General features: G+C 44.5%; 2 long non-coding RNA genes across 3 annotated transcripts; one reads left to right on the plus strand and one right to left on the minus strand.

Moving 5' to 3' along the window:
• Positions 1-5,507: 5,507 nt before the first annotated feature.
• On the minus strand, positions 5,508-11,151 carry LOC117707654 (uncharacterized). 2 transcript variants are annotated; one of them, XR_013109778.1, is made up of 2 exons: positions 11,010-11,151; positions 5,508-6,231 (listed from the first exon to the last, which is right to left on the minus strand). It is a non-coding gene; the product is annotated as an uncharacterized LOC117707654 (long non-coding RNA). The 2 variants fall into 2 exon arrangements; XR_013109779.1 differs by having other exon boundaries at positions 10,971-11,151.
• A 2-nt stretch (positions 11,152-11,153) lies between these two features.
• Positions 11,154-29,246, plus strand: LOC143441970 (uncharacterized). The gene is made up of 3 exons (XR_013109777.1): positions 11,154-11,291; positions 26,390-26,529; positions 28,452-29,246. It is a non-coding gene; the product is annotated as an uncharacterized LOC143441970 (long non-coding RNA).
• Positions 29,247-72,089: the final 42,843 nt, after the last annotated feature.

The raw sequence follows: 72,089 nt of genomic DNA on the forward strand, positions 1-72,089 counted from the left end.
CATGGACTTTAATAATTCAGTGCGTGGATTTCCCTCCAGAAAATTACATGGGATGCAAAATTAAGGTATTAAGGTATTAAGGTAATATTAAGGTATATTTTCCTTTGTTATCTTTATTTCTTTCCCGACCTTTAATAATAATAATAATAATAATAATAATAATATATATATATATATATATATATATATATATATATATTATTTAGCCTTAAAACTAATGCATAATCATGGTGGTGGTGGGGTAAGAGGACGAGAAATGTTCCAGAATGAAGAATTCACACATCAGCGACATCTTCTCATTGCTCCTCTTACTGACAACATGTAATATTTATATCTTTATTCTTACAGGAATGACAAGAAACTGAGCTTTCATTTAATTAAAAATTCCTAATAGCTGAGCTGGGTGTGTTGGCACAAACCTTTATTCTCAACACTCTGAGGCAGGTAGGCAGATGTCTGTGAGTTCAAGGTCAACCTGGTTCACACAGTAAGTTCCAGGTCAGCCAGACCCTATCTCAAACAAACAAATAAACAAACAAACTTGCAACAGTTGCAATGAAAGAATGACTTTTGTACTTAGCTGAACTGACGCATAATTAGGAAGATACTTCCTAAAGCAATTAGGAAGTTAATTAAATATAGGTAAAACAACATGGCACTTAGGGGTTTGTTTTAAATCCCTCAATGTTGAAGAGAGCGGAGAAAAAGGCCACAGGCAGACTGTTGTATTGTCTGTATTGTATACTGGCAGATGACTGCTGAGACTCCATATCAGACTTGGTGGAGTGGGATTGTGATGTGGTTATCTTTCTTGTGTGTGTGCACACACACGTGTGTGTGTGTGTGTGTGTGTGTGTGTGTGTGTGTAATGTTCATAATCAAAAGTAAAGAGGGCTGAGGCCGGGGCTCAGTTAGCGGATTGCTTGCCTAGCATGTGAGAAGCCCTGGGTTTGCCCCCTAAGGCAGGTAAGGCATCAGGCCCGTAGAAAGTAGCAGAGGACCAGAATTTCCAGGTCATCTTTGGCAACACCAGAGATGAGGCTAGCCTGAGCTACATGAGGGCTTGTTAAAAAAAGAAAGTGAGGAAAAAGAGGTAAGTAATAAAGGATGGCTTTAAAATGCTCACCCACCTGTAATACTAAACGGGCTCTGCGGCCTGCTGCACGGACGCCGTGCCTGCGAGGACAGACGCGGCGATGAGCTGTCTTGTGCTCTTGTGTGACTGTGGTAGGTGTGAGGAGGCATGAGTGGATGGTGTGAGGAGGCGTGAGTGGACAGGGGAGGGCCCTGTTCTGGAACATTCTATGTGGTGAGAAGGGTCAGCTGACTTGGGGAGCATGCAGGCTGAGGAGGAGGAACATGTTCTGGTCTCTAGGAAACAGGAGACTGGAGGAAGCCAATATTGCTGGCCAAGTAGACTTTGCCTAATGCTCAGGAAAAGGAGAGGGAAAAAAAAAAAGAATAACTTGATCTTTTAAATTTTGTTTTCTCTCGAGCCAGAGCCAGATTAGTACACACCTGTAATCCCAGCACTCCGGAGGCTGAGGGAGGAGGATCTCAAGGATTTAAGGAAGATCTGTGCTAAACACAGTGAGTTCTGTGCTAGCTTGGGATACATGGCTTGTGGTCTCACAGTAAGAGAAAAGAGTAACTGTGCATTTGTGAGTTGTTTGTTCACTTGCATGGCTAACCCTCAGGTTAAATACGATTGGGGGAACCAACCTCCAAATATGAGTGTTATTGGAGGATCGTTGATGAATGGATGATCTATGACAGCTGAAGTGCTGGCTCGCATGGTTGGATTAAGAAATGGAACAGGTTTTCAATCATTGTGTGTTATCCAGCTGTGTGCAGAGCACGAATGCGGATGTACCTACTAGGACTAAAGGAGCTACCATAGTGTGTGTGCATGTGTGTGTACGTGCAAGCGTGTGTGTGTGTGTGTGTGTGTGTGTGTGTGTGTGTGTGTAGCTTTATAAACCACCTCTCTAAAAGATGGAAATACAACAAAGGCCACTTTTCGTTTCCATTTCCAAGTGGTTTCTGGGTTTTTGATGAAAAATCTGCCACATAGGATCTGTGTCCCATAAATGAACAGTAAGACTGTCTTAGTTCAGAGGCAGTTCCTGCGGGCTTTACTCACTTCACCTTGTAAAGCTAGGATTGTGACATCTGTCTACAGGCACAATGTAGGCAGTAGCTTCAAGACAGTTGCCAGACTGTATGTAACTTTTGTAGGTCACTACTGGGAATTTAAATTGCTGTCTTCATTGTTGGTAACTACTATCCAGTAGCATGTGATGTAGCTACCAAGACCATGACACAATGTCTATAGCTGCTTTCTGCCTGGTCTGATCATGACTAGGGTGGGCTTGCCCCTGCCTGCAGGGTCTGCTCAGATTGATGTCAACAGCTCTGCTCTCATCCTGTTGTCCCCCTCCCCCCATTTCAACACTGCTGTAGGGGTTACTGTGGTCCAGCAAGTATACTGCACTGATGCCAGCCACTTGCTGTGGATGAACCCTGGTGTGGGGAGCATTTCCTCTGTGCGTGTTGCTACATGAACTTGGCCTTTGTTAACTACGTAGCCTGTCAGTCCAGATCAATGTGCTGACTCCAAGAAAGTTCAAGGACACCTGCAATGAGTTTCTGATGACACTCTAGAGCGGTAAGACAAAAGCTTGGCAGTACCCTTGAACCTCTCTTATTCAGTCTTAGGCTCCCAGGCAGCAACAAAGTTACTCTGACAAAGTGCAGTGAAAAATACTCTGAGTGGCCTAGCTAGTCTCGGTTACGTTGTCACACTCCTTGGCCTAACCAACCCTCTGAAAATATCAGAGACATACACTGTGGCTGAGGTGGAGACAGAGAGAGTGGAAGATAAGATTAGGTTGAGAACCAGGAGTTCTCATACACCTGTAAACCCAGCATTCAGACACTGATTCGAAATGGAGCATCCCAGGCCAGCCTGGGCTACATACAAAGACCCTGTCTCAAAACAAACAAACTAATGACCTTAAAAATAACATAAAACTAGATAGAGGCTGAGGCCCTTGGGCCATAATTTGCCTATCTGTTCAAGGCATCAAGCAAAACCAATAGAACTGCCCATCAAAATAAAAACCTGCTTCTGCTATGGGGGCTGCAGGGGGCTGCAGGGACAGCATGAGCCCACTGATTTCCCATTCCTGACTCTTTCTTAGAGTAGGCAGGCATAGGGTTGCTGTGCCCCACATCCTTCCTTTGTGGCCACATGGCAGTGGAGCAAACCTGAGATGACTCTAAGTCTCTCTTCTGGGCCCTGCAGTAGCACTTCATTAGTGAGTGTCCTGAGTTCTGTGGTAACAATGTGTAAAAGTCCTCTGAGGTGAAAGGCAAATCATAAATATTAATTATAGCCATTGTTCTGATGAAAGGAGGATTACTGGAGGCACAGGAACCTCTAAATCTACCTATTAAACTACGTTCCACCTCTCAAGTTCTTGAATGAGGGGGTTAAATTATATTAGAGAGAAGTCCCTGGGATTCCTCTGTAGTCGAAGTCTAATGAAAGGTCCACTTATCACAGGACCTGTGTAGAGACACCTCACAAAGCTTTCAGAGGCTTTCCTGAGAGAGAGAGAGAGAGAAAAAAAAAAGTTCAACAAAGGAACTCCAAGCTCCCAGTGTGTCTCATCAGGCCTGATGGGAGCCAGCGCACTGGCACAAAGCTCTAGCCTCTAGTGTTAAAACAAACCCCAGCTCCAGGTTGAAATTTTTAAGAAGTGTAAACCACACTTAACAGCTTTTGAAGTAGTTGTGAAATTGAGTAAAAGACTTGAATAAACATTTTTTCCCCATATTTTATACGTGTTGCTATGGAGAAAAATAATGAGAGAATTACCAGTGACTTCATCTGGATCAAAAATGCTTCTTTTAAGTTTGGCTTCTTTGGTCGTAACTAAGCTGGTAGAGGGTGATAGTTACTAACTGTCCCTATAAAATGCCTTCTGCTCAAGTCACAGGGCTGAGAAAGGAGGAGAAAGATGAGCTGCCATGTTAAAGGAAACTTATCCAGAAAGGTGAATGAGTAGGGGTCATATTTTAGTTGGAACACGAGCCTGTTTAAAACTACCAGATCAGTGGCTTGAGGTTTTGTTTTTTTTTTAATGTAAATTTTACATCAAAAAATAAGAAAATATAGGAATTTATTGTGTTGTTTAGAGACAGGGTTCAGGCTGGCCTTGAACTCCCTATGTAGCCCTGAATAGCCCTGAATTTGCACTCCTTCTGCTTTCTCCTTTTGAGTGCTAGGATTCAGGTATGCAACTGGACCCTGCCCACGGACAATGATTTCATATTTCTAACACCTAGAACAACAGTCATCATTAAAATTGTATTGTCTTCATTCATTTATTCATTCATTAATCCATCTATTCATATATATATGTATATGTGTATATATATATATATATATATATAATTTTATTTATTTTATGTGCGTATACTGTCGCTGTCTTCAGACACACCAGAAGAGGGCATCAGATCCCTTTATAGATGGTTGTGAGCCACCATAAGGTTGCTGGGAATTAAACTAAGAACCTCTGAAAGAGCAGTGGTGCTCTTTTTTTAAAATTTTTTTTAATTGGATATTTTATTTAAATTTCAGATGTTATCCCCTTACCCCATTTCTCCCCCTCCCCCACCCAGGAACCCCTTATCCTATCTCCCCTCTTTCTGCTTCTATGAGGATGTGCCCCCACCTACCCCCCCCACTCTCACCTCCCCACCCTGGAATTCCCCCACACTCAGTGTTCAGCCTTCATGGGACCAAGGATCTCCTCTCCCACCTATGCCCAACAAGGCCATCCTCCCCTACATATACAGCTGGAGCCATGGGTCCCTCCCTATATGCTCCCAGGCTGGTGGTTTAGACTCTGGGAGCTCTGGTTGGTTGGTATTGTTGCTCTCCTCATGGAGCAAATCCCTTCAGCTCCTTCAGTCTTCTCTCTAACTCCTCCGTAGTGCTCTTAACCACTGAGCCATCTCTCCAGCCCGCATCCATTCATATATTTTTAGCAAATTATTTAATACAATATCTACTGTTTTGTAACTGCATATTGTCACTTAATAAATGCATGGGTCATCTTTGTGTCTGATATCCATTCAGCTAACTTTCATGGAAAGCAGTTTCTTGGTAATATCATTTTAATGACCTGGATACTTTTTTGTTTATTTTACTTTTGAGACAAGGTCTCATCTAAGGCTAGCCTGGAACTTGCTATGTGGCTAATGATAGCCTAGACCTCTATGGCTGGGGACTCAGACCATGTATTTGTGCATGTTGGACAAGTGCTCTACCAACTGAGCTATTTCTCCAGCCCATGCACCTCTTTTAAAACACCTAAATACATTTCATTATCACTTTCCCACAACTTCTACTCCGCCTGGAAGCACACTCCCTGCATACCGTCTCCTTTTGGGGTTGTTAATTTCAGCTAATATTTTATCAGAACATCACAATCCAGTCCATTTGCAAGCTCTTTAATAATCTAATTTGAATTCACTTGCTAAAAGTGCTGGAGGATTTCTACTTCGAGTGGGTAGATGTGCCGAGTAGTAAGGTTTTCTACATGAAACCGGTTTATCTCTTACAGGTCATATCCATATGTGCTGTCGAAGCCCGCTATAAGCTATGTAGGTGCAGAAATAGAAAGATCTTCTGAGGTTCATGACTGGTGCCTGTGAATTAACTCACAAGAGGCAGATTAGTGGGGGAACAGTTGTATCCTGCATTCACAGGTAAGCTCCCAGTAAAGTGATCCCCTAAGCTCTGGGTCTGTCACAGTGGAGGTGTGGGCAGAACTCAGAAGGGTGCCAGGCAGGGGCACAGTTGCGAACAGAGTCAAGGGTAGACCTGTGTAATATTAAAGTACAGAGTCAAACCTGAGGGTCTGTGGGAAGCAGAGGTAAAGGTGCTTGTGAGAGGTGAGCTGGCAGGATGGCTAGCATCTGGATTTGCATCCATTCAGGTCAGGCTCAGTGTGCCACCAGGGTCGGTGAGCGTTAGCTGGACAGTCATGCAGAAGATCAAGGCTGCTACCTCACAGGTGATCCCAGGACTGTAAATACGTGGTCTCCACTACTGAGGTGAGCAGACCGGTCAGTTCTGAGGGAGAGAGCTGAGCCAGGAAGACTGGACACTGGCTTCTTGAGAACTCTTGCTCATAGCTGCTTCCGACCATGGAGGTTCTACCAAACAGAAACAGCACTTCATTATGTCCAAGAGAAGCCGAGGAAGTGTTCATGTCAAAGCTGAACTCTTTGCTGCTGCTTTTTTTGTTCCTGATGTATGTATGACGTATGTAGAATTTTAGTTCAATGTCCCTGAAGCTCATTAGCAGAAAGTCTAGAGGTTTGAACATATCCAGTCCATCAAACCAATGAATACTCTGACTTACATAATTTAACCATGTTGATTGATCATAACAGCTACAACATCCTTCACTGTCTCATCAAATACTATGAGACTTCAACCACTAGCTAATCCCGATGGTCTGGTGGGCATCAACAATGAAGAGCCTAAAGCCAGCTGGGTGTTTTGGAGTAAAGGTGTGTATGCTGTTAGAATATTCTATGAAGAATATGAGTCATGTTTTATTTGTTTTTTTTATGACTCAGGGTCTCACTATAAAGCTCACACTGGCCTTGAACTCATGATATCCTCCTTGAGCTTCCTGAGGGCTAGAATCATAGACCTGTGTTTCACCATATCTAGCTCACGAATGTGTCATTCTCACTGTAACATTTTCTTTTTTGTTTGTTTGTTTGTTTGTTTTTGTTTGTTTGTTTGTTTTTTGAGACAGGGTTTCTCTGTATAGCCCTGGCTGTCCTGGAACTCACTCTGTAGACCAGGCTGACCTCGAACTCAGAAAACTGCCTGCCTCTGCCTCCCAAGTGCTGGGATTAAAGGCTTGTGCCACCACTTCTGATTCTCAACCATACTACAAGAAGGTAGGGCTGTTCCTATTACTGTTTTACAAATGAGAAATCTGACTCTCAAGTTACTAGCTAGGCATTGTGGTAAGTCCAGCACTTGTGCCGGGTGGTGGTGGCGCACGCCTTTAATCCCAGCACTTGGGAGGCAGAGGCAGGAGCATTTCTGAGTTCGAGGCCAGCTTGGTCTACAGAGTGAGTTCCAGGACAGCCAGGGCTACACAGAGAAACCCTGTCTCGAAAAACCAAAAAAAAAAAAAAAAGTTCAGCACTTGAGAGACTAAGGCAGGAGGATAGTGAGTTGAGACCACCCTAAACTTAGGTAGTCAATTCCAGACCTTCCCAGGATACTTAGTGAAATACAGCCTAAAATTAAATACCACCCCAAACACACACACACACACACACACTCACACCCCTTACCAATCCAAGGTCACCAAAGTAGTAAACAACTCAACCAGACCTATATGAATTGTGTGTCTAAATCCACGGTCGCTGACTTGTCCTTTGTGTCTTATTCTCTTATGTAGTCGTGTATGGTATTCACACTGGAAAGTGAGTAAAACCCTCTTCCGGCCTTTAATGATTGTATATTCCAACGCAGGAGGCAGACAAGTCAATGCCACTACAATCAGTCAAGTAGAGGTCTCTGGAGTTCTTCACATGTCCCATGGGAGCACAAGGGTCACATCTGGTAAACTGAAATGTAAGTGTCAGACCTCTCATGGCTTCCAGCTAGGGAGAGCAATCTCAGCTCAAAGCAGCTTGGTGACCCAGGATTTCCAAGCCATCTTTATGGTATTCTGTCTTTGGAGGCAAGTTTGGAGTGAGGAGGGTTCTAAATGTTAAAAAAGAATGATCAGTACTACGAGAGGGTTCCAGAAGCTCCTCCTGGCTCAGGGCATGGGTGTGAAGTTAGACATTATTTTTGAAAGGCTGTGGTGAACATGCATCTGCCTTCCTAAGCAACCCACCAGTGGCCTGTGTGGGAGATGGGGATGTGGGAGTGGCTTTTGTCAAAACTGGTTCTAGTTTTTTTGGGAGGATGCTCATGTCCCCAGGAGACTACATTTTTATAGCACTGAATCATTTACATCGTGTTCAGGAGACTTTTATCATTTTTTAAAATTTTACTTTATGTGTATGGATGCTTTGCCTTCATGTATGTCCCTGTGCCATGTGTACACACCTGGTGGCCATGGAGGTCATAAGAGGGAGGCAGATTCCCTGAAGCTGGAGTTACAGTTTTCAGCTTCCAAGTGGGTGATGAGGATTGAACCTGGGTCCTCTGGAAGAGCAGCCAGTGCTCATAACTGCACATCATCTCTCTGGCCCCTAAAGAGCCTTTAAATTTCTTTGCCTTGGCTGTGGAGCCCTGCCAGTATGAGATCCTGTGCACGGTGACACTAAATTTGGAGAGTCTATGGGTTCTGATTCTTACTGGAAGGAATTGGCTTTTCCAGCCCCGGAAGCCTGGTCAACCTCAGACATCTTCCTGTTCAAAAGTCCCTTCGTTGAATTGGGGCTTCATCACCCCATCCTTCTCCAGGTTACCATGCTTAAAGATGAGATTGTGTTATTTGGCCATAATATTAGTCCATTAGTAGTCACAGCTAAATAAAAGGATCACTATTAAGTAGACCAGAGTTGAAGGGAAAGGAGCTCACGGTGAAGGGAAAAACCGGGCCAGAGAAGGCTTGAGTCTTGATGAGGAACCCCATGAAAATAGCCAAGAGTGAGGTTTTGGCTAAGGCTCTTCCAGCAAGTATTTTATATACTGTGTGCCAAAGAAGATGCTGATGTTATGGTAAATGACCAGCCAGCCACTCTGCCAGCTGTCTCCGCCACTGCTCTCCCCTTCAACGCCTATTTAATTATTTGGGCATTTAGAGTCTAGCTTTTAACATTTCTATTTATTATTAGTAGTACTGTGTGTGTGTGTGTAAGATGTGTGGACTTGAGTGTCCATGGGTTGAGGCCAGATGACAACTTTGCCAAGCTGTTCTGTCCTATACCTTTAAGCTGTGTTCCAGGGATTAACCTCAGGGCCTCGTACCGTGTGGCAAGTGCTCTTACAGGCTGAGCCATCTTGCTGGCCCTAGTTTTTCTTTAACACACACACACACACACACACACACACACACGTACACACACACAATCATGGTGATGCATACTTCTAATCCCAGTACCCAGGAAGTAGAGGCAGGCAGATCTCTGTGGGGTTGTGGACAGGGCAGCTGGGGCCACTTAGAGACCGGGTCAAGAAAAATACTGAAAAACAAATCCCCCAATTCTATTATATATATCCATAGCCGAGTGTGATGGAAAGTATGAAGTGTTGGTGCCTGGGTTCCTGCCCTGAATCTTCTGTATGAACAAAGACCCAGCAAATCTGCATTTGGAGATGGTGCTGAGGACTGAACGCAGAGTCTCAGGCGTGCCGGACACGAGCTGTACCATGCAGCTGTGCTCCTGCGCAGTTTCACAGAAGCTTCTAATACAGATACTGAGGCAGAACAGAGAACAGCAGCTGTAGAACACACAGGGTTTTAAACACCCACCTTCACCCAGCCTCTCACTACATAGCTCCCATGCTACTTTAAAGTAATAATGCCTTTGTTGTAGGCTATTTCTGGGTAATTCTCGATCAGCTTGAAGGAGTTGAGTCCAGGATCTCTCTCAGACACACAGTCAGAACCGGGGAGCTCCAATGTGTGCAAAACTTCTTCTGCAAGGAACACTGGTCTGTTGGGTTGTCTTAACTGCATTCTTTCCCTGACTGATTCTTGGTTGCACTGGTTCAAACTGTAAGTCTATGTTAGCATAGACAGAAGGTGAGAAGCTGGGGAGATTTTGCTGTGGTGGTTTGTCTGAAGGGTTCTGTTTGTGGAGTACTTAGTTAAACTTCCCCGGCCTCACTTCCAGATCTCCCCTGATTTCCTTTACTGCTTAGAAATTCTTCTGGAATTCGTCGTGGGCCAGCCACATCTGCTTCCCGTTTCAGGGCCGGTCAGCTGTGTCTGCACAAGGTTGCCTGCTTCTCAGACTGCAGGAGGGAACCAGCTCTTCCCTCCCACCGCTTTCGGGCAGGTAGAGAGAAAGCTCATAGCTCAGGTTTTGTTACCAAGCAACGGGGTTCCATTTGCCAATTGCCACCATTTCCTTCGCATAGTATTACAGGCCTTATTTTTAACATTTAGTTCAGAGAAATTGCCGTCATTATGTGCAGTAACTTCCTTTGGAGGTTACTCATTAACCTTAGGTATTTTACTGTGTAATTATAACTGCCAATGCCCCAGGCTTGGAAAACCTTTGAACTCCTTAAGGTATTAGGGGATGGCAGAAAGAATATTATCTGACTTTTCTTCCTTTTCCAGTTAGGTTAATTTCGGAGGTGCCTGTGTCGTCCCCCCCTTCTTCCCGCCCCCTAAGGGGAAGCCCTTCCAGCGTTTTCTTCCTTTCTGGTCTCAGAGACTCTGAACTAAACCTGTTAGCGTCCAATTTCTTTGATACTGGGCCACAGTAAAACTGTTTCCCCTTTGTTTTATAAGGTCCTCGGGGGAGGATGGGCGGGGGGGGGGTTGGTCCTGAGAAGTCCCAGTGGCTGGGAAGTGACTGGCAGGCACCCTTCGGCCTCCCGGGGCTCTGAGATGCCCCCACACAATGACTGGAATTAGATATCCCGTACAGCCTTCTTTTGACACAACGGAAGGCCTCCTCTCGGCTTTCTGCAAGCAGCTTTTCACTCCCAGGCTCCGCGGGAGCCAGGTGCATAGCTTCATAATGCGCCTATTATACAGGCAGGCTCAGTCGCCATGGCTCACACAATGACCCTTCTGATCTGGCCACAACAGCGGGGATGGGTGCCAAGGCTTCGGTCCCCACCCACAGCAGATTTAGGTATGCACTTCGGGTGTATTTGCAGCCCCACTTTACTCCCCACCAAAAGGAGGGTTGAATGCACCGCCCCCCCCCCCCCACACACACACACTCACTCTATTTCAAGACAAACAAGAGTAACTGGGGCACACCACCTGCGCGCGCAGCTCCAGGTCTTTCCGGCCTCCGCCCAGACATTCCAGGTAACTGGAGGAGGAGGAGGAGGAGGAGGAGGAGGAGGAGGACTGGGCGGCCACGTGACTGTGTTGGCGAGGGCGTACCCTGCTCCAGCAGGGACAGGTGAGCTCTGCACCCTGGTGGGAGCATACTTTTTGCAAACTCAGGTCTGCACCGCCCCACTGCTGCTTTGATCGGGACAAATGAAAGGCTGGACTGGCATTTCGGCTTCACGGAGCTGAACCGCAGGACCCCAGCAGGTACACAGTAACAGGGCACTGCAAGTCTCACGAAGGCCAGAGCGCCCCGCTGCCTGCCCCACAACTCGCATCCTTCATCTTCCGAATGGGGGGCCGCGAGGGACATTTTGGTTTGCTTTAAAAGGCTCGAGGACTTGCTTTTTCTTCCCCACATAAAGGGCTGGTGGAGGTTTCTCTGACGGTAGGAACATGTTGTCACACGTGACCTAACAGCTCAGCTGCTCCGGCGCCCATTAGTCAATCAGCCAAAGCACGTAAAGAACCCGGTGTTCACTCTGAGAGCTTGGGAGAAGGCTAGCAGGCTCTGCCTGCCCAGTGTTTATGGGTTAGCTAAGGGTTTGGAGGGACCTGTGAACTAGGGAAACTGATACCATCTGTGAGCGCTCCCCAGTGCCAGGACTGCGTGGTACCCTCTTTCATTCCTGCTGACACCTTGTCAAGTAGGTATTGGTTATCAACTCCACTCTACAGGCGTTTTAGAGAGGCCATTTGCTGAAGTTCTCAGTGTGGGCATCAGGTTGTGGAGGTCACAAGTGTTAGAGTCATTGGCCTGCTCCTATCCACACCAATTTGTCCTGGTTTTCTCTCTGGAAGATAGGGACCTTGTCTGGGGTCATGGTCCAGAACATTCTTTTCCCACTTCACTTCTGAGCTGGGATGGCAGAATATTCTTTAGTCACCGTGTCCCTAACCCTGCCCCTACTTCTGTTTCTTCTGCTTTGGCTGTGTTGAGGGGCCACATCCCAGTGAATTTCGTCTTAGGCAACAGGTGAGCTTGTCCTGCTCTCTCTGGTTTTATTTCAGAGGTGGAGAGTAAAGGTCCCACTCAAAATTGTGAAATCTACAAAGCCAGCCTTCACCAGATGATCTCCTAAATCCCTTCCTCTGACGTCAGTGACACCCCGTGTTGCCAATTTCCTGAAAGATAGTCATGTACAGAACTGTGTCCTAATGACACCCCAAGGCTGGTCCAGGCATCTTTAGCTCAACCTGCCACATCTGGTCATTCAACTCCTGCACCATACCTCAAGAGACGACAGGATGTGGTTTCTCAAGTAGGCCAACGTCTTGATGCTTTTTAATAGTGTGGAGCCCCAGCCAATAGGGTTTTATGAGTATCACAGGGAGACACATCCTTTGACCTAGCATATAAATTTCTCTGGATACTGGCCTAATTACAGCAGTTCCTTTGGGCATGGAAATGAATAAGAAACGTTCTGATGTTTAAAAACTAATCCCATCGTATTTGTTCTTTGTGTTGTGTCTTTAGTCAGCCTAGTTGGTGGGGACTGAGACCTCCTGGACACTGCAGCTTAGGCTCAGTCCCTCTTAATTGACAGTTCAGTACCTGGAGACTGGGGTTTTCATTCTTCGTTCACTGAGCACCTCTGATCACGTAGTAAATTGGAAAAAAAACCCAAAAAAACCAAAAAAACCAGGAGTCCTTGCTCACTAGCCTCATCCCAGTCACAGCCACAGTCACTGCCACAGCCACGGCCACAGCCACGGCCACCCCTGTGAGCCTCAGATACCTCATCTTGAAGGAAACAAACTAAAGCATGGCTTTACAAGCAGAGCAACTCTTGCAAGTTATTGAATAATTTTGTTTTGATTTGGGTGCTCGGTCTTGCTGGGACTTTCGTGCAAGATATTAGGTTGAAATCAAAAGGGGAGGCTGCATGGCAAACCCATTTCTGCAGAGAGAATGACTAGGCTGCAGATAGGCTTCTGAGACCCATTCTTGTTTAGCTCCAGGAACTGGCCAGTTGCTCTCAGTGAGGGCCCTGCTTCTAGGAAGTAGCCAGGAAGAGAAGAAAAAAACCTGGAAGTGATGTTTGCCTCCAGATACTGGGTTGCCATAGCTGTTGGATCAAAGAGATGTTGTTTCATTGGAATTTGAGAGCCATCATGGTTTTGGGGAGCAGATTCACTTGCAGCTCTGATTCTGCAGTTCTGACTCACTTGCAGTTATGAATAATAAAGACTGATGATACAGAAATTATCTCTTCACATAAGACTCTCGGGAAGGGCTACTCAGAGCAGGTGTTCGAGCTCCAAGCACGGTCAGGGACCCAGGCTGCTCCCAGACTTTGGCTTTTGTGTTCCAAAGCATCAAGTTCATTCTCATAGTTGCCTTGAAGTCCAAGGTGGCTGCCAGACTCCATCCATTGCACTTGCATTGCAGGCTCAGCAAAGAAGGAAGAGGGAACAGCAGGAGGGATGTGCAGCCCAGCTGGGCCAGTCTTCCCAGAAGTCCCTTGTGAGTTACGCCATTGGCCAGGACTCAGCATGATGCAGACTCTGTTCTGGGCAGTGCATCATGCATTTGGAAGAGTTCTCTTTAAAGAGAACATGGCTGGATAGTGAGAGGTAGTGAGGGTCTCTGTATTAGGGGTGGTTCTTAGAACTCTGGACCGGGTTCATTTATTTGGTGGCAATGAGTGAAGCACTGGGGGCTGGATGGAGGGAATGAAGACCTGGACTGCAGGGACCATGGACAGATGGGAGGAGTCTGACAAGGTTTTCTAGTTGAGCTGAGAAATCGGGAACAGTGCCAAAAGTAGACAGTGATGTCATCAGTTGCCATTGGGAAAGAAGACCCTGGATTAGGAGTCAGACTTGCTGACTGTGTCCAGTGGGCTGCCCTGCGGCTGGGGCTTAGAGCTGTTGGGGTGGACATTTCCAAAGAATACTAAACTCATCTATTTAAAAACATTCTAACGTTTGTAGGATGTCTTAACATGTCACGTGTATTTTGGGGTTTCATAAATTGCTACTTAGGGTTCTCTTAATTGTGTGAGAGGAAGGATATAGGACTGCCTCGTTTTCTTAAGGGTCCCGAGAGTCAGGGCAAAGTTATGTACTTGAAAATGTGCTTCCCCTTTGCCTTTCCCTCACCTTCAGTTCCTGCCTATGTGGTGGTAGGAAACATGACCTCAATGTCCCAGCTAATAAATCAGAATAACACAAATCTGAAGATGATTGCCTGCATATTGTATATTTTAATCAAGTTTGAGTATTTAGCGGTATAAACCAAAATAATCCTCCAGTACACCAGTGCTACACAGGCACTGGGTACTAAGCAATGTTTCTGGGGAGTCAGTGGGAATGGCCCCTAGGCAAGGATCCAGCCCCACCTAACCCTACACCCACAGCAGGTCCAGTGGTCTTCTGTTCCTGCCCCACCCCAGATCTTCTGGTGCTCGGTGCCTCTTGCTGCTTTCTGAGCTGTTGACCTTCACCCTTCTTACTCCTCTTTGTCCTCTTCCACACTCATCCCATGTTTTCCACCATGTCCTGTGGGTATCAGCATCAGGACCGCCCAGAGACTGGCCAGGCCTACAGACTCAGAACCTGTAGGGGATGGTGCAGGGATTCAGGGGTCTCTAGTTGTGTAAGCCCTCCTTAAGGATTCTCTAGCACTTAGTAGCCCTGCTCGGCTTCAGAAGGCCCCATGTAGATCTGCCCTGTCCTGGGCTGGGTCTTGAGATCAGGCTACCCAGAGACTTCTCAGCCTGGACCTCTTATCTGGCATTCTACCCAACCGTATCCCCGTAAGGCCCCACGTGCTTGGAAGGACCCCTCCCACTAGCTGTCAGTTGTAACACCCCAAACCCTGAGTTAAGTTTTTTTTTTTTTTTTACCCGAATATTTGATAAATGAGGACACAGCCTAAGAGCATCCAGGCACTGAGCTTCACTTCCTTGGAGGACATCGTGATACTCGTGTAGGGGACGTGTGGGCAAGAGAATGATTTGCCCATGCACAGGATTTCTGTAGATTTCGTGGGAAACCTGGACTTACTGTTTGTTTACATTACTAGGACCCCTGGGTGGGAAGAGGGAAGAGATAAAGGGTAGGGTCTGTGTTTGGCAATGAAAGCAGACAAGCTGTACTATGGGGACCTTTGGAGAGGACTATAGGGCCAGCCAGGGGTGCCCTAAAACGAGACAGATTACCAGTATTAAGAAAAACTCTGTGGGGCCATGGAGAAAGCTCAGTGAGCAGTGTGTTTGCTGTATGAACCCGAGGGCTTGAATTCGAGCCCCAGCACCTACAACCCATGTAAAGAAAGGCAGGTATGGCGGGGCACTTGTAGTCTCAGTGCTGAGGAGCGAGAGGCAGGGGGATCCACGTGCCTCACTGCCTGCCAGCTTTGCTGAATTGGTGACCCCAGCCCAATGAGAGACCATGTCTCAACAACAGGAGGGCTCCTGAGGAGTGACACTCAAGATTGACCCTCAGGCTTCACACTCGTGGACACACAGGCAAGGGCCTCTTCCACTGCGTTAACACAGACCCATACAAATTGTGTGCTGTTCATCGACTGTTAATTATTACAGAACTGGGTGAGTTGCGGGTCAGGGAGTGGGGAAAAGAGGAAGCTGCGGGCTGAGGGACAAAATGAGCAGTTCTAGGAAACATTGTGTCCCTAGAGGAAACGTGGAGCTTAAAAAGATACCCTCTGGATATTTTTCTTTATAGCATCATCAGAAGCAGTCATTCCTGTGTCCATACCTTGTGTATGAAGCAGTACAAACATAGGGTGGAATGACGAATGAGAGAAGGCTTAAGTGCTCGAGGTCTCACTGGGTTTCCAGTCAGTCTCGAAGGAATGCTTGGTCTGGCATTGAACTGTCTGCTTCCTCTCCCTTTCTCTCCTCCTAGTACAGGCTAATGACTTAGGATCACTGGGGAAGTTGCTTTGCAGCCCTGAAGCTGGAAAGGGCCCTGCTGTTCCAGCTGCCCAATCCTCAGTTTTATCTGTCTGGGTTTGGCCTATTTGGTTTGTAATGCCTTGGTTGATTTGTTTGTCCACATTGTATGCTCTTAGGGAGACACATAACAACAGAATCTGATTGCTGCTTCTTCTGAAGAAGCAGGAACAGGTTTGGGACCCGTGTTGCCGAGGCTGCCCGTTCTGGGCTGATCATTGCTGATTTATTTTAACAGCATGTGGGGAAGGTCTGGTGGGCAGAAAAAAACTCTGTATCCCTGTCAGTGGCAGAGTTCACAAGCTCGTCTTTGTGGTTCCTGGCAGTTTCTAAGAGTTTGCTTCACAACTGCCCTGGCACATTTCTGTCCTTGCTACTGGCGCACCAAACCCTGGACACTTACTGGTGTAGCTGATAGAGTTGTGTTCAGGACCAAACAAGAGTTTTCTGAAAATGGTGGCAGAATCCCTTGATGGGACCAGTGTCTGTCATCCAGTCCAACAAAATGAGGGAGAAGAAGCCAAACAACAAAACAAAACAAAACAAAACAAAACAAAACCAACAAAACAAAACAAAACCAAAAAACCCAACCCCTTTACAGAAATAGTAGAGGCAGTAGGAAATGATGCCGGTTCAGGCTTGTTTTCCTGGCTGGTGTGGCCTCATTCCAACCTGTTGCCATTGGCTCTGGCCTGTCTGTGGGACACCCTGGTGCAGGGGGCCTCAGAGGAAGGGAACTTCTACATTTCTGTTTGCCTGGGCTCCTTGCCAAAGCCTGAGTTCAAAGTGCAGTTTCCAGTAATTTGTGGGGACGTCTCTGTGGGTTCACCAGGCCAGGACAGAAGCCTGCAAGCCCAAGTAATATTTCCTAATTGCTGTCGTTCCTTGTGAAGGGAAGGAAGGTAGTTGAGGTGCTCGCTGGTGGCGAGGGTTGTTTCCTTGGCTCCTGCAGCTCACTGGCTTTCTCCATCTCAGGACATCCCAGCCCCTGCTCTTCCATCCTATCCAGCCATGGGAGCCTAGCCTAGGATGAAACTAGACTTAATTACTGCCTTACAGTTACCCCTTCTTAGAGCATTGAGGTCACCTCCTCTCCACCCTGAAGCTTCCCTGTGTCTCACGACATTAAACAAAGGGGTGGGTAATGGCAGGCCTTACCTCAGAGGAGTGCTTGGAGAACAGTGGCTTTTCTATCAGGCAGAGACACACAGGGACAATGTTTTAATGAATTGTGTTTTCTCTGGCTGTGGATGAGTCACTCTTGACATGGAGCAAGGACAGTCTTAGGCCACCGAACAACACAGGGAAGTGGCCTCTTTAAATCAGATACCCTACCTCAGGTATTTCAAGGCCACTGTGGGAGCACAGAAGAGAGTATGGAGGTAGCCCCACCCCAAACTGTGTTACCAGCCCTTTCTACAACACATTTTTTTCATTTGCAAATCTCATACTGTCTCTGTGTGGTCTTTCCTCCGACCTGGAAACCTAATTCCAGTGATTTTGCTTTGTAACAGTCTTCGGTAGCAGTTGGGGTTGCTGGTGGTGATTGAGGGGACCTCCTCCCATAGAGGAATTTCTATCAGTTTAAGAATCACAAAACCATATTGGTGTAAAAATATTACTTAAATATTTTTTATCAGAGGTCAGTACTTTCTGAAACTATCTAAATAATTAACTGTACAATGCCAAAATAGCCCATTAAAGCTTTAAAAAACAGTTCTTGGTTGTATGGCTTTTATTAAGCAATGGCTTATATAACTTTGTTCTTCTTTACTAAGTTGTTTTTTTTTTTTTTTTTAAACATTTTACATTAACCCTGGCAATCATGGCACACCTTTAATCCCAGCACTCAGGAGACCGAGGCAGGTGGGTTTGAGGCCAGCCTGGTCTATGAAATGAGTTCCAAGACAGCCAAGGTCTTTACATAGAGAAACCCTGTCTCCAACAACAACAACAAACCAACAACAAAACCAATAAAAATCAATTTATATAAGAGAGTTGGTTATTTGTTCTTAAACATGTCTTATGACCCTACTGTTTAAAATACCTCTCTAGCCTTTAGTTATAATTTAAAAAGAAACAAAACAGAACTTGTGACTAATTTTCTTAAAAAAAAAAAAAAAAAAAAAAATCCCGGGTGCCTGGCTAACTAAGTCTGTAGTTTTGGAACTTCTGTAGTGAGCCAGGTGGATGACTCAGTTGATAAAGTGCTTACCTCGTAAACATGGGGACCTGAGTTTGCATTCCCAGCACTCACAGAAAAAGGGGGTACAGTAGGCATCACACTTACATAATCCCAGCATTGAGTAGGTCGTGGGCAGGTAGATCTAGAATTTCCCAGCCAGGCAGCCTACCTGATCCAGGTTCCGTGAGTGACTCTGTCATGAAAAGGGACTGAGAAAAACATACAGTATTGACTTCTGGTCTCTATAGGTGCGCACACACACACACACACACACACACACACACACGCACATACACACACATGCATGCACACCTCTTTTGGTAAATGTCAGTACACATTATGATGAAATGAAACTAACCAATTTAGACTGGACAGAGATTGTCATCACAGGTCCGATCTCTTCAAGCATGGTTCCTCACACACAGCCAACTAGCTCTTACGCACACCATTGCAAGAGAACTCAGGCATCCCCCCAAAATTCGGGTGTCAAGATGGAGCAGTGTGCACATCACTTCTGTGGATTGTTGTTGGTGGCCACGGCTGGGGGTCTAACTTTGGTTAGATCTTTCTGCAAACAGCATTGACAGTTTCATCTGCTTCCGAGATCCTCAAAGAAGCCATGAGAGTCTTTAGTCTCCATGAGGTCAGAAGCTCTGAGGTTTCAGTGTTGAGAAAGTGCCTTATGTTGTGAGTTAGCGGCCCCTCCCCCACAACACCCCAGGAGTCTCAGTTATTCTTCACACATCTTGGTGCTGTAAAACTCCTGCCAAGAGAGCAACATTTGGCTATTTTGTGAGCCCCCAGCCCTCCCCAAAAGTTCCCCAAGAGGATGGTGAGAATGACACGTGAAAGTTCAGGTAAATCCAAGTTCTGAGGGAAAAGTATTTTTATATTTATACAATTTTCAATATTATATTTTAAATTTCACTGATGTATTAAAAGGACTGAGGACTCAGTTGGCTTTTAAAATAAAAATACTTCCAAACATTTCAGACACTGTGGAGGATGTTTCAGACTACACTGAGGTGGGAGAGTTTCGATGTCAGAGGAACTTCTGGGCTCATGTGTTCAGCTTTTATCGTTTTTTATGTTCGGGTATCATGGAAAATATTTTGAAGACAACCATACTGTAACAACTGACTCTTCCTCCCTGTTTCATATAAGGACCATGAGTCACAGGCTTTCAGGACTTATATGTACACCATTGAGAGTGACGTAAGCAATGTGTTTTCTGTCCTCTCCAAACTGCAGAAAGCAGCCATCTCAAGGATTGGATAAGCCTCGATTAGAACAACCCAGAGAGCGGAGGTGACGTCAGAAGTGTGTTCAGTGTGTTCGAGGCCCTGGCTTCCGTCTCCAGTGCATTTGTGTTCGTCTTTGCAACGCAGGCATTTGGAGATGATTATTCCCACTGTGGAAGCCTCCCTCCCTGCAGGGGCGACTATGGCACCCTGGTCAGGTCACACCTCCACTGTGGAGTGCGAATCAACTTTTGGATCTTCAACTGAGGTCATTGTGCAGAATCATTACTAAAGACTCTACTTTAATGGGAAAGAATGTTTTTCTTTTATGTGTACAGGTGTGTGCTTGTGTGGATGTATGTGCACCAAGTGCAGTGTTCTGGATGTCAGAAGAAGGTAACTGATCCCCTGGAACCACAGGTATAGATAGTTGTTAGCTGCGGTGTGGGGGCAGGAGATTAAACTCAGGTCCTCAGCAAGAGCAACACATGCGTTGAAGGGCCAAGGCATCTCTTCAGCCTCCCGATTCTACCTTTTATCTATCCCATCTCTTCCTTTCATTTTCTTTGTTTTTGTTTTTTATTTTTATTGGCTATTTTATTTACATTTCAGGTGTAATCCCCTTTCCCCATTTCCCCCCAACCCAGAAACCTTCTATCCCATCTCCCCCCCCTGCTTCTATGAGGATGTGTACCCACCCACCCACTCCCACCTCCCCACCCACAAATTCCCCCACACTGGGGCATCCAGCCTTCACAAGACCAATGACCTCCTCTCCCACCTTTGCCCGACAAGGCCATCCTCCCCTACCTACACAGCTGGAGCCATGGGTCCCCCCCCCCCTCCAGCATGTGCTCCCAGGTTGGTGGTTTAGACCCTGGGAGCTCTGGTTATTTGGTATTGTTGCTCTTCCCATGGGGCCACAAACCCTTTCAGCTCCTTCAGTCTTCTCTCTGCCTTCTCCATTGGGAACCCCATGATCAGTTTAATAGTTGGCTGTGAGCATTTGCCTCTGTATATGTATATGGCAGAGCCTCTCAGGAGACAGGTATATCAGGCTCCTATCAGCATGCACTTCCTGGTGTCCACATCAGTGTCTGTCTTTGGTGAGGGCACAAGGGATGAATACCCAGGTGGAGCAGTCTCTGGACAGCCCCTCGTTCCATTTCTGTCCCACACTTTGTCTCCATATTTGCTCCCATGAGTATTTTGTTACTCCTTCTAAGAAGAAACAAAGGGCCCACACTTTGGTCTTCCTTCTCCATGAGCTTCTATAAGACTCTCTCGAGCAGAGCTTTAGTCTCTTTGGAAGACTTCTCAGCAGAGTCTCCCTGAGTGAACCATGTGGAGACAAGATATCGCTGCAAAAAAGCAAGAGGAATTTTAATGTTCCAGCATGCTGGGGCCATCCTGCATCCCAAAAGGAGAGTCTACCCAGCACAGCTTGTTCAGAGGACATTTATACAGTCTCTAGGGGTAGCAGCCATTAGGCACAATGTGATTGACAGCACAGTGACTTTCTAAGCTGATTGGTGTTTAGGGAATGAGGCGGCAAGGACCTCCCTTGTCTGTGGGTGGCCAGAATTGGTCCATCCTGTGGAATTTGTCTGTGTGCTCTGGGCCTTCCCCACCCTCAGGTGGGTTCCCTTCCATGTGTAATCAGCCTCTCCCTTCCTCCTCTGACAGTCCAGCAAGTGTCCTCTGACAGAGGAATGTTAATTGGCCTCTTCCATGGGTTGGGGGAGAAGTGTTCCAAAGTTCCTCTTCATTTCATGTGGTCTGTGTGTTGTATCTTGGGTATTTCGAGCTTTTGGGCTAATTTCCACTTATCAGTGAGTTCATACCATGTGTGTTCTTTTGTGATTGGGTTACCTCACTCAGGATGAGATTTTCTAGTTCCATCTATCCATTTGCCTAAGAATTTCACGAATTCGTTGTTTTTAATAGGTAATACTCCATTGTGTAAATGCACCACATTTTTTGTATCCATTCCTCTGTTGAAGGGCATTTGGGTTCTTTCCAGCTTCTGGCTAGAAAATAAGGCTGCTATGAACATAGTGGAGCATATGTCCTTGTTATATGTTGGAACATCTTCTGGGTATATGCCCAGGAGTGGTATAGCTGGGTCCTCAGGTAATGCTATGTCCAATTTTCTGAGGAACTGCCAGAATGATTTCCAGAGTGGTTGTATCAGCTTGCAATCCCACCAACAATGGAGGAGTGTTCCTCTTTCTCCACATCCTTGCCAGCATCTGCTAAGCCCTGAGTTTTTGATCTTAGCCATTCTGACTGTTGTTTTTCTTTTAACCCAAGATCTCAAAGGTATCCTGACAACCAGATGGAAAGGAAGGGACACTTACCACACCGTTTAAGTCTCCCGACACCACTGACATAAAGTGCTCCAGACAACTGGTTGTGTAGATGACGCTCAGAACCATTGAGTCGTAGCTCTAGTTCTCATGGACTTTGAGAGGGCAGTTATAGGGAGGTTTGTACAGTTCTCCGGGAAGAGCTCTGGACTCCTCTGCTGCTTCCACTCAGCAGGGAGGATTTAGCATCTGTCATCCCCCTCCAAGTGTGACATCATAGTTTCATTGAAAATGACTTTTCCTAATAAGTTGAAAAGTACAGTTGAATCGTGGCATGACCCGGTTGCATAAAGGAGGATCACTGGTCCCTCTTCCAACATGCCTGTGGGCGTTGGCATGGAGGGCCATGCCTGTGCAGAGCATGCTTCCTCCAGTAAAGCTATTTCTTTCATAATGACCTCTGCCTTACTCTGTATTTCCAAAGTGACCTGAGATAGCTTAGCCTAAAAGTTATACATCTGGGCTGTCATTTAAAACAACTCAGTTCTGTCTCTCCCCATTACCCCAACTACCTTGGCTTTTTAAATCTGAGTTCCTGGGACCTGAGTCAAGTTGTCAGACCAGAGTGTTGAACACTTTTAGATGCTGAGCTGTCTGGCCAACCCTCCTTTGGGGTTTTGGGTTTTTTTTTTTTTTTTTTTTTTTTTTTTTGGAAATGTTTAATACCTGGCTTGCTAACTAGGGGCAGAGGCAGCAAGTTCTTTCAGTGTCTGTGTTAACATTCCAAACATGCCCCTTTCTTCTGAGATTGTCCTATCTGTTATTATTAAAAAAAAAAATACACCTTTTAAAACTGAAATGACTTTTCCAAGCCAGTGCTCTAATCTCAGACATAAATCTTGCTCCATTAAGAAAAGGGAAGCAGGCACTCTGTCGGAAGAATCCAAACTCAGGAGAAACAAAAACATTGAAAAGGTTAGGCATGGAAGTATTTCCACAGCTTTTGCTTATGAAACACATTAAATTAAAACCTGCTTTCCTGAACACGTCTAGTGTGCGGATGTATAGCACGAGGGACCGATGTAGATGTGGAAGCTATATAATTCTGCAGGCATGCTGCAGGCAAGGGTGCAGTATGCTGGCCTCCTTCTCCAGCTTGGCTCCAGGGTCTGAGGACTGGGAAGAGCCAGGAGATGAGCCCTCCTTTTTGTCTTTGTTTGCGTTGAAAGAATGGAAAGCATGGTTTATTCTAGAGCATATGACTCGTGAGCATAGAGCTCCGGCTCCTTCAAATACAACGTTCCAACCTAGAATCAGTTTCATGAAGTTTCATAGTTTTACAGATTAAGTCATAAATCAGGGCAAGTTTAAAATACATTAGTGGGCATGTCAGAGAGGTGGTTAGGTGGGAGATACTTAGCTAGAAGCCTAAGAGGCTATCTGATGATATTCTTAGCTTTTGGATTGGTGGAATCCAGGGGTCTGCTATGTTAATAGATTTCCCCAAACATTTTTGTCTGTTAGTCACAGGATGTTTGTTAGTTCTGACACAGAGGTGGGTGAGGAATTCAGGGGGCTAAAGCTAGCACAGGATAAGGTAATTAGCCTTTGGACCTGTCACATTCCTGTCTCTCCACGGTTCTTCAGCTCTGGTCGGTCACTTAGTCTCAAGCTTCTTTCCAGGAATTCTTGTTCACAGGTGGCTTGGAGTGATTCTGCCTTGTGTGTTTATAAGTTCTCTAAATCTTGAGCATCACCAAGAACTTGTGATAGCCACGCAGGGCCAACGCAGAGAAGGGATGTGGTGGGAAGGTCAAACCTTAGAGGCTATGGGTGGTACATTTGGTGGTATTCTTTTATTTCTTAACATTTATTTATGTGTTGTGAATGTGTGTGTGTGTACCACAGTGCATGTGTGGAAGTCAGTGGAAGATTTTGGGACTTTATTCTCTCTTCCTACTGTGTGGGTCTCAGGACTGAACCTGGGTCACCAGGCTTGGGAGCAGGTGGTTTTGCTTGTTGAGCCGCCCCTGGCTGGCTGAGCCAACTCCTGGCTTTTGGCAGTATTCTTTTACCTGAAGCTCCTGACAATCTTTTAACATTTCAAAGGTTGATGAGATTTTTTTCCTGATAGCAGCCGCTTTTATTTACTTAGTCACAGTAACTCCCCAACCTTCACTCTGTTTCTTTTATAAGATCAATTTAGTTAAACTTCCAATTTTCTTAAGCTGCTGTGAGGATCAAACCCAGGGCTTCACACAAGGTAGGTAAGTGCTTCACCCCAAGTCTGCAGCCTTCTTCTAAAAATGTTCACTTGTATCGAGGTGTGGTGGTGCATACTTTAAATCCCAGCCCTGTTGTTTTTTAATCTTGTAAACTGGATTAAATAAAGTCTACCATAGGTCAAGAGGCGGAGAGAGCAACCAGTTGACAAGAAGCGAACATAGGATTATTAAGAAAAAAACCATAGAGAATAAGAGGGAGTCGGGATGATGGACAGAAAGACACACAGGAAGTGGAAGGGAGGAGGGATGTTCAGTTGGAAGGAGGTTTTCTGAGACTGTATGAGAGGGGATTTGCTGCTGAGACACTGGCTGAGGAGGAAGGTTAGCTGGAAGCTTTCTCTGCTTCTCTGAGCTAACAGTCTCTAACCCCAGCATTCTGCCTCCCAAGTCTTCATTGGTAAAGTTGAATGATTGGCCAGTTCTTTCCACTACTATGAAAGATGGTCAAAGGGAGGAAGCTTTCTGGTCAATACCAACTTGATTTCTTCATATTCTGTGGCCAAAGTGTGGTATCTCCAGCAATAGAGTTTTACTAACAAGTTCTAGTGGGCATTTGGGCAATAGACTGTATTGTTTGGGGAGAAGAGGCTGTCTCAAGGTTAGCCCTGACCAATCATTTGAGGACCGTGATCCCATTCTTGGTGCTGGCACCAGTTGTGGGCTCTAGAGACTAAGCTTGAGGCCCTGTGTTTGCAGCACAAGCACTTCGCTGACTGAGCTGACTGGCCAGCTCTCATCTGTGCTTGTCCTGCATCTGCAATGAATACCCTAGGGAAAGATGTTCAATTTTCTCATTTATAAAGCAAGGACAGGAGGGAAATGAATTTAAATGAAAAAAAAATAACGTTTTTGTGAGAATTTAATGAGACAGTGTACAGGTAGCAAGTATATTTGGTGACCTGCCTGCACATAGTAGACTTGCAGTAAATACTGAACTTAGAGGTGTTTCCTCCATGGACACACTTTAGGGCAGTCTAATAACGATAATAATATACATATATTTTTTATTTACTGGGGATTGAATCTAAGATTTTATGGATGGCAGTCAAGTACTGTATCCCTGGGCTAGATCTCTAACTATTTATGCATTTGCATGTAATTCTGAATGGTAGATAGAGTGAAATGTAGGACGGAGGAATGGGAAAATGGAAAAGAGGAAGTTGAAAATGAAATGACTAAATAATATATGTTATCAATGTGTTTCTGATATTGTGATAAAGACACATATGTGTGCACATATAATAAATAGTCAGGGGAGTCTTAAAATATTAATAGGCTTGTCTCAGAGGTACTAGGATTCCCAGAGGGTTTCCTTCTCCATAAGTTGATGATTTTTTTTTTTTTTTTTTTTTTTTTTTTTTACAATAAGCACAAACTAGTTAATTGGTCTGAAAAAGAAAAACCAGTAAAATCTTTTACTGTTGGGAAAAACCAAAGTGCCAGTCATTTTCCGTGAAAAGAGGTCTTTGGAGTTGGCTGATCCACTTGGAAGAAATAGTAGGGCATGAGGTCTGTGCAGAAGGTGGATTTGTGCTCTGTGGATCCCATGCCTGGTACCTCAGTCTTCTGTGGGATGAGGTGGGCCAGAAGCACTGGAAACACAGGTTAATGCATCCTCAAACTCCTGAAAACACAGAGACATAAGTTATACTCATATCTACACATGTTTCAGTCACAGTGGCTGTAAAGGCTTTAACTCTACATGGGTTTTTATAAAATACCATGAATGATAAAGTTTTGATTATAAGCTTCTGCTTACAGCCAGATGCAACTCTAGCACCAGTGGGATACAGCGCCCTCCTCTGGACTCAATGGCACATGCACTCACATATATGAACCTTCACACAGACACAGGCATACATACATAATTAAATCTAAAATCTACTTTTTATTGTTCTCTCATATATTACATCTGGACCACAGTTTTCCCTCCTTTCCCTCTCCCTGTCTCTCTCCCCTCCACCTTGCCTCTCCTCCAGATCCACCCCTCCCCCATGTCTGCCCCTCCCACCCCCAAAAGATCAGGCCTCCCAGGGACATCAACTAACCTCAGCATAACAACCTACAGTAAGACCAGGAACATACCATCACATCAAGGCTGGATGAGGCAACCCAGTAGGGGAAGGGTCCTATAAGTAGGCAAGAGTCAAGGACAGCCCCTGATCCTACTGTTAGGGTTCCAACAAGAACACGAAGCTACTCAGCCATAATTTATATTCAAAGGACCTAGGTCAGATCCCTACAGGTTCCCTGGTCTCTGTGAGCCCCCGTGAGTCCTGGTCACTTGGTTCTGTGGACCATATTCTCCTCCTGTGTCCCTGAGCCCTCTGGTTTCTCCAACCCTTCATCTTCTTCCTCCACAGGACTTCCTGAGCTGCTCCTAGTGTTTGGCTGTGGAACTGTGCATCCGCTCCCATCAGTTGCTGGATGAAGTCTCTCTGGTCTCTCTGATGAAGATTATGCTTGGCTGCAGTCCCAGAACACTCTGCAGGCTTGACAAACTGTATGTAGGGCGAAGGTTTTGTGGCTGGGTTGGTGTCCGAATGCCTCTGGCTTCGGACCTGGGACAAGGGGCTTAGGTACATATTTTGGGTCCAAAACCAAACACCCTCCACTTGAGGCCTTGCCTTGTTACAGGCTCCTTGCCCTCCATTACTGGAGTCTTTGCTACGGTTATTCTTGTAGTAAATCTAAAATCTTAAAAACCTATTTAAATTACATCACTTCTAAGAGAGGGTTGGGAATGTAGTTCAGTGGTAGAGCACTGGTTGCCATTCTTGAGACCCAAGTCTAGTCCCAGCACTGCCAGAAAACAGCTTAAAAGGCTGAGATTCAGTGTGTGTGTGGGGGGGTCAGGATAAAACATTCTTCATGCACTATCCCTCTTTTTTCATTTTTGAGAGTGGGTAACTTTATAACTCTGCCGTCTGGAGATGCCAAGTAGACTAGGCTGGCTGGTCCTCTTCCACCTCCACAGTGCTGGGAATACAATGATGTCTCACCATGCTTCCCATGCCCATCTGATCGAGCCATCCTCAGCTCTCAGGGAGTTCCTTCACTTCCTCTTCCACGGGCGAGTTTCCACCCTCCTCCTGCTCTTCTCAGTGCACCTCTTGCAGTATCCATCAAATACATCACGCTTCCTCCACCTGCTCCCTTCTAACTCCTTTAATCCTGGATTTTACTTCTCCCTTGTGATTAGGCTCAAAGTCACTGGAAGAGCTTGTACAGTGACCCATCCTTGGGCCTTCTCTGCCTTCTCCACATCCTGTGTCCTCTTTGAAGGATGCTGCTGGCAGGCACAGGGCAGCTCATGGCCACCCGCCCTTCTTCTCTCAACTGATGCTCTTCCTCACACGCCACTCCTCCTCCTTCAACAGGCAATCGTCCTGAAGCTCTTGTGCCTTTTCTTTCCTTGTTTTTTTCTCTCGAAGTTCCTGACGTGTTGCCGTGGCTATGGTTAGCATGCAGTAAATATTTGCTGAGTGCTAGATAGGACTTTTCTCGAAACCAGAAGGATGTGGCAATCCTGCAATTAGTGCGTGTGTCAGGCCCTTGAGTAAAAACCAAGTGATTTGCATGAACGCTCATCTGTCTAGATAAGAACACCATGCATAAGCATGTGTGATTTTCCAAGCCTTAAAAAACGTGTGTGTGCCCTGTGATGGGAAGCTACATTTAACATAAGTGGGGTGAGTGAGCAACGAGACCACATGAAAGACATTAAAAATTCTGAGACCCAGGAACAGGAAAATATTAATAAAGATTAATAGCTGCTAACACTTATGTGGATTTTATTATGTGCTAGATTGTCAAAATGCTTTACATAGATGAATCACGCCATCCTTTGAGCAACCCTGTGGGGAGGCTCGCTGTGATTGGCTCAGGGCCACAGAGGGTGAGACACAATTGAGCTGCTCTGTGCACCCCTAAATGTCCCTTAGACATTTCTTTCAGCTGCTTAATTGAAATGTGAATGGTTTTGTGATTTTTATCTTGTAAATTTTCCTGTGTGGCTTCATCTGCACAAAGCCTTCACTCTCAAGTTCTATATAAATGAGACCGTGTTGTACTCGAGGTGGCATTTAAAAGTAATAAAGTTGGTTTAAAGAAAAATTACTAAATGTGGCCCTCTCCCCCAGCTATTCCCCTCCAAAAAAGAGCTTTACTAAGGTAAACATCCTTTAGGGAGACTAGGATTTCTCCCCTGAGTTTCTGTGAACATGTTTCTGAAAGCTAGGATCTGTTTCCTAGAATTCCAGTCTCCCTTATTGATAGCTACATCTGGTTTTAAAGCAAAGACAGCTTTATTACCTCACCCATTCAGATGCTGTTGGCTCTGCATGGCTATGATTTCATCCCTGAAGGGTGAAGATTTACTGTTAGCAAAGGATGCTCAAAAGAATGTTCTTGTCGTCTCCACAGGGAATTCCAATGGCTCCCAGAATGTCCTGAGCCTCCTGCTATCTCAGTTCTTAAGGATGAAGCCATCTCCCAAGGTCTGCAGCAATCTGGGAGCAGCATCATGAAGACCTTGGGTTTTCCCTTGTTGGGACCTTCTGTGCCATTTCAGAAGATGATTCCTAATTGTGACCATCTCCTATGGATTTAGGTTTGCAAAGCTTCTAAGGACAGCTTTTCCCGAGTGAGCCTCTGTTTAAGGACCACTTGCATAGGCCCTAGCATCGTTCTAAACAGTTGGAGCTTGGTCTGGTAAAATGGTTCAGCCAGGAAAGATGCTTACCACCAAACCTGATGACCTGAGTTCTGTCCTTGGGAGCCACACACACTCCCAAGGAGAGGCTGACTTTTGTGAGTGTTCTCTGACCTCTACATCTGCACTGTAATGATGTGCCTCCCTCTAATAGACAAGCAAATAGATGTTAAAAAAATGTTTAGACCCAACAAAAACTTTGGGAAATGCAGCTGCCTTGGGCAGTATATGGCAGTGTCCCTTTGATTAGTAGGTAGTTAACCTTGTTTTTCCTGGTGTGGACTCTACTCACACTTTATAATGTCAAGAGGCATTAGTTTTTAAAGCCTTTATAATGGTAAAAGAACTGTAAACAAACAAGTGCTTGCTCAACGGAGGCTTCAGAAGAAATATAAGCAAAATGACAACGTTGTCTCTCTGTCAAAGCCTGGCAATACAACTGTTGGATAGACTTTTCAGGGACCTGTTTCGCATTAAAATACCAAATAAAACAACATAATGGAGTATTTTGGCTCTACGTAGGTTGCGCTTATGGGATGAGAATTGTATATGAAAGATAGCCAGTTGCTGTCACAGTTGATGGATTTTTGTCTACATGCTCAGTGTAGGAGCATCCTGAGGCTCAGGAGTGTTTCCAAATCCTATGCCAGGAATGATGCAGATCCTGTCTACAACAGAGACTGACATTATTTTCCTGGTTTGAGAACTGTCTGTAAGCTGCTGCCTTGCCTGTCATACCACTTTAGCTGTGTGTGTGAGGAATTGTCATTCTTGATACAGCTTTGTGTGTGTGTGTGTGTGTGTGTATGTGTGTGTGAGAGAGAAAGAGTGTGTGTGTGCATACATGTATGTGCATGCATGCGTGTACACACATGTGTGGGTATGCACACACATGTGTGCATGCATGTGTGTGTGTAAGTGTGCATAAATAAATGTGCATGCATATGTGTGTGCATGCATAAATGTGTGTGAGTATGCATACATATATGTGCATGTGTCATATGTGTGTGCACACACGTGTGTGCATGCATACATGCATGTGAGAGTTTGCATACATGTATGTGCAAGTATGTGTGTGCTCACATGTGTGAGTGTGCACACATATGCTTGCATGCATACTTGAGTGTGTATGTGTGTGTTTCTTCTGTTTTAATGTTGACTTAAACCATTGGTCAGATTTAACAAGATCAGTGAAGCACATAGCTTAGGCAGGGAAGAAGTTCAACTTTAACCTGATGGGCTCTGTTGGGTACATTGGTAAGGAATCTATTACAATGGTCTGGACTAAGGAAGGGCTTTGCATTGGGTTGAGATGATGACACACTCTTGTGGAGACTTTAGCCTGTCGTCTCCTTATCATATAAGATGACTTCTCATCTATGGATTCTTGTAAGTCTATTAATGAGAAAAATAAGAGAGACTTGATGTTAACTCCAAGGATGAGAGAGGAATAAACATTTTTGGCACATATTCATGTTTGTCATGTAGCTATGAGAACTTATTACTAAACATTTACATATCTGGAAAGAGCTTTCATTGATCACTGAAGCCAGCCCAAGCCTAACCACCCTTTATCTTCATCCAGACATCTAATACCTTCACCTTGTAGAACAAAGATGAAGTAATTTGTAAAGTGGCTGGAGAGATAGCTCAGCAGGTAAAAGCCCTTGCTTTTCATGCAGAGGACCAGAGCTTATATCTCAGCTAATGGATCCATGCCCAGTGACACACAACCACCTGTAGCTCCAGCTCCGGGCTATCTGACTCTCTTCTGGCCTGTGGGGGCAAGACGCGCGTGTGCGCACACACACACACACACACACACACTGGTAAGTTCTAAGTAACTCACTCAGGATGAGTCCCTACCTATCTCCAGCCATTTCCCTCCCCTGCCTTAGTTGGACTGGGTGGACTGTTTATTAATTTGGAATTCAGTGAATTTTTAAAAAATAAGTATTTCTTGTATCACTTCAAAAAAAGTAATCATAAAAACCTACCTGCCTGTATTCTGCTTAATCTACATTCAACAGTGTGAAAACTATAAAGAGTGCTCACGGGTACTGGGTTAAGAGAGACTGGGGACATACATGACTCCCTTGTGACTGCACAGTGGTTGGATTTCCTAATGTCTCATGTAGGCACAGCCTTGCATTCATGAAGTAAATTGAAAGCATTCCTTCAAAATGAAAAGCTTCTTACTAGTGTCTCCCATCTTCTTATGTAAAACACAGTTCTTGGAGTTCTCAGTTTGACTTACGAGCCAAATGCCCTGACTTTCCACTAATTTCATAGAAACAGGGTTTGACGTTTGTCTACTTGTTGCCTGCCAGAAACTGATTCATGAGTGATCTGAACTCGGAGCCGGGTGGTGCTGGTGCTGATGCTGATGCTGGTGGTAGTGCTGCTGGTGGTGGTGATACTGGTAGTGCTGGTGGTACTGGTGGTACTGGTGGTGCTGGTAAGATCTTGGGAGTGAGTTTGTGTTTCACATGTCTGGAATATTAGCTTTTATAACCAAAGGCATAGCTGGCACTGTTTTAAATGTGGTTATGGTTTAATGAGGAATGGGTCTTTCCTCTCTTCTTGGTCTGGGGCTATCTATTACTGCTTTGAAGTGAGAGAAAAACAATAACATGTGATTTCCAAGGTGATCTCTTCCATATAGACCTGGGAGTTTTGGCTCCCAGCAGTATGTGAGCTGAGCAGGGACCATCTTTCCTCACACATCTCAAACCAATGTCCTGGTGATGGTTCCTGCTGAGTTCAGCCTCCTGGCTATTCCCACCAAGGTGCATGAAAAGAAAGGAATCTGCTCTGGCCTTTTTATACAAGTTCGGACACCAGAGGACTACCAACAAATTACCTGCATGATGCCAACGAAACAGGAAGGCCCAGCTGAGCCCTGCCCATGTGAGGGTTGGAACTATGCGAGATGAAATGCTTTCTGCTCCACACCAGAAAGTTTGGAAGTCAATTGGAAATGGATAAGCAGAAGCGAATTAGGTACCAGAACAGAAGTTAAGACTACCGAAGACTATTCACATATGCAAAGGAACAGCCTGTGGTCTACAACATCTGAAAATGTGTGTGTGTGTGTGTGTGTGTGTGTGTGTGTGTATACCCAATATGCACATGTGTTACATATCACAGAAAACCCAACCTTTGAGTGATTATACCAACAGTTTGTCTTTCCCTCTGGCATAGGACTCAGCATGCCCTCGCCGCTCAGCTGATGGTCTGAGAGCCAGCAAGCTTTGGTTTTCTGTGGGAGTTTGTTTGGACAGCAGGATCTTAGGCCCTGTGCCCGATTCTGAATTTTGCGGCCTGCCTTTTCAGAAAGATCCCAAGGGGTCTCAGTGTGTATTACAGTCGGGGCAGCACCAGTCACAGAATGGATGCTTCTGTGCCTGTTACTGACGGTGGGAACCAGAGGTTTGTTCCTATCATATGGCGACTTATATACAATTCTATTCTCAAGACTTTGAAGCATAGGTATCACCATTTTCATTGTGTAGATGGGAAACTGAGGCTCAGACATTAAGCAATAATATGTCTGAGGCCACAAGGCTTCTTAGCACCAGACACCAGAGTTCGTAAAGTCTGGACACAGACTCTGATAGAGTCCAGTTGGTTTCCTTGGAAGATGACTCTGAGAGACACTGGCGGACACAGCATGAGACAGAGAGGCAGTAACAATTCAGGGTGTCAGTGGGTGTAGGTGGGCATATATTGGGCTATTACCATGCTGGGCAACTCTAGCTTAGTCCCCTGGGATCTCAGAGTTGCAAAACAATGGCATGAGGAAATTCAACACACACAACACACACAAATATGTACACACATAGCCACACATACAGATTACTGAGAAAGATCTTTTAATTTTTATGTATTGAATCAATTATAGTTACAGAATTAACTGAGGCACACACACAGTCTTTATTCACAGGATGCTATATTTCTGGTCAGACATATAAAGAATGGCCTCCAACCACCTTCCCTTAGTAGTAAGAAGTTTTTGTTTTGCTGCATGCTTCAGCAGCATTGTCTTTCCACACACATCACTGCTTTCTGCTTTCTGACCTAATGCTTCATTGCTACTTCCCTGTGGCTACTAGTCTAACAGGGTGGCTCACCATGGCTACATCACACCCTCATGTAGTTGCAGGACACCCCGAGTAAATCTCCTCCTGCTATATATCCAGATGGAGAAGCACAGCCTGTGTGGCCCAGGTGGAAGAATACTTCAGCATGCTGATGGTGATCAAGGACTTATATGCGTTTTAATGCATTTCAGAAATATTTGCTAAAACTGTACTGGCCAGCTCTGAGACAGATGCTGATATGGGGTGGCTGTGAGGTAACCAGGGAGAAGTTAGCCAGCAAACAACTACCATTAGAAGAAAGGGCCAATTGGTCAATGGGCCAATTTCTGACAAACTTACAAGTGTGGATCATATAAAATGGCACTGAATTTGTGCCTTCAGATCATGTATCCTATAACTCACAGCAGAAACTCTACAATCATACTGAGAGTAATGGATAAAAATGACCATGGATACATATTCAGTAAGTTACAGGAAGTGATGAGGAAGATGTGGGACTATGTAGTACACGACCATACAGACTGCTGAATGTGTTAATCAGCCTCCTGTGGCTCCAACAACATCCTTGAGACAAACTAACAATTAATTTGGGCTCACAGTTTTGGAAATTTCAGACTATGGTCAGTTGGCCTTATTGCATTTGGGGCTGTGAGAGTGTGACAAAGCACACAGCAGAGCAAACCTCCCACTCACCTCAAGGCTAGCCCATGAAGGAGAGAGAAGGGGTACAGAGACCAGTTGGGCCACTCCAATAGTCAGAGAATCATTACAAGGTCCCATGTGGTGGTTTGGATGAGAAATGTCCCTATAAGCTCACATTTCTGAACCCTTGATCCCTGCTATCTGGGAGGTTATGGAGCCTTTAATGGGTGGAGCCTTGCTATAGGAAGTAAATCAGTGGGGGTGGGCTCATCCCACACCTTACTGTCTTTCTGTTTCCTGTGTGTGGATGGAAATGTGGTGAGCTACCCACCTTCCTGAGTTTAGGAACTTTTGGAATTCTCTAGGCTTTGACTTTATTCCTCCTCTGATCATTTCTTATTAGCAGAATGAGGAGTCAAAACATTTTCTTATAACTTAATGTTCTTGTTAATTAATTGAAAATTTCGCATAATTCATCCTGATCACTTCCCAGTACTCCTAGGTCCACCCCCTTATACCCTCCCCCAGAACAAAAGAGAGGGAGAGCAGAGCTTCTATATTGCAATAGGCGCCTGAGGGAAGTAGGGTATAGGATACCATAGAGCTGCTAGTGGGGGGGTTAAGTTTTTAATATTAAGTTTTTATAATAAGTATATCATGTAATTATATCATTTTCCCTTCCTTTCCCTCAAATCTCTTTCATGTACCATTGTTCTTGCTTCTCTCAAATTCATTACCTCTTTGTCTTTAATTGTTGATATATATATATATATATATATATTTGTGTGTGTGTATCCTTAAGTATATAAATACAGTCTACACATATAATGTTACCAGTATGTATCATCGAATTGTGGGGAATCTTCCCTGGGTAAGATTGTTCCTCCCACTCAGAGAATTCCTGTTGCTGGAGTTCTTTATTTAGAGCTGAGGGGTTAAATATTTGGAGCGTAGTTATGGATTATGCTCGTTTAGGACAGTGGTAGTTGTAGTTTCCAGTACCAGGCATGATTTTCCTATTGTTCAGCAGGTCTTGTTAGAGAGTTGTTGGTTACTGCCAAGATATACATGCCACTACTGCATCCTTATGATTATTGTATCATGTTGGTTGTTTGTGGTTCATATGTGTCATAGCTGGGTAGTACTGTTATTTGCTTTCCTCCCTTGGAAGCTTGCACAATGTCTTCTAGTATTATTAGAGCTAGTACTCCGGGAGGCTTTTTAGAAAGACTTACGGCAGAAACCGAGGTGAGCCATGGGGAGCTGGATGAGCTGCTCAGCCCAGATGGCCCCACCTGGACACGAACATGAACAGCAGAGGTCCTTATTAGGAGCTCTCAAAGAAGCAGGAGCCTCAGTTCTTGACATTCCTGCCTCCAGCAAGGCCTTTCTCACAACTGCTGCTTTTGGGGTCCTTGCCCTGCCTGGCCTGTTTCTATTTCCTGTTCTCATTACTGTACTTTCGAGTTGTTAATAGAGGAACATTCAACAAACAGCAATCAGTCTGTATGGAGAGTCTCATCTCATATCTTGCCCATTCTTCTTCTGCTTTTGGCCTTCACCTAATAGTCAAGACTATTTTGTAATGTTGTTAGTATTTCATGTTCTTTTCTTGTTTCTTTTACTAGAAGAAATTCCCTGTGAGTGTGGCAACTGTGTCTGTGAAGTCCACAAAGTACAGTTCAACAGATAGAATACAGTGTAAGACACACATGCTTGTTGCTAACTTCGAGAGCAAATATGCTTGAAAAGTAATTGCATTTAAAAATTAAATTTTAATTTACTATTTAACAATTAATTTTTATGTGTGTGTATGTGCGCATGATTATGTGTCTGTGCACCTGTGGGGTGGAGCAGTATGTCCATATGTGTATGGAAGCCAGAGGTCAACCCCAGGTGCCATTCTTCAGGAGCCCCCAACCTTACTTTTTGAGACAAGGTCTCTTACTGAACTTAGGGAGCTCCCCAGTTAGGCTACGTTGACTGACCTAGGTGCGTTCCTAGGATCCTCATGTTCCCACCAATGGTGTTAAAAATCCTGCTGCCATTCATGACTCTTCACTTGGGTTCTGAGGTTGGGATTCAGGTCCTCACAAGCACTTTACTGAGGGAGCCATCTTCCCAGCCCCTGAGAATGAAATGTAATGCTCTTTGGCATATTTGGGTCCTATGATTCGAGCAGGGATTATTCAATATCAGAACATATCTTTGTAGACACAGTGATAAAAATGTCCTCTGCTGCCTACATAGGAATGCATAGAGTGCTTGATTCTTGTAGAATCTTTTTGGTGAACTAGATTCACAGCTTTGAGCTAAGAATCCCATGTGTCCCTATACATGTGTCCCTATACATGTGTCCCTATACAAAGATCAATAGCCCAGTCCTTAATATACCTTTCCTAAATTGAGTTCAGTGTGATTCAGGAGGAGATGTTTACTCCCAGCAGTAGCTCAGCTTGGTCCTTGTGGACCGATCTATTCCAGTAACTGATCATATCCAATTCACTATCACAGTGAAGCAGAATGTGATGGTTTAGAGGTGCTTCTTCAGTGTTGCCCCAAACTGAAAATAACCCAAATATAAAAGAGCAGATGGCTGCTTTTAAGTGCAAGGAGCTCAAGTGTGAAGAGAAAATGCTGTTATGGCAACAAACAGCATAGACAAGTCTCCGACACTGTGCTGAGTGGAAGAAGCTCTACTTCAAAGGCTGTGAGTGCAGAAAGAGCTTTTGAGAACAGAAAACAATGCTTGCCCTGGGTTGTGGTAAGGGGAGGAGTTGATTCCAGGGGGATGGGTACACTTTGGAGTAATGGGACCATTCTCAATCTTGAATGTGAGGTGGTGGCTATGTGCCGGTGTGTGTTTGTCAAAATGCACAGAACAGTCCAGTACAAAGGAAAAATGTGATGAGCACATTATACATTAACATAAACAGATTATTCAAGTTCATAGACTGGAGATAACTACTGAACACTGGGAACATGGTGATCTGTAACAAAGTCCCCTTAGAGCAAATGTTAGAAGAACCATCTGAACCTGTGAGTGAGCAGAAGTGGAGGCAGGGCGGCAGGAAGAGTTTTCAGTGAGCTCTAACTGTATCTGTTTGGTTCCTGTTCTAGGGTGGCAGGGAGAGCCTCTTCTCTGAGGATCCCACTCCCCCACAAGTTAGATGTGTGAGGAAGAGGGAGCAGGCACTTCTGAATCACAGCTACCAACTTGACAGAGTGAAGGAGGCACTCTCCACACAAACAGGAAAAGGGCAGTGGTGCCCTTCTAGGTTATATTTTGTTTATTTGAAAGAGAAGAATCATGACATTCTGAGAAACAGGCAAGATGGTCGTTTCCCCTCAGCTACAACCAGCCATGCAGACCCCCTTGCAGAGGCCTGGCTATCTACACTGTAACCAGAAAGGCACGCCCTGCTTTAGCCTCAGGCAGAGCGATAATAACAGCTAGGTAGTCTGTGTGCTGGAAGGGTTTATGAGGAGGAAGTCCGCAATTACATATTTCTGGGCAAACATTAACCAAGATTGAAACCTAGATTTGAAGAGAAATAGCAGGCTGGGATCTTGAGCTGCCCTCGGTAGCTGCTCTGCAGATTGTGAAGTGTGGTTAGACACTCTTCGAAGTGTAGAGCTGGACAGAAGAAAGGACAGACAGTACCTACAAGCTGGCAAGGAACTTTTGTCACACCTGTTTCCAGCATGTGGCTGCAATACACTGCCACCGTTGATGAAGGATTATGGGAAACTCTTGCTACTTCCATAACCAAGGCGAAGGCACCACACAGGGCCCATTGTTGCCCTCATGCTGATGAGCGAATCCATTCATCCCTGTGGTTTCCCAGCTGCCACTGTGCACTTGAGATGCCTCTTCCTGGCAATGTCACTGAGAGCATCTCAATCGCTTCCTACCATCATCTGAACAATTTTGGTTCAACACTGTGGTTTTGTGAATTCTATTTTTAAAACTTCTTAGACTGAACCCTGATGCATCCAGTTGGGCTAGGCAAACTTAAAAAGAAACCATGGAGCTAAAATTAGCTCCAAATCAAGATGGTACAAGTGCATGTTCTTTCTATTTCAGGCAGACCACAGTTATTATATGGAAGGCATCCCATGTCTTGTTCCCTACCACACACTTTAGGGAGCAGAAGGGCCAGGGGGTGGGGGAAGCCATCAAATAAAGAACCCAGTGTCTTTCCAGACAAATGGCCCTAACTCCTTTTAGCTTAAGCCAGTGCAGGGTATGGGTCTGGGAACTGCTGTTGATCCTGAGTCCTGGCCAGCGGATCAAGGGTGATAGGACCTTCTCTCAAGGCTTAGTGATGCAGAGTTTGAGTTCTGTCACTACAAAAAAACAAAACAAAAAAACAAAACAACAACAAAAAAAACAGGCAAAGCCTCCCTTTAGTGTTTCTTCACCAAGAACTCATCTGTGGATGGATCCAATAAGGAAGAAAAGCCTGACTCAACAAGACATGGTGAAGAAAGTTTGACGAGAGAAGATCGGTGTTGTAATCCAGTTTCAGTCTGTGGTGGTTGTGTGCTTGGGCCCAATTTCACCTACTGGATTCAGAGAATTGAAGTCAGATTCCCCCAGCTCAAAGTACTGGTATTCTCAACTCTTCTGAAGGAAGAGAGATAACCACCGTCACTCTCATTGTGCACCAAGTGAAAAGAAAGTCTAATCAGAATCTCAGAGACTCCGTAATTTGGCTTTCTTCAATTTTAGAATATTACAAGTGAAATTCATTTGGGGATAAGGAGACTTGTGAGACACACCTTCAGGGTGCTTGACTTTGAACTTACAGGCCACAGAGTTTTGGATTCTTTGCCCATTGATGTTAAAAATTCCCAGAGAGAGACATAAACAACATCTATCCTGAAGCCTCAGGTCTCAGTGAAAAAGGAAGGCAAGATTCCACCAGAGTTCACTCTGGGGGAACATGTGAATTTATTGTTTTTTTTTCACACCACATGGTTGAGGGATTGCTTACATAAATGTGGGTGCTCCTACCCCAAAAGGCTGCACCTGCAAAGTCTTTACCCAGTAGGGATGAGAGCTTGCCTGTAGCCGTTATAGATTAGCCTCCTACTCCAGCCTGCCCTGTCTTGTGTACTCTAGACCTTCCCATGGACCATGTGTAATTAAGATACAGTTGGATACACCTGGTAGAAGTGAGCACATGGATACTCAGGTGAAGGTCTTATGACCCTCCCCAATCCGCCATAAGAGGCTATAAACTGTCAATAAGTCCATCTGGGACAATTCTCATGCAAGGGAACACAACTGAATTCCCCAAGATGGTGGCTTTTATTTGGCTGAAATAGTCACACACAACATCTGTTAACCTTTCATTAGCTTCATTGAGATGCTAAGGCATGGACACAAGCCAAGCCTATTTGATGTCAGGCTCTTCAGTGGCCTTTAGGTGTGTCATGGGGAAGCTCTATGGGTTATGCCATCTAAACTGGCAACACAAGGTTTCTTACTGTCCCTGCTGCTGACTTCCAGGTATGTCATCATATACCTTTATTGTCATTTCCCCCAGAGTATTCATTATTGCGTTCACTAGGAAAGGGGTACCTGTAGAGAGAGTGGTCAGAGTTACCTTTTCTGGATGACCTGTCTACTGGTGACAGTATGGATTGAGAAGTAGGTTATTGAGAGTGAAATTTCAGGACATGTCAGAGTTCAATTCTCTTATTTTTTCCCCCAGTGTCTGTTGTAATGTCTCTCTTTTCATCTCCAATTTTATCAGTTTGGATTTTCCCTCTTTTCATTTTGATTAATTTGGCTAGAAGTTTGTCAATCTTGTTGATTTTTTTTCCAAAGGGCCAATCCATTGTTTCACTGATGTGTGTGTGTGTGTGTGTGTGTGTGTGTGTGTGTGTGTGTGTGTGTGTGTGGTGTTGTTTCTATTTCACTGATTCCAGCCTTGAGTTTGATTATGTCTCCCTTTTGGAGCATTCGTCTTCTTTTTGACGAGCTTTCAGGTATGTGCCGCAGTTATGAAAATGAGATCTCTCCAGTCTTTTGATGTAGCACTTAGTGTTGTGAACTTGTCTCTTAGAACTACTTTCATCGTGCCTCATGGGCTTGGATATGTAGTGTTCTCACTTTCATTCAATTTCAGAAAGTTTAACGTTTCCATCTTAACCCCGTTTCCTTCCGTAGTGAGTTGCTCAGCTTTCGTGAGTTTGTACTTTCAGCTTTAATCCATGGTGACCAGATAGGAGGCGTTAGGAGGCGTATTGTCTTGGTTGTTTACGTTTGTGTTTTGTGATTGGGGTCTAGGCATCTGGAATTACGATGTTTGAAGTATTTCTTGGTGTAGAGATCTGGTCTTGCCTTTATTGGGTAGCTATTCCATTCATTGCTGTTGCCCACTCTGTGCCCTAGCCAAGTGTCATAGCTATACTGTTCCTGAGTCCCACCTACGTGTGGTAACTGTGAGTCCCTAGTAGAGATCTGATCTGTGCGTTGATGGGGAGTCACTAAGGAATGGAAATGGGCTAAAATGGAGAGCAAGGAAGAGCTAGGGGACCCTGGGTGCTGGCTTTGCACTGAGAAGAAGTTCCTTGTAATTATGGTGCTCTCTCTCTCTCTCTCTCTCTCTCTCTGTCTGTCTCTGTCTCTCTCTGTCTCTGTCTCTCTCTGTCTCTGTCTCTGTCTCTCTCTCTCTCTCTCTCTCTCTCTCTCTCTCTCTGTATGGGTAAGCAAGCCAGAGGTCAATCACAGGTGTCATTCTCCAGGTGCCATCCACCTTGTTTTTGAGACAGTGTCTCTTACTGTCCTGTACCAGCTGACTGGCAAGCCCCAGGTTCCCGGAATCAAACTCAGGTCCTCAACAAATGAGCCATCTCCCAGCCCTAATTATGGTTTAATAACATCAGGCTCAAAGCCAGTAATGTGTCTTATGTTATTTCTTTTCTTTTTTTTTTTCTTTGTCTTGATTTATGGTCAGCATTTTATAAACACACCACAGATTCCTGTAGAGCAGGTGAGGCAAGCTCTGCAGGTCTCTGACATTCATGTTAACCAAAGCCCAAATTTCACTCATCACTTGCTCACCAGAATTTTAGCTAATGTGTGTCCAGTTTATTTTTACTTTTAAAAACATTTGCTCATTCATTCATTTGTTTGTTGGTTTGTTGTGCTTTACTGGGGAAGGTATGTAAATGTGGGAGGGCATGTATGTGCTGTGTTGGGAATATGGAGGCCATAGGACAACTTGAAAGTGTTTATTCTTTCCCTTTACCACATGGGTCCTGAAGACTGAACCCAGGTGCAGTCTTGGTGGCAGGCACTTTCACCTGCTGCACCAACTCTTTAACCCCAGCTGAATTTTTTACATGGTAAAGTTATGACTGTAAATCTTGTTATCTAGTCTGTATGTCCATATTGTTAGAGCATTGTAGATTTTAATATATCTTGTTCATCAAGGTAGGTATAACCTCACTGTGGTTTTTCTTTTCTTTGCATTCTTTCCCTCTTTCTTTACCTCCTTCCCTTCCTGTTCCTCTTCACTCCTTCTCTTCTCCCCCAAGCCCCCAACCCTTTCTCTCTCCAGTTCTGGGCTCAAACTCAGGATCACACATGTTCTCTAAGTGCTTTGTCACTCAGCTACATCCCTATCTCAAGGATGGCGTTTATTCTCACAAAGTTTTTATTTGTTTTTGTTTAGTAATTTTGCATGCCCAACAATAACATGATGACCAACATTTTTGGTGATGTTAGGGACAATAATTATAAGTTAGATGGACAAAGAGAAAGGGCACCATCCATAAAACATCCTGTTCGTGCCTTTTTAAACAAACAAACAAACAAACAAACAAACTCACTCTGAGGCCAGTTTTCAACAAAAGCTATTCCTGGAATAGGGAGGCAGGAGGCTGCATTCTGGGTTCATCCCAATGGCTTCTGGATTGGCTTCCTTGCTCAGGGACTCTGGTGTTTAGATTGCCTCCCTTTCTGGCATGGCTTAAGCTGACTGTGCTCTATAAGTTGGTTGACCTGGCACCTGGGGACCTATGTCCCCTCTCCTCCATGGCCTCTGTCTACAAGTCTATGGTCTAATATGCCCTGGCCTTCTGGTGAGAGCTGTGTATATTCTGAGGTCTCTGTCTTTTCTGATACCAGGTCTTTGTGTTCTGTTAGCCTTCCTAGGCCTTTTGGGTCCTCCAAAGGGTTCAAAGTCCTTCTAGGACCTCAAGTTCATGGGCCTAGGCCTTTCCCTTGGTCAACTCATGTTGCCCATTCCTCCTCCCCAACCCCAGGGTATGTGACCTAGACCTAAGGGAGTGAGAATGGTCCGTGAGGGTGTGAGCTTCTGCAGGCTGAGGCCCATCCCAGAACATGATGTTCTCAGGTTCTTCCTTACTGCCTGGGCAATCCTCTAGCTCTGGCCCTTTCTATGTTCATTTAAAAACTGGGACTTTGGTAGTTAATTTGTACCTTAAATCAGAGATGAATCTAAGCCTAGTGTTAAAGCATGATGTCATGCTAACACCTTCCTTCACTAAGTGCTTCCTGCAGTTACCTGGGCTGCTGATCGCCAGCACATCCTGTTGATTTTATCTTTAGGAATATGTCCTGGCCCTGTCTGCTTTTCGTCTCCACCCTTCCTTTTCTAACAGGAGCTGCCTGCTTGCTCGGTTTGTTTTGTTTGGATTTCTACAGGACTTTCCAGATTTATCTCCCAGATGCCTATCTTCATGGCAGCTGAGTGATTATTTTAAAATGTAAATGAGATCATGTATGTTTGCAAGACCCAACAAAGGTGCCTCTTCACGTGTGAGGTAAGGTTGGCACTGTTTCCTGGCCTCTGCTTCTCAGCCAGCACTGTCCTTTTCAGGGTCCTGTCTTTCCTCTCTGTGTGCAGCCAGACCACACTGACATTCTCTTTGCTCAGGGACAATGTACATTTTGAAGTAGGTTATCATGTAGCCTAGGCTAGCTTCCAGTTTGCTGTGTAGACAAGGATGGTCTTGAACCCCTAATCCTCCTGACACCATCTTCTAAGTACCAAAATGACAGTCACTTCCACCACACTGGTGGCTTGTAGAACTGGGGATCAAACTAGGTCTTTGTGCCTACTAAGCAAGTACTCTACCAACTGAGTCACATCCCCAGCACCCCAGCAGCCACAATACCCTCTTCTGTTTCAACCACAGCACACATTATTTCCTGATTAATCATGTTACTATATTTGTCTCTGCTTGAGAATAATAAATGAAGTGCATGAATGTTTACATATGCTGCTAAGCATGTGCAAATATGTAAATATGTTTAAACTTACTATGCTTTTAAATTATAGTCATGGTCACCATGGTAACATAATGTAACTCCATTCCTCAGTCCCTGGCCTGCGGCCTTCTCATGGATTAGGTCTTTAATCTTCATGGCAGTCTTATGAGGTCAGGACTGTTATTATCCGTATTTTGTTGTTGACAGAATCAAGGCACAAAGAATTGCAATGACTTTTCCAAGGCCCCAAACAGCTATTAGGTGGTAAAGGATTTGTGTTCAGGCAAACTAATGTCGGGCACTTGAGGGCCCCACTCACAGACTGAGCAAGGCGAGACTCTGTATTTAACTCAAGTGTTTAACTGTTGGGGAGAGAAGCAAGTGAAAGAAAAGTCACATCCAAATAGGAGAAAGGGTTAACAGAACAACAACAACAACAACAACAACAACAAAAAACATGGAAACTTACAGTATTAAAAAAAAAATCTCTTACTATTAAAGTATGTCAGAAAATACTGACATGGTCTTCACATTTTCTGAGATGACTGACTGCTTTTGCTAAGATGAATATTTGGCATTATTTCTGTGGAAAGTAGGGAGGCAGCAGGCAAATGCTTTAATTATAAAACACACTGAAGGTTGGGGATGTGGCTCGGTTGGTAGAGTGCTTACCTAGAACAAAGCCCTGGTTTCCTGGTTATTCTTCTAGTGCTGTGAAGAGACACCATGACCATGGAAATTCTTATAAAAGAAAACATTTAATGGGAGCTTGCTTACAGTTTCAGAGGGTTAGCCCATTATCATGGTGATGACCAGGCAGACACGGTGTTGGAGAAATCCGCAGGCAGCAGAAAAAGAGTGACACTGGACTTGGCTTGGGTGTCTGAAAGCCCAAAGCTGAGCATCAGTGACACACCTTCTCCATCGAGGCCACACACTCCAGTAAGGCCACATTTTCAAATCCTTCTCAACTAGCGCCATTCTCTGATGACTAGACATTCACATGTATGAGTCTATGGAGGTAACTCTTAATTAAACCATCACACCTGGGCTCAGTCTCTAACACTGCGTAACCAGGTATGGTAGCACATGCCTGCAATCTTGGCACTTGAGAGGTGGAGGCAGGAGGATCAGATGTTCAAAGTCATCCTTGGTTGCATAGCTAAATCAAGGCAAGCCTGAGCTACAGCAGACCATGACTCAAAACCAAACCAAACCAAATAAACAACGAGGAAAGTCTGTAGAGATGCATTTTTTCCCTCCCTGAAACGATTTTGTTACTGGGCTCCCTTACTTTTTGCAGTAATTATGAGAAAGAATATTTGAAGGTGGTTTGTGGGAGACTGAAAAGTGAACCCAGTGATCTGTTGACTTTGAAAACTCACTTTGAAATAGTTGGGCAGGTTGTGTCAGAGCTTGGGAACGTGTGAAAATATAAAATCCCTGTGACCTTGGTTATCAATCTGATCTCAGGTCCACCAAGCCACTGTGACACACCATGTGAAAATAGGTCAGCAATCAAGACTAACTACATAGATCAAGTACTGGCTGCCATCCCATCGTACTTTTCCCTCCAGGCTGGTCATGTGGTTTTCTTGGGAACCACTGAGTTTCCCTGATCCTGGTGAATTTAACTCAGGAAACTTGAGGATCAGATAATTAGTGATCATCAAAGTGATCACTGAGTCCTGTATCTCACGCAGAAGGAGAAAAATGACTTATGGACAAGAAGTGAACCGAATGAATGTGAGTGTGAGTGTAGGTCTATTAAAGAAAATAGAGAGCAGGAGTTATTCCCAGGGAGGAATTCCAGTGTGCTGCCTGCCCAGTGGTCTTTTACGGGAATTTTTATGGGTGCTGGATGGAGATTGGGATTGCTATTTTAAGATTTATTTTTCGCCTTTAATCCCATCACTTGGGAGGCAGAGGTAGGCAGATTTCTGAGTTCGAGGCCAGCCTGGTCTACAGAGTGAGTTCCAGGACAGCAAGGAGTACACAGAAAAACCCTGTCTCGAAAAAACCAAAAACCAAAACCAAAAACAAAGATTTATTTTTATTTGTGTGGATGTGTGAGTGTGTGTGAGTATGTGTGTGTGTGTATGGTGAGTGTATGCTATATGGGTGAATGTGCCCTCAGAGGCCAGAAGAGGGCATTAAATTGTCTGGATCTAGAGATACAGTGGGTTCTGGGAACTGAACTCAGGTCTTCTGAAAGAACAGCCACTCCTGTTAAGCACTGAATTATCCTCCACCCCCAGGACTAGTCATTTTTGAATCTATTGTGGGCTGAGTCAGTAAGTGACTTATATCCCCCTTGCCTGACCCCTCCACTGAGTCAAAAAGCAATCATTTTTCCCCCATCCAATCAGAGGCATGCTCATGCACTGTGATTACCTGGTCCACTTTCTCCCAACAGGTTTCACTCATTTCATAGGCTATTGATTGAGTCACCTTCTATACCACTAGCTCATGATCTAACACAGGTCCTGCCTTCTCTTCCTGGGAGATACCTTCTGTTTCACTAGAAGCCAGTCTAAAACTTCCAGTGATTACTATATTCCATGGTGAATGCTATGGAAAACTACCCAACTCTACTTTAGCAACTTAAGGTCAAGATACCCTAGCTAACATGTCTTAGCTTTGTTAAACAGCCTGCTTGTGCCAAACTTTCCTCAAGCTAACTGCTTATCTTAGCTTCTGTTAAACTGCTTGCTTTCATAAACAGCTCCCCCTCCCCTTCAACTTCTAGAAGCTGCCTGCTGAGATACTAGCATGTAATTTTTGTCTTTCAAAACTTCTCATCCTAAACACATGGTGCTACATGTGGGTCTCGAATACCTGAGTGTAGTCCCAGCTGGCTGGAATAAAGACTTCCAATTGGCTATAAACTGTCTGAGTGGTCATCTCTGGTGGGCTTTCTGTAATACCTTCTTGGGGTTTTTAGTCTCATTAGTAAGATAATTCAAGAATGGGCTCAAATGAAAGCTTGATAATTTAACTTATAACAGAGTTTTTAAAATCTCAGGGCAGGCAAGCTTGCATCTCATAGGTGGAGAATGGTGAGGAGAAGGAAAAAAAACCAAACCCTTGCTGTTTTATGTTTGGTTTCAGACCCTGGGACAAGGGACTGAGGTTCATGTTTTACATACCAAAGCAGACCAGGCCTCCAGGTTCTCCCAGCATCCCTTAGTCTCTACTTGGCATATCCTGCTCCCAACCCTGAACTTCCCAGCCTAGGGGCTAGGCTGCTTTATCCCCAGAGACTCTTCAATATATAACCCAGACATTTTAGTCTCCCAGTTCTCTCTCTCTCTCTCTCTCTCTCTCTCTCTCTCTCTCTCTCTTTCTCTCTCCATGTGCACTCTTTCTTTCTCTTCCCCATTTCCTTTCTCTCCCTTACTATGGCAATTTCCCTGGGGCCAGTGAGTGTTCAATATAATCTGATCTGGCTTGAACTGGCTCATTTTACCAGCAAAGAATAACATCATTTATGTTAAGACAGCATGGCGTAGCTTGCAGTTATGTAGTGGGGAGGAACTTCAGAGAAAAAGTAAGGAAGTCCAAAGAACCGGGAAAAGCACATTTAGGTTCTGCAGAGCATCTAAAAGAATGACAGAAAAAAGAAAAAGGAAAAGATATGGCTATCAGAGTCAGAAAGGTGGGCAGACCCGTGGCTGCTTGTGAAGACTGCACCAGGGAATTCTGGGAAGGAAAAGCATATTATCTTATTAAAGGGCTGATTATTCTACTCACCTAGCATGGTTTAAGGTGAGCCTACCTTCCTAGGGTCCCTATTCCAGGTCATTGGTTATCCCACTCAGGATGCTAATTCTTCACCCACAATAGATATTTCATCCTCTTGAGGAGTAGAAACTAGTCTCCCTGTAACATCCAGTCAGTCATTGCTGCTGTGTTGTTTACCCCGAGGAGGTGATCCTTCAATCATTCAGGAGCTGGGGTGAAATTGTGGAACAAATATAATCAGTTTTCATCATGAAAGCCTAGAGGTCAGTTCTAAGTCTGTCCACCAGAAAGTTCTCAGTGTCTGGCAGAAGTTCTGGTCTCCAACCCAGGTACTACCTGGAGGAGGAGGAGGAGAAGGAGGAGAAAGGGGGGGGGGAGAGAAGGAGGGAAAGGAAGAGAGAGGAGGAGGTATGAAACCAGACCTCCCTCTGCCATTTTGGCCAGAGAAACAAAGACAAGGTGGGAACTACTGTTTTGGGGTCCCTGACCTGCCTGCCAGTCCAGTTTCTATCTCCTGTTCTCATCTTTTGTGCTTCTATTATGATAATATGTTCATAATGTAAAATCACGTGGCATTTATAAAGGCTAGGATGTGTTCTGGCCACTGTACTAACATCTGCCTGAATTCTCCCAGCAGCCAGTACCTCAGGTGCTGTCATAGCGCCTTTTTAAGGAGGAGACAAACAGCGCTTGAGAAAGGTACTCTTGAGAGTGGTTGGATGAAGCCATTGTCGTTGCAGTTTCCTGGACAGAAAACGAGTCATTTTAAAGTCTCTTTTTTTCTCCCCTGTGCTAGGAATATACAAACTGGAATTAGATTTTATTTTTAACTGAATAGTAAAAAAAAAAAAAAATACGCTCTCTAATTTTAAAATGGTTTTCTTTGGTGGTTGGGGGAGTGGTTTGGAGTTATAATATTTGTGAGGTATTTCTCCATAGGGTCTGCAGAACTAATCTGGTTAATTCTGGATATTTTCTCATCTAATCTTTCAGTCTTCTGTGCTCAGGACTGCCCCCATTAACATGTGTCTCTGGAAGGACAGAGTTGGGGGCAGGGTCTCTGGGAAACTCATTTGCATACCTCTTGTTACAAAGGCGACCACATCCTGGTTAAGACAATGTACTGTCTGATAAACAGACTGTGTCTCCTGCGTCTGCTGGGCCCGAGCCAGTGTGTGGCCGCCTTTGATACAGGTGCTGTTTATTCTGCCTGGAAGTTCAAGGACAGGACAAACTGTTATAGGACCTGGGGTCACAGCTTGTGCCCCATTGAACCAGATTTGGCAACCCTTCCTCAATACACCAACTGGAAAAGCCAAATTAATAATGAAAGTCAGAAAAAGGAGATTTATCCAGCATAGCTACACAGGGAAGAAGGGCAGAAAGATCCAGAGACACAGCTTCCTCAAATCCATCTTTGGAGTCTGTCTTGACAGGATACTGTTTAAATAGAAAGCAAGAGACCCACAGAACTAAGTAGTCTGGCCAAGGTGTGGTCGTCATAGTCTCAGCTCCTGGTCTCTCTTGCTCAGGTAGACAAGCTTCCTTTGGCTGTCCTTAGGTTCAGTATTCCCACCCACACCCACCCAGTAGGAGGCTCCTGAGGCAATTCCTCTGGGTCCAGAGTCAGGAACACAGGCAAGTGGTCACACAACCAACCCCCTCTCTGGCAGAAATTTCTTGTGCCAAAACTATTTCTTAATGTTGTGTTATAGGGGAAGCATTGGAATTCCCCACACATGCTGCACTGGCTTGGTGATGAAGTTATAAACAAAAAGGTTTGTCTTCTCTAGCTATAAATATCCTGGGGTTCGGGGAAATCAGGAAAACACAGTGCAAGGGAGAAATACTCATCAAAGTTTGCCAAGCTTTTGTTGATAAATATTTATTTTCACATCTGTTTTCTGCATGTTCTCTGTCCTCCTCCTTTCTCCCAGTCCTACACACAGATATGAGGAAATGGAAGTTTAAACAATTAACTTGCTGCTGCTTCAGAATCTGGATAAAGGGGGATGGAAAGATAGCTCAGTCATCAAGAGAACCTCTTGCAAGAGGACCAGGGTTCGGGTTCCAGCACCAACATGGTGGCTTACAACCATCTGTAACTCCAGTTCCAGAGGATCCAATGCCCTCTTCTGACCTCTGAGGGAACTGGGCATGTAGCAGCTGCACATAGATGCAGGGGAAATGCCACGCACATAAAAGAAAAATAAGTCGTAAAAAGTATCTGCATTATTTCTTCTTTCTACTCTGAGATGCCATGGATTTGTGGCAGTTAAGGTAAGAAATCCCTCAGTGTTCTGTTCTGTTCAAAAGACATTCAAATCTAAATGTGATAAAAAATGTTACCGGTGCCTGTCACAGAAAGAAAGGTTTTCTGTGACCCGGAGATTATTTTATCATGTTAAGTCAATAATTTTCACAAACCTGCATTTCCTCCCAGAGAACAGAGGTGCGTTTCTTCCTGTCTGCATTTACAGTGACCCAGGAAACAGTCCTCGCATTCACCTGAGTCAAATGGTGCAGGAGCAGGGGCTCACTGGGGCAGTCAGGACCTGCTGCCACTGCTGTGGAGAGCACAAGAACAATTTGAGAAGGGCACCAATTCATGTTCTAAGGGGCCACTGATGACCTCTGAAAAGTCTCACAGCCTATGGCTGCTGGGAACCAGTGATGGACAGAAATGGAGCACTCTGGGACTTAGATGCTAAACTGTAGGAATGAGAGAATGTAAGGGAGAATAAAGTATGGTTCTTGTCAGACTAAATTCTTCACTCAGAGGTGGTCCTAGCTGGCCTTATGAGGACATGTGACTCGTGAGCTGATCTGAGAATTTTGAAGAGAATTTCCAATTGGGTATGACATGTGGGAACACATTGTCCGAAACACATTGTCTTTGCTTTCTCAGTTGGGTCTTGCTTTGAGAAGCCTCTCCAGGGTTTCCTTCAGTGGGACAACCCTTCACATTTGGTGACAGTGTTATATAAATAAAAGGAAAAGAAATCCATCAGAGTATCTAGAAAAGGCTGACATTATTTGACAGACAGCAGCCTCTCTGTGAGAAGAGCAAATCCTGCATGTGTGCCATGTATTGACTGTGGAAGCTGGCGTGTGCAGCAGGACTCCATATGCATTATTCTGTCTCATGATATGGATCAAGTGGTGATTTTCTCCATCTACTGCAGAAACAGCTAGCAAACTTTTAGTTACATAGTGACAAAATACTATGACCAAGAAAACTTACAGACAGAAGAGTCCATTTGGGGCTTACAGTTCCAGAAGGTTAGAGTCTATCATTTCATCATGGCAGGGAACATGGCCACAGGCAGGCAGGCATGGTGTAGGAGCAGAAACCGAAAACTTAGAGTGGGTCCACAAACAGGAAGTAGAAAGAGTACACTGGGAATAACAGGAAGCTTTTGAAACCTTAAGCCTGTTCCCGTGATGCGCCTCCTCTGATAAGGCCACACCTCCTAATCCTTCCCAATCAGCCACCAGCTAGGAACCAACATTCAAATGAAGAGACTTGAAACACCGAACAGTGATTATTATCTGTGCCCCGACCTGTGCTACACTCTTTGGAGCTCATTGGAGGTTTCCATTCTGCTTTAATCCAGTATCCTGGTGTGTTCTTTATGGTATTTTATTTTCAAAGAACTCTGAGAATGAAGAGGTGGGCATTTTATGCCTTCTGATACCCAATGGTATGTTGCATCCTCCACCCTATTTCCCACCGTGCTTCACGCCCCACAATTGTACCCCTGCCGCTCTCGTGGGAAGCCATGTTTCTATTCTCTGCTGCTTCCTGATTGTCTGAAGAGAGCAGTACTTCAGTTGCTCGGTGCAGCATGTCAGTTACTCGGAGCCACCACCGCACAACAAAGGCACGATCTAAAGTGCAGAACTCAACCAGCGTGGGTTGCTCCTTGATGGCATCTCGGGTCGATGACTGCATCAGAGGAGAAGGAAGGTGAAGCCCCGGGTTTCCACAGCCGTTTGGCCCATTTCCCAAAGGTTTACTAGCAGGTGTTTGAAGACAGGAAGTAAGTGGCTAGGGTGTGGTTCCGACCTGGGCTTGTCTTTCTCATATAAGAAGCTGGGAAGAAATTTGTAGGTCTTTGTAGGTCATTGACCTATTGGGAAGAACCCTGGCATTCGTGCAGGGTTTCCAGGCCAGACACATGTCTCTGAGGTGAGACACAGCACCCGACTGGCTACTTATGGATTTTTTTTTAATCTAATTCTTTGACATTCAGGGACTGGGACAAAAGCACATAGTACTGGTTTGGCTTTCTGTGGCCCACCAGCTGGGCTTTTTTCTTTTTCCCCCTCCTCCTCTTGATGGGTACTTGAGAGTTAAGCTTTTCTTTTTTATCACTGGATCGTTTGGGGGGAGGGGTGCGTACCTAGAGTTTTTGGAGTTATTGGTAAACTTTAAAAAATACTACAGGGCATGCAAACATAATACTACAGGGCGTGTCGACGTGTGTAAATCATGAAGCAGCCATGGCAGGGGCCCATGTTACCCTTTGGATAGGTTTTGCTCAGAAGGGATTCTAGTTAATCAGTACAGATTCTGGTCTCCGTCCTGCATGCTTTGTTAATAACAATGTTCCTAATCAGATGGAATCTCTTCCTCTGTGACTTAAATCTCTCCACATTCTGTCTCTCAATAGCCAATTTTATTGCAGTTACCTTTAATAAAAGCTGTGGTTAGCTTATAATAACAAACAACTGACATGTCAGAGATAAGAATGGTTGGACTCTGAGAATTTTCCAGATGTTCTTATGTTCTTTTATAACAAATTCAGTGAAAATGAATTACAGAGAAAGCTCATTAAAGGACATTTGTTTAGTCCAGAAGAATCCTACAATTTAAGAACACACTCTTCTCCTTGTTAATGAAGCTCCCTCTTATTTATTTTTGTAATGAGGATATTGGGTTGCTGGCCTGACTCCTCAGAACAATTTATTTTTTTTCTGTCATTTAAATTTCAGGTTGGGATGGTTTAATTCTTTTAAGCACCGAAGAGACAGACGTCTGAATGAAACATGGGAATTTTCTGACCCAGCTGACTGGATTGACTGTGGGATAACATTTTGTATTCACAAAGCATCACTTGGCTCTTGATTCTTGAGGGTGTCAAGGGCCAGTGGGGGAGGCAGTGGGTGCGGTGAGGTGCGTGGGAGCCTCTTGGTGCTCACGTGCTGTCATCTTCTCACTCGTGGCTGGGCGTTCATCTCAGGAAGCACTAAGTCAATGACTCACTTCCTTAATTGCCCATATCTTGATATCAATCGATGACTTAAATATGCATTAAGCTGCCGATATTTCTTGAAGCTATTCTACGCTGTGGCCTGGAAACTAAGCCGTTCTCAGGCCTTTAAGGAAGTTATATGTTTGTGTGAGTGTTGCTGGGGTGTGGGGTGTGGTGGTGGGGGTGTGGTGGTGATTAGTACTCTGTAAATTTGACAGAACCCAGAATCACCTAAGAACCTGGCATCTGGGCGGCGTGTGGGGAATTATCTAAGTAAGGCTAGCCTTTGGCCATGGCTGTTGGGCTTACGTTAACTGGGCAGGAGATTCTGGACTACCCAGAACAGATACGGTGAGCCCAGCAACATGTACCTCTCTGCTCCTTGACTGAGGATCGGTGAAACCAACTTCCTCATGTTCCTGCTGTTAGGACTCTCCTCCATGCTGTTAGGACTCTCCTCCATGCTGAACGGGTTGTGAGCCAGAACAAACTCGTTCTCTCTTGAGTTGCTTTTGTCACAGAAACAGGAGAAGCAACCAAGACTGTCATATCTGATGCATCATATTTCCTGAAAGCCTTCATTGCCAAAGAATGTAAAAATAAGCTTATTTTGTAACGACTACCTATTACTACTAAAACATGTATTGCATCAATGTACATTCTGTGTAATGATAAATGCACATCAACGTAGAATGTTTCCTGAGGATTTACTATCAGACAACCTGCACTAGGTCTCTGGTGAGTGAGCACTAGTGCCTTCCAACATGGGTGTTCCCTCATGGAAGGACTCTTCCTGGCAGTGGCTGTTTGGGAATTTTGAGAGTAGGGCCTGCTGGGAGAAGTGAATTATTGTGAGTGGGTTTTGAGACTTCTAGTCCCACCCATTTGTTTGCTGTCCTGTTTCTGCTTTGTAATCCGTGGATATGGAACAAGTAATGCACCGGGCTTTGTTCCTTCCCACCATGGAGTCTACCCAAAATCCTTCTTCCTCTGAGTTGCTCCTCATAGCTACTGGCTGCAGTGATACAGGCGCTAACACAGTTTCCCTTGACTGTTGTGGAATCTCCCACTGATACTCCTCTGTCTAGGTCTGGATCCACTGTCAAATGGTCTGCTTACATCTCCACCCCTGTGTGCGTTGACCACTAGCATCCAAGCCCTCCTGTCAGCCAAAGCTGTTCCTGCTTGCTTAGACATTGTCCTGGTTAGCATTAATTAACAACTTGACACAGCTTAGAATCAAGGAGACAAAGTCTCAGTTGGAGTAATTGTCATGTTGGTCTGTGGCTGTGTCAATGAAGGGTTGCCTTGATTGTCTTAATTGATGCAGAAGGGTCTAGCCTACTGTAGGTGGTATCATATCATTTCCTGGGAAAGTGGTCCTGGGCTCTGTAAGAAAGGGCCCGGAGAAATGGTTTAGGAATTATTAGAAGTGGTTAATAGTACATTCTGCTTTAGCAGAGGACTAGGGTTCAATTCTCAGCACCCAGATTGGATGTTTATAGCTCCAGCTCTAGGAAATCCAACATCTTCTTCTGGACTCTGTGATGAGTACCTGCATTCACATTCGTGTAAACCTACATGCATACACATGCACACATAATTAAAAATAAAATGGAAAGCAAGCCAGCAAGCTAGTGGAGCACAAGCCTATGACTGAGCAATGAGCTCAACAGTACTGTTTCTCCATGGTTCGTGCCTGGAGTTCCAGCCTTGACTTCTCTCAGTGATGGGCTGTTAAGTGAATTTGGTTTGAGATTAGACAGTATTTCCAACAATTTCTTAAATGGCCCTAAAACCACTTTGGTAATTTTATGCTATTTACTTATGTGAAACAGTGTTGCCAACATTGATGATGATAAAATCAAATTATTGATCAGCTTCGAAAAAAATCGATGATATTCTGTGTCCTATAGTATCAAAATTCGGCCAGTGTTTATTCTTTATGGAAAAAAGGACATCTGTCCCATTGTTGTGCAAACTCATTTTTGTCTTCAAAAATGGTAAAGTTGTATGTGGACCAAAGAATCATTTTAAAATAAAATTCTTTATGGTTTACACAATTAGATAAATGTTTAATCTGTATATCTAGTTTATGTATCTACATACCCTTAATCACATACAGACTTTTCAAGCCAAAAGAGATGTAAAGGTGAAAACAGATAAGAAACCCTAGTCTAAAAAATCTGGCTATAACCAGTTATGACAAGACATCATGAAAACAGGTTTGACATTTAACTTGTGGTCTGTGTGACTTTGGGCAAGTCCCCTGTCATATAAGGCTCAGTTTCCTGGAATTTAGAGACGTAGCCCCCTCCTCCCCCCTTGAGTTACCAAGGACAACTTCTTTCCTTCATCAGGGCTCAGTTCCTTGAGCTGCAGTGAAACTGACTCATGCTACAGAGTGGTTGTGAGGACTCACTTTGCATTGATTAGGATTGGATTGGGTTATTGATACAGTGAAAACAAACCCCAAATCCTCCCATCTTGAAGCTAGACAATTTTATTTCTTGCTTACACAGCATGTCTCCTTTGCCTGGTTGGAGCACAGATGCACAATATCTACTCCCAAGGGCTCAATTTTTATCATCTGACAAAGCAGCTCCCAGGGGCAGGAAGGTAGAGGTGGTGTTAATCCCACTGGGTGAGCGTAAGACCACTACCACAATTCTTGAGCCAAATTTGAAGCAAGCTTTATTAAATACTGTCCAGGACCATAGGCACTGTCTAGGTCCATATCCAGGATTCCCAAAGTTTGGTGCCCAATTACAATAGATAGGGGCTTATAAAGGCAAACCCCATAAGGCTACACCCAATCTTCATCCAGTCAGGGGCAAGCATACATCCTGAGCTTTTTCCTGATCACATAGCTCCCACCTACGTGAGATCAAGCACATTCTGTGCAATTGGGGCAAGCATGCTTGTTTACCAAAGTGAAAACACTGGGCTTGTTATCTTACATGAACAGTCACCAGCATTCCAGGAAGTTATCTGTCCTTGGGCAAGTGGGGCTTACAAGGGTTAGAGGCATTTTTGGTTTCTAGATCTCTTAAGCATAGTAATTTAAACTTAAAACATAACTTTAGCCATCACAGTGGACCAAAGAGAGCCAACCTACAGAGTCCTCAGAGTATGGGGTGGCACCAATGGAAACCACAACACATCCTGTGCCCCCTACTGTGTCATATGCTGTCTGGCTCCACCTCCTGTAGCCAGATCAGGCTGTTTTCACTGTCCTCCTTATCACATAGAGGACATACAGGTCTCCAGTAAATGTTTTCCTGGGTAGGTGCTTGGTTCATCACCATATTCTAGTTCCATTTTTGTTGCTTTGACAGATACTCTGCTCAGAAAGCAACTTAGAAAAGGTTCGTTTGCTGTACAGTTTTAGGTTGCAGCCCATCACGGAAGCGAAGGATGCCAAAGCAGGAGCTGGAGCAGCTCGCTTGCTGCATTGCACCCACTGTCAAGGCAGAGAGAGACAAGTGTGCCCTTTCTGTTACTCGCTCAGTTAGCTTTCCTCACAGTTCAGACTCCAGCCCTGAAGTGTCGCTGCCTTCATTGAGGGACGGTTTTTCCATCTCAATGAACAATGAAGATGCTCCCAAACCAATCTGCTCCAGACAATTCCTCAATCCAGACACCCTCCTCAGATTATTCTATCTTGTGACATTAACAACTAACCATACCACACACCTGGTCATTTCCTCTTGGTGCTGAGGACAGCTCAGGTTTCCAGTCCTAGGACTTGTATTTTGCTCAGGAGGATTGTAGGTAGAATGCACCCAATGGATCAAAAAACCCAGGATGAGGTATCTGAAAGGACCCCCACCCCTTCATATCCCTGGAAATGGACACTGTGCACATTGGGACACTAGAAAAGCCCATGGTTATTTATCTATTATGCATTTTCTTTGAGACTAATTCTCACTGTATAACACAGATTGGCTTTTCTCAATCCTCCTGCCTTGGTCTTCTGAATGTTAGGGTTTCAGGCAGGTACTACTATGCTGAGTCAGGAACTCACTCTTTAAAAGTTTCAACTGTCCTTTTGTAGGAATATAATGAAAGGCTGGGATTTACTTCTCGTTGGTCTTAACCAACAGTATGTGGCCCGGGGAGACTGGAGTGGAACATTTTGGAGCTCAGCCCAGCCCAGTCTAAGGAATAGGCCTGGATTCAGCCTCCCTGCCTTTACAGCCAGTGCTGGAGGGGGCTTTTGATATGGACTAGTTTTCAGCTGAGAATCACGTAGTGTTGGTCCCGATTCCAGCATCTTACCTGCTTTTTCTTTTTATGTTAGATCCTTACATTGTTTTAATAGTGAAATTAGCAAACATAGATGGACAGAAAGGAAAAAGAAAAGCACCATAAAAGGAAGAATTACCCAGGAGAAAAGCATCGTATTTCCCCTCTTGGGTTAATAGCTTTTAAGAATGCCAGACACACTTTCAGGACTGAGCGGATGTCCCTCGCAGCATAGAGCAATTAGCACACTGTGTTATACTTTCTGTCACTATGTAAATTTACAGATAGTAAATTTACATCATAAGCTTGGCCTGATGTTTTCAAAGAAATTCCTCCCTATTAAACAAATTTTAAACAATACATAACAACTGTCTTTCTCTGACTTAGAATTACAAACCCCAGATGCACGCTGGCTTTTCAAGCATCAGGAAAACAAATCTTTAAGTAAACACCATGAAGTGGGCCTCAAGTAAAGCCTTCCCTTGAGGCAGGAAGGGAGGGAGACATTCCTGAAAGGCAAGAGAGAACTGGGCCGAGGGGACCCTGATGGATGTCAGGTCTGCTGCTGCTCAAGCGTCCCACGGTCCAGAGAGGCACACCACCACCTTCCTGCATTTGGTTTGGTTTGTTTGTTTCTTGCAATACAAAGTACTGACCTTAGAGCCTCACAAATGCTTGGCCAGTACTACACCACTGAGCTACAGCATTCCCTAGTGTGGAACTAGCCAGCTATGGGCAGATGCGGTACCAGCCACCTCCTGGGACATTCCATCTGCTCTGGGCTAGACTCTACTCTGGGCTACCTGTGGACAGCAATAGCACAGGTAGAGAGCTTCTTGCAAATGCTGTGTGTTTGTTTCATCAAAGTTTTTTTTTTTTTTCCCCCTCGGTACTTTCCAGAGTCAAAATTAAGATCCGGATAAAATCAGACTATCTACATCGTAATGATGTTGACTTTCAAATCCTCAGCTAAAAGGAAAAAATAAAGGCTGGTAGCTTTGAGAGTGTGCCTTCCCTGAACACGCCCTGTTCTACAGCACAATGGCACCAGCCTGGGTTTGCAACTGAGCATGTGTGTTTCACACAGCATCTGCTGCTTAAATATTAATCTCTCCAGGTCTGTCTTGAGGAGAGCCGAGGTATGGGGTATATAGATGGTCAAACCAACTCTCTGGGGGAAAGACTGGAATTCAGCTTTAAGTGTTTCCCTTTGGAGGCTGGAATCTCTAGCTCAGAACACAGATTAATAAAATCAAGGAAATGATTTCCCGAACCACCACTTGCCCAGAGTCAGGGGAGATGAGCTTGCTATTGGCTAACTGCCTTCTAGCAGCTGCTGTCCATAAGTGAGCTTAAGATGTCCCTGGGAAGAGTGAGGCCAGGACAGGTGGTACCTCTCCTGTAGATCAGAGTTCATTATCTATAGTGTCTTCCTTTGTACACGCCAGCTCATGGGCTAGGCATGTTTATATTGATTTGGGTTTGCACACAGCTCCATCCCTCACTTCCATAGACCTTATTCCCACTTGACCAGGGGATGTGCTTTGTGCCAAGCCCCTCATCTTGAAGTTATACATGAGGTTGGAGACAGATCAGTGGATTAAAGTTCATTGCCTGTTTATGAGCCTGGATCGGAGGAATCCCGTTGAAAGCGATTGCTTTATATTAGTGATCCATGTTTAATTTCTTTTGACTCTTCCTGGGTTTTATTTTCCAGAGGCTCCAACTTGTATCTATAAGTTCCCTAGGGGGCATTTCCTCCTCACGGGAGGAAGAATGGGTAGGTACCTTCTGCCTCTACACCCAGTCTAGAGGAAACCAAACTTCAGAAGTTAAAATAGTAGTCCATTTTACAAGGCGATGAATATCGGAGTATCGCCAGCAACACTGAGGGGTTGAATTCAGTGCTGCAGGAAAAGGAGGCTGCCACCCAGGAAAACAAAGGAAGTCCTTTGATGTCTGGAAGGATCCCAGAAATAGGTATTATCCACTTTTAAAGCATAGTACTGCTTGTGTGTCCCTGCTTCCCTTTCTTAAGTTAGAGGCTGTTTATTAGGTTATTGCCTTTAAATTACGCACTTCCTGCACAACCAAACCCCAAACAAAACTAGGAGAAAATAAGAAAGGACAAGTGCATGAAACTGAAATTATTATTTTTTTGAGCTCTGGGGACAAGAGAGAAGGTAGTAAGTACTGACTAAGGGTTTTTATGGAAGATGCTGCATTTTAAGATTGAGATGAGGATTCCTCTGGGAAGGGCCTCTTCCTCCTCTCTAAAAAAGGGAGGTTAGAGAGGGCTTTGCAGGCTACTGCAGCCTGAGTGGAATTGCTAAGGGCTCCTCTCTGTGCGCCACAAGCTTGACACCAGGCCTCATTTCACTGAGCCAAAAAAGGGTCCTTTTGTTGCTAATTTTTTTTTTCTTTCTTTCTTTTCCTCCCTAGTGTCATCTCTCATGGTTGCCTGGGCAACCAGTGTGTATCCTTTCAGCATAGGTTACTGGGCCCCAGGAAGGAAGTGCTCCAGCGCTGGCCTGCTATTTTTATAGAACTGTTACATAATACAGTCTATTAGAGCTTCCTCTTGGTGTTTTATTGCACAAAGGGGAAATTAAGTTTGATGACTCCTAAATGTTGGTTGGAGGATGTCAGGTGACTCTGGGATTGTTTGGCTAAGGCCATATAGCAACAATGTTCCCATAAGCAGTTCTAGGAGCACTGATATTCAATCGAGCCCTTGGCAGCCATCCCACTAGAGGAAGCAGAGCTCTCTCTGTGGTGATGTAGCCATAGACAGCCAGTCTCTCTTCCCAGCCGAGGCAAAGGGAATCTTTTAAAGACGCAGCTCATTCAGTTTTCTGAGGCTGGGTGGGTACTGGCAAAAAGAAAAGCGTTCAAAGACAGGGCTAGACTGCCTCCCTGACTGTTGCTGAGGTATATGGTCTGGATGCTGTGGCCAGGTTTGCCTCTGGACAGCTCTGAAGTGGTCCTGGGGAGCTAGGACTTGGGGGCGGGACAGATGAAATAGCCTCTAGCAGACTCACAGGTCTTTGCCACAAGATCAAAGGTTTGATTCTATGGGAGAAACAAGCTTTCAGCTCCTTTCTCCCCATTGGACAGCCTATAGTTGGCTACCAAGTAGAAATAATGAAGGTACATGTGTATGGCAGATCAGAAGTTCTATCCCAGCACAGACACAAGCCTCTCTGTCGACAGGGAGACATAAGTCTACAAGGGTCTGGAGCGCTCTCATTTTCGTAGACACTCTGTCATCTAGGGCCCTCCCAGCATGCACTGGGGCTGCCGGGACTTTTCTGCTCTCTGCTGTCTGGTAGAGATTCTTTGTTTATGAGTGACTCCCTGCCTCTCAATCAACAAACTACAAAACTCCCTTTTCTTGTGTTCTTCCTCAACAATGTTCACACCGAGTTTTTGAATTTTTTTTCTTTCCCATCAACCGTTTCTCAGCATACAGATGGGTGACAGGTGTCTTATGGATTGGGGCAGACATTCGGAGCTGGAGGGTACCATGGTCTCAATCTCCCATGCTAGAGCCTGGTTCTAAGTAGTACGTCCTAGTTTAGTTGGCTTCCGTCTGATCTTGCTACAAATCAGGTTTCTAAGCTTCCTGCTGAGGTCGGGCAGTTTGCAGGAAGGCTGGAAGAATGCCAACTATCAGGATAGGCATCTATCTCAAGGACTGCCCATTTCTAAAACTTATCTCATTCAAATAAACTTAGGTGTGGCTGAAGGAGGCTTCTTACGAATAGTAAAGATGGTATGTGAACAGCTAGGTAAAGAGGGACATGGAAATCCAGAGTCCCGGAGCCAGTGGCTTCTGTCCTTGTAGCAGTTGAGGACTGAAGCACAAAGTGTTCATTAAACTGGAAGCTCTCTGAACCCCTTCCTGTGAAGCCCTATTGTGAGTGTTTACATGATGTAATCATTGGAATTGGCCATCAAGTCAACCTTGACATCAGCTGCATCTCTAGGAGACCTGGGTGAGCCTGATGTTTCCCATCCTCTAAGCAGGCTTTCTGTGGTTAGAAGGAGCTTGCTAGAAGAAACGTATAGATTGGGAGCAGAAGGAAGTGCTTCTCCTCTCTTCTCCTCACCCCACCCTGCTCAATGGGCTGGTTTCACCACCTTGTTGTGGGGATTGTCTTAGGGTTTCCACTGATGTGAAGAGACACCATGACCAAGGACAATATAAAGACACCATGACCAAGGACAATATAAAAACAAAAAAAAATATAAACATTATAAAGGACAATATTTATTGGGGCTGGCTTACTGGTTCTGAGGTTCAGTTCATTATCATGGCAGGAATCATGGCAGTGTCCAGGTAGACATGGCACTGGCAGAGCTGAGAGTTCTACATCTTGTTCCAAAGGCACACAGGAGAATTTTGGCTTCCAGGCAGTTAGGAGGAAGCTGTCTCAAATCCCACCCCCACAGGGACACACTTACTTCAACAAGGTCACACCTACTCTAACAAGGCCACACCTCCTGAGCCAAGGATATTCAAACCACCACAAGTATTTACCAGAGAAGTCTGCTTGGACTTGGGTTTAAGCCAATAGAAACTCTTTTATTAGCCAGCTAGCAACTACACAGAGTGAAGCCAGTGTCACCCCAAGCCTTTTTCAGTGTGAGTTTTTAAACACAAAACCCATGTCCTAGGTTAACATATGTCAGTTAACAAGAACAGGTAGCCAGAAGCGATGTACAGAAGCCAAAAAGCAAGGTTAGTACATTTAGAGACTTTCCCAGTACTATGGACTTTAATGGATTAGGTCTTTGCTTTTCATTTTGGCCAGTGGCGATGTCTATTGCTGAGATTTACAGCCTGAATGGCACTTCCATCATGGAGTCAGGTATGCTAAAGTCTGGGGCCCTGTTACATTACTGTCTCACCAGTTTTTTTTTTTTTTTTTCTCAAGACCTGTTATAATCCAGCCTTCTCTCTCATCTCCACCTACTGCAGTAGTTGAGGCCCTTATTTATCCTGAATGCAGACCATCCTGGTTTCCCAGGTGATTGTTTCCCTCAGCCTCTACTCAGGGAATCAATATTGTATTTTGCTTTTGGAGTAAATTTATAGTGTTATCACAATCACTTTGATTGTTGTACTATTTTACAGCTTGAATTTCATACTCTATGACCCGATTCCTTATCTATCTATCTATCTATCTATCTATCTATCTATCTATCTGTTTTTGTGTGCGCCTGTTTATTTGTGAGCAGGTGTGCTGGGACAGGCCAGAGGACAACCTTAGCCATCATTCTTCAGGGGTTGTCTGTCCACCCTATTTTTGACCAAGTCTCTCTTCCTGGCTTGGAATTCATCAAGCAGACTAGACTGGGTGGCCAACAAGCCACGGGGGGTGGGGTGGGGGCTCCACCTTTTCTGTGCTGGGATTATAAGAACAAGCTACCATGCCCAGAGTTTTTGTTCACACATTTGCTCATTGTGTGTGCATGTGTATATGAGTGCCTGTGCATATGTGTGTGTGTGTGTGTGTGTATGCATGTGAGCATACATGTGTCCATGTCTCCATACAACTCTGGAGGTCAGAAAACAACCTTAAGGAGTTCAGATTTCTCTTTCCACCATTTGGGTTCCAGGGATTAAGTTTAGTTACCCTGGCCAACCCCTCTTTTTCTTTTCTTTTCTTTTTCTTTCTTTCTTTCTTTCTTTCTTTCTTTCTTTCTTTCTTTCTTTCTTTCTTTCTTTCTTTCTTTCTTTTTGAGACTGATGTTTACAGAATAAGAATGATGGAGAGGTATTGTTGTACCAGGAATTAACACGTTAGCATCTGAATTGAGGATCATCCTTCGTTGTCTGTTACAATGGACAATGGCCCCTCTTGTGGCGGCCTTATCTAAACATGGTTGCATGGCCATTTTGAAAACCTTTTTTACCTGTAAAGCAAAGTCATCTGTTTTTTATTTCAAAGAAATCATAAAAATAAAGGCACAGTGTGCCCACAGCCTTACCCTGATTAAAAAAATCCTTAAAAATAAAAAATCACACTGTAGAGTCAGGAAGTCATAAGGTTGATATTTGCGGTCCAGATTGGACATAAGAAAAGCCAAGTTTAACAATAGATTGGGTTCTCCATAGAGTGGCTTGATCCTTCACTGGAAACAGCTGGACACTGAACACATCGGGCTCTGGGGCTCTTGGTTACAGGTTTCATTAGGTTTTCTTCCAGAAAATGGCAGTGGAGGAGGACAGTCATCCAGCCATACCAGAGAACTGTGAGGATTTCTATGGGTGCCTTCAGGTTCCTGAAGGTGGAGGGCAAGCAGGAGTGGGAGGGGCAGGCAGGGGTAGGAGGGGCAGACAGGAGTGGGAGGGGCAGACAGGAGTGGGAGGGGCAGACAGGAGTAGGAGGGGCAGGTAGAAGTGGGAGGGCCAGGCAGGGGTAGGAGGGGCAGACAGGAGTGGGAGGGGCAGACAGGAGTAGGAGGGGCAGGTAGAAGTGGGAGGGCCAGGCAGGGGTAGGAGGGGCAGACAGGAGTGGGAGGGGCAGGCAGGAGTGGGAGGGCCAGGCAGGGGTAGGAGGGGCAGACAGGAGTGGGAAGGGCACGCAGGAGTGGGAGGGCTTCCAGGAAGGAAAGAGTGGGAACGTCTTCCTTCCTTTTTAAAAAGTGGGTTCTGGAGTACTGAACACTCAACTTCATACTCGCAGGTCAAGAACATTAATTACTGGATACGGTCCTCTTTAATTTTTGCCTCAGAAACGAAACACTTCCAGTCCTCATCCTATAGAGCCTTCAGAAAGATCAAAATGCTAAGGAGCTGATGGGAGGGTGTGGACATTCCATGAAGATTTGCATCTGAGCATCACATTACGTATTTCCATCATGCTCAAGTGGCAAACAACAGGGGAGACAGCTCTTGCTGTCTTAGAATTTATTAAGTGCAGGAAGGAGGTGCCATATAAATATTACATAGCTATTTAAAAAGCAATTGCACAAAGGACCGACTTACCATTAGCTTGAAGGGAAGAAAGCCCATGAGCAGTGGGGTTTGGCGATGAGAGCGGGACTCAGTACAGACTAGGAGGTAGGGTAGACCTATTTATCCTTCTCTAGTCTCCTAGTCTCAAAATTTGAGCATACAGCCCATAAGGATGGGGAAAGCAAGTGGCTGGGGTCATTTATTTTCTGGTGACAGAAGCTGGTAGCAGCTGGCCCCTGGTGGTGTAAACAGGTAGCAGATGCCTGGGTGGACACATGCTGCCTATGATCCTCAAGGCCTGCTCTTGTGACCCACTCCATCCCTCCCCAAACAGTGTCACCAGCTGCAGAGCAAGTGCTTACACACATACACCTGCCACATTTTCACAATGTGTGCACAATTAAAGAAGTATTTATTTCCTTATGTATGTGTCTGAGTGTATTCAGGTGCCCAGGAAGGGTATTGGAGCCTCTGGAGACCCTGGAGTCCCTGGAGCTGAGTTTTAGGTAGTTGTGATCTGCCTGACATGCATGCTGGGAACCGAACTTGGGTCCTCTAGAAGAACAGGAAACACTCTTAGTAAAAGGTGGAAGATTTATATGCTATGAAGAGAAAAGTACCAGAAAATGTTCTTAATTGCTGAGCCCCTAGTCCCTGCATGCATTTTTAAAAAATTCCTCTTAAAAGCAGTCCACTGGGTTGGTACCCCATGTTTCTGCCAGCTTCTCTGTTTTCTTCCACCCTGCCACATTCTCAGGCCAGCATCCCCTGTGTGGAACGGGAAGGGAAGATCAGGTTATGCAGGGGCTTCTTCCCACGCACCAGCTTTGGCAAGAGCTCTGCCCGCCTCTCCTTCTTCTTATTTTTAGAGCACTCCTCTTTCCCTCTTTCCTTTTTCAGAGTCGAGGATACGGTGAGAGCCTGTCATCATGATCCCCGGAGCCAGTGCTGGGCAGCTGACCTGGTGCGCAGGGTCGTCTTTATGACTGAGGACTTTTTTTTTTTTTTTTTTGAAGAGAGACTTCCTTTAACAGTGGCAGGACCCAGAGGTACTTCTCCCTTCATCAACCCAAGAAAAGACACCTCTGGTCATTCTTTGAGAACTCTCTATAAAACGAGTCATGAGCTAAGTGCCGAGCAACTTCCTAGGGTGTGGAGTCACTGGTTTTTTGTTTTTTTCTGTGACCCATCAACTACTCTGTGGCTTCAGCAAGGAAAGAACTTCCTTTCTGTTAATAAACAGAACATATTATTTTTTAAAGGCGTTGGGATCCTTAAAAAGGCATTTGGCGGGTTGGACCAAATGAGATATTTGGTAGGACTAAAACAAGAATCAAGAGGAGTACCGTGATTTACCTACCCTGGTACACATTAAGTGAAAGACCCTCCCCCTCTACCCCAAATACAATTGTTTGCTTTTATTGGAAGAAGAAAGAGCTTTGTATTGGGGGCCAAGTCTCTATATGAGGGGAAGACTTTCTCCTTCAGGGCCAACAGAGCAGAACCCACATGTCCACCCTTCTGTATGTAAAAGGCAAGGCTCTTAAATTCTGACGCTAAGGGCACCTGAATGCCCAGGGGCTTGGACTTGTCCATTGCAGCCTCCTGGCTGGAGGATTGCTGCTTCTAAGAGTGAGGTTTCCTCACAGCGGCCTCAGTTCTGTGAGGCTTCCAAGTGTCAGGAGAGCCATTGCAGTAGACCTGGGAGGTACCACATAGTAGATGTTCTGTGTACCAGGGCTGAAGAGCAATTCCTTTTTTTTTCCTGACAGAAATATGAGGGGAGACAGGTGACAGGTATCATGCCTGTGGCTTCTGCTGTCTGGACAGATATAGTTTCACAGATATATGGCATCAGGTTTTGAAATACAGCTGCCATTTGGGTTCATTGTGTTTTAAAAATGGATGCTTTTCATAGAAGAAAAAGCTTATATTGTGTACTGAGTTCATATGACTAGAGCCAGTGCGCTCATGTGTAACTTTGGACAATAAAGTCCTGAGGCATTGGTGAGAGTGACATTGTATACTCTGTGTGTGTGCGTGTGCGTGTGCGTGTGCGTGTGTGTGTGTATCCAGTCTATCCAGGTGCATAGTGCATATTCATATATCCATATGTATGGGGACTAGAGGTCAACCTTGGGTCATTCTTAGGAGCCATCCACCTTGTCTTCTGAGGTAAGAACCTGGGACCCAGGACCTCTGGTATGGCTGCTCTTATCACTGCCTCCCCAGTGGGTGGACCACAAGTATGTTCCTTGCTTTTCACATGGGAGCTTGGGATCAAATTCAGGTCGTCTTATTCCCATGACAAGTACTTTACTGACTAGGCCATCTCGCCAGCTCTGACATTATATCCTTTCTCTCTGACTGCCTCTTTGTTGATTGCTTAAGACAAATACTTCTACAGATTTATCATCCACTAGAATGTGTGACTGCTAAACATTTCCAAGACCAGCAATTAACTTCCCAAGGCCTCGTGCTACAAACCCCTTAAAGATTTACAGAGTATGATTATTGGTGCTCTTGTATGTTAGCCAATCAAGATGATGCGGGGATGTTACCCATCTTTAATTCCAGACACATCCACAGCTTCTAAGAAGTTCATGCTTAATTCTGGGTCTGTGAAACTTTTCGATTAATTCTTACTTTTCTTTATTTTATTCTCTTTAACTATAATGCTCTTTAATTATGACTTAAAAAAAATCCCGAAAAGAAAAGAAAAGAAAAGAAAAGAAAGAAAGGAAGGAAGAAAGGCAAATCACCCATTCCTCAGGAGGTACTTAATATTTGGTATCATAATAAAAGCTTACTATGAAGAAAATCTTTCGGTAAAGTTGATTCTTAGATGTTAGTTTGCCAAAATAGCCCAAGAAATATTGTGGGGGATTTGCACCGCGGCAGCGCCTTTGAAGTTTGGTTGCCTGCCTTTAATTTTGCAGTGGGCCCTAATCTCATTAGATTTCATACAGTCAGTGTTTGTACTGGCACAAAAGCTGTCCAAACAAAGCCAAAATGTTGACACCACCATCCTCTGATGGCGTTTAGAATGAATACATTAAACACACTTGCCATAGCATTGCATTAAGCTAAGGAATAAATTTTGAACTTTGAACTCAGCAGGATTTAAAAAAAAAAAAAAAAAAAAAAAAGCTTCGATGGATAGCTGAGCACTCCACTGTGTGGTGGAGTCGTAGAGGAATTCACTGTGCTGTTGCAAAAGCCCGAACAGGCAAACATTGTCCTCGTGGAGTAGGTGCTGTGTGATTAAAGAACTGAAGCATCATTAGACTGCAAATCCATTTGTGAGGGGCCTCAGTGGCAGGTAAAGTAGGCTGGCGAGTTTGCTTTGAAATTCTCAGAGTAATTTGATTGAATTCATTCCTAGCCGGCTGAAAGCGTATCTCCTAGTTAGTGTGTGATGCTGTGTCTATCTTCAAACCACACCCCTGGTTTACATATTGGGATGAAAGCTCACAATGGCTTAGACCAATTGGTGAGATTTCTTTGCGGCCTCCCATGAAAGGGAGGCAGCCACTGTTCTGGAACTGAAAATGAACTTAATAATGATTATGGACGTTTATTGCCTACTACATAGATGCTATATAAAACAAAAGATTTACCCCGTAAAATGTGCACTGACCGACATACTCGGAACATGACTATGAGAAAGCCTGTACCTATAGCATCCCAACAGGATAAACATTGACCAAAAACCCACATGGTAAATCTGTTCATGTTACCTTCAAGAGCCTCTTAACCCTCAGTCTGCGGCTTTACTCTTGATGCTGGTTGCCTGCACTTTGCTTTCAGCTTGCACAGAAGGCTTCCTAAGGCATCTATTTGGAATCTGTCACAGCAGCAGTAGTCAAAATGGCACCAAAGGCATGATCTAAACAGTCCCTTTTAAAAATGACTGTCATGAAGAATAGTCTTTTAGGTCTTCATGTCACCAGTGTTAGCATTTTGTTTTTCTGACTAGCTGGCTTTTTAAAATTTATACATTGTGATTGTGACTAATTGGCAACCTTTTCATCTTTCTCTTTTTTTTGGGGGGGGGCAAGAGTGCTATTTCCTAATGTTAATAATTAAAAGGGCTATGGCAAGGTAGTCTGTGTATATTATTTTCCTGTGGCACAGCTATTTGTCTATTTTTTCCTCTTTGTTCAAACTCTCCCTGGAAACCAGCATCTTTTTAATTGCATAATGTTTTAAGGCTGCTTTTTAACCCTTTGTAGGATGGGATAGAGATACACATGTCTGTAAATTCATATAAACACACCTCAATTTGTGTTTGTTCATGAAGGGAATTGGTGCATGCTGGGCTAGAGGTACACATGTTCATAAATTCACACAAACATTTTCAAGTTCATGGTTGTGCATAGCACGAATGAGTGCATCCTAGGCTGGGGATACACATGTCTGCAAGTGCATTCATAAACTCACGCTTGCACTTGGCATGAATGACTTTATGTTTTCTAAAACCACCGCAAGTAAGAAGCCACAAATTAGGAGTATGGTGTTGACTAAAGAAGGGGCCATGGGAATGTCAGCTGGTACTACAGTGAGGTGGGAAGTTATCATAGGAGAAGTAAGTCTGTGATCACAGCAAGCATAGCCACCCAAGGCCATGTCAAACAGGGCCAAGGAACCCTGTTCTCATCTCTGTAACCAAAGGTTTGACAATTGACTGCAAGTTTGCAGTATTCTGGATACGTCAGTAATGTGATGGGATCTCAATACTCCCCAGACTTTTCCACTAGGATGTGTTCTGCTTATTATCAGTTAAAATGATGTACCTCCCCCAGATTCCACTCTAGGTACCAGAACACCAGGTTGGCAATAGAAATCCTTACTTCTCAGCAAGGCTAGGTTGATGTTGTTATAAATGCAATATCATTGGGTTTGGAATTGTCATTTTCCTTCTGAAGAGCTGCTGTGACAGGTGTGGTCACAATGACAGCTTTGTAGACTCACCTGGCTCTGCTGGTGTCAAGGACTACAGCAGGTCCTCAAGGGCATAGACTGAGTGGACATTTGGCTCAGAATAAGTGATAACGTAATTTATGTCGTGGGAAACTAATATTCTCTTTCTTTCCACTGGCCCTGGCCTTCATGAGGGGAAGGCTCCTCAGGTTGAGGTGACTTATTTGATTCTTGCTTGTGAATGACCTAGAAGACAATGGGACCTTTACCTGAGCTAGCATGGCACATAGTCTAAAGACGAATTCCCAATAAAAGTACTTTTCCTCTCCCTCTTGTGGTCTCCTGTCTCAGACCCCAAGCTGGGAATAGAAACTGCACCTATCTCTCTTCTGCTCCGCTTTTGGCTGTAGGCATCTCTATTCACCAGTCGGGGATAACTTGAAGGGCAAGGTTACTTATAATATCTCTTGCTGTACTAAGGATCTCATCCCTGTGGCAGCCAGGGCCAGTATTTAGCATATACAATGCATAGCAACAGACCAAAGCTCAACAGCAAGACACAAATGTTTCTCCTAAACCCTCTTCTCACTTACGTATTTTAGGATGTGTGAAAATACCAGAATAAGACTACTCAAAAATAATACATTCACAACTAAATTTCATGTAATGACAAGTTTAACACAATATCAAGAAAATGAGTGGGGTATAGTGGCACACACCTTTAATGTAGCACTCGGAAGGTAGAAACAGGCAGATCTCTGAGTTCAAGGCCAGCCTCTACTACGTAGGGAATCCCAGGCCATTCAGGGCTGGCTATTCTGTCTTAAAGATGGGGGAAAGTGGACATGAATATTACCTTAGAAATCAAATCAATTTTTTTCTTCCCTCTGACATCGGTGCATTTAATGATGCCATTTTTGTGGTGTTTAACATAGTGGCCACTGGCTTAAGCATTCACTGGCAACACAATGAACTCTCACACACCCCTTAGCTTTATCTCCATCTCCAAGACAGCAAAACTAATACCTAAGATAATAAGTAACTTGTCTAAGGTCAGAGGGCCCATGTCAGTAGAGCAGAGACCTTAAACCACCTTCCACTCCTCACTGAGATATAAATAAAATCCTTAGGAATCTTGGATATCGTCATAGCATCCCTGCTATTGTAACAGGGCTAGCCAGTGTCTTTTGCCGTTGGGAGTGGGCATATTCATGTTCCATCTTCTCATGCAGAATGGACTTTGGAACTTGTTATTATGAATGTCTTTCCAACACGTACACAGATAGGAGACAGTAACAGCTGGCTCTCATGGCACGGAGACATAACTCTCACACACTGTTTCCCAGCCTTACTTTCATGATTCTTTGCTCTCTCTGGTGGAAACATGTCAAAGGAAATGATATTTTCTCTTTAAACACTCACGTGTGCAGCTATGAAATGATTTTATCGTACAGCTGTCATAATGTTAGCAGGATCACCAGCGTTAATGGCTAACTCGGGTCATAGTTAGGGTTAACCTGTAAGACGTACCTGACCCAATCTGTGCATTGTCATGGCTGTTTGTCTCTTCGATCTTTTCAACCCAAACACCCCCAATATTTTTGGTTTAAATTCTGAGCCATCACTCCAGCCCAAATGTCACCAATATGGTAACCACTGGCTACAAGTTAAAACTGAAATTTAACAGGATAAAGACAATCAGATGTTGTCACACTTGTCCCTTTTGTAGAGCTCTGCGGGGCCACTGTGTTGCCAGGGCGGGACATGCGGTCCTCTCTTCTTGTGCAGGTTAGATAATGTCAGCCTGACACAAGCTAGGGACACCTTGGAAGAGGGAAACTCAGTTAAGAAACTGCTTCCATAAGATTGGTTTGTGGGGCATTTTCTTGATTGATATGAAAGGGCCCAGCTTACTGTTTGCAATGCCACCCCTGGTCAGGTGGTCCTGGTTGTATAAGAAGTCAGGCTGGGTAAGCCATGGGGAGGAAGCCTTTGCCTGTGTTCAGGGTTTTGCCTCAATTTCCTGTTGTGACTTCCATCAGTGATGGCCTGTGACATGGAAGTGTAAGCCAAACAAACCCGTTTGGTCACAGTGTTTGTTAAAGACATAGAAAGCAAACTAGCATACATATCTTCATAGGGCGTTCACTGCTTTGGAATAGGTAATAGCTCCTTCCTCACTGTTAGGGTTTGGCTATGAAGTATCCCCAGAAGGGTTCATACATTGAAGGCTGGTAGCCAGTGGGTTGTGGATTTGGGGGAGGTAATTAATTGGAGCATGAAGAAGGCACTGACTTCATCAAAGCCTAGTCCAAGATAGACTCATAAGTTGAAATTGTTGGGGTGGTGGAAACTTCTGGAGCTGAAGCTTCATTGGAAGAAGTAGGCACCTGGGGTATTAACCTGGCTGCCTTTTGTCTTCCTGCATTTCTGGGCATCTCCACTAGGTCTTCTCTGCTCCAGGGTTCTTTCTCTCCACAAGATACAGGAAGGAAGGCCGGTGGCATGGGCTGAGCAATGAGCCCAGATTAGGTTGCTGTTCTCAGGTGTTTTGCCAGTAATTTTTAAAAAGTACCTAGCCACGCCCTCTTCTCCTGTTCACTGTGGAAAGTGGCATCATCGGCTCTGGGGGATTCCTTATTTTATTTTATTTCTGCACAGGTTTAACTTTGCCAGTTTATTTTGGAATTTTTATTAAAAATGTGGCTAAAGTTCAACTTTAAAAAAGAATCATTTTATAATTTTGCTGCCCCACCCCCATCTGAGGACTGAACCCAGAGGTACTGCTGTACTACTGTTGGGTATTTCCAACATCCAAGGAAAATTTATCTTGTTTTGATGTGCGTGTTTGTGTGTGTGTGTGTGTGTGTGTGTGTGTGTGTGTTGTACAAGTCCTGGAGCTGGAGTACGGGAGGTTGTGAGCCACTCTATAAAAGGGTGCTGGGAACTTAATCCACGTCCACCCAGAGAGCAGCAGAGCTCGTAAGTGCTGAGTCATCCCTCCAGTTCCTAAAGTCCAACCTGTGTATGAGGGGCAGGATTTTGTTGGTGCTGTCCTGTACTGAAATGACAAGAATACTCACTTGCTCTAGCTTTGCATTTTGTTGAGTAAATTGATTGGTTTTTTTTTCTGTTAATGGATGTTTGTTTTGCTTCCATTTCTTCACTGTACATTCTGTCTTGTCACAGTTGCTTCTGTGAACAGTCTCCTGAAGGACCCTCATGAATAAATACCAGTGTAAGTTAGAGACCAGCCTTCACCAGCATCAGGTATCACAGAAATGCCCGGTTCTTCTATTTAATACTTCCCTGCAATTTGAATAATCTTTTCTTTCATTTGTTCTTTCTTCTTTGTGTGTAGAGTTTGCTATGCCAGCAAGGCCTTTCTGCAAACAGGGTAAGTTTCTATTGTTTCCGACTTGCAGGGAGGATTCTTTGAGGGAGCTTTGTGCAAGGCTTCCTGACTCACTCCTTCGAGCTCAGTAACCCATCTTTCCCCTCTATGATTCATTCTGAGCTTAGTGGTTAATCTTCTAGTTCTAGTTTTATGTCTGTTCCTCCCCCTTGCCTGGATCTGAGACATCCTTTCCCTCAACAATTCAAATGTCCCAGTTATTCATTTTCTCTGCTGGTTTCCCCGTTGGTTCCGAGAGCTTTAGTTGTCAACTCTGTTCCCTTTTGTCTCCTTCACATTCTCCACAGGAGTGAGGTCAAAATCTGGCTCATTGTATATGAAATCAATGAGCAAGATACACCAAAGAGTGCGGGGAATGCCTGTCAAAGGAACATTGGGATTGCAGAGAGATATTCAGTTTTTGGAATTGGGCCATCTGACTCTCAGTGATTTGATGTAATGTTCTTATTTGGTTAGAAAGGAAAAATTAGAGCTGATGTGAAAGGAATTACTCCACAAGCAAACACAAAAGTCCACAGCAACTTTCCCAGTCTGTGGTAGAGTCAGGCCACAGGACAGCACAAGTCACAGAAAGTGTTCTGGTGACGTTTGTGGCGAGCAGTGGGTTTCATAGCACGAAGTGGATTATGAATTCCTCTTCTTTGTATCTTACGTTTAAGGTTTGTTTTTCATTTCCTCGGAGCTTAGAAATAGGCATGTGGAAAGTTATACATTTTAAAAAATGTACAGTTAAATTGGTTCTCGGTATACAGAACTCTGGAATGTATTTTCTCTTCAAGAACATATCTCCACTCCA

The sequence above is a fragment of the Arvicanthis niloticus genome, chromosome 4 (genome assembly GCF_011762505.2).
Source record: "Arvicanthis niloticus isolate mArvNil1 chromosome 4, mArvNil1.pat.X, whole genome shotgun sequence".
Lineage (NCBI taxonomy): Eukaryota > Metazoa > Chordata > Mammalia > Rodentia > Muridae > Arvicanthis > Arvicanthis niloticus.